This window comes from Danio aesculapii, chromosome 14 (assembly GCF_903798145.1).
Source record: "Danio aesculapii chromosome 14, fDanAes4.1, whole genome shotgun sequence".
NCBI classification, from domain to species: Eukaryota; Metazoa; Chordata; class Actinopteri; order Cypriniformes; family Danionidae; genus Danio; species Danio aesculapii.
This window is the reverse complement of record NC_079448.1, coordinates 38474120-38546208: the sequence shown is the minus strand read 5'-3', so window position 1 is coordinate 38546208 and position 72089 is coordinate 38474120. Positions and strand designations below refer to the sequence as shown.

Genomic DNA, 72089 nt, shown 5'->3' with positions numbered 1-72089 from the left:
AATTGGCAAGTAATAAGCCGGTTAATAGTGGCAATTGGTATTTAAAAGTGTTACCTATGAACTTTAAATACAGTAGTTAGACCTCATTTTCAGGTTAGAATATAACATTTTCTGTACAATACCTGACAAAAGTTTTGTCATCGAGTTTTAGCAACAACAAATAATAACTTGACTTCTAGGTGGTCATCTGGTATCAGAAGTTGAAAATATGAAAGATGAAGATGAAATAAAATATGATCATGTCTTGATTTTGAATTATTTAATTAGGACAGTAAGGTTTGACTTTACTTAGACAAAAGTGTTGTCACTTAACAGAAATGATGTACAGTATAGAATATAAAGTCATGGTGCAGTGGAACAATAATAAATATTGTATAAGACTTCCATGAGCTTGGACGACAGCATCCATACATCTCTGCAATGACTCAAATAACTTAATAAAGTCATCTGGAACGGCAAAGAAAGCATTCTAGCAGCACTCCCAGAGCTCATCAAGATTCTTTGGATTCATCTTCAATGCTTCCTCCATCTTAGTATCAGCATCTTAGCTTAGTAATGTTCATGTCTGGTGACTGGGCTGGCCAATCCTGGAGCACCTTGACCTTTGATGTGGAGGCTGAGTTATAAGAAGGAGTGCTATCCTGCTGAAGAATTTGCCCTCTCATGTGGTTTGTAATGCAATGGGCAGCACAAATGTCTTGAAACTTCAGTTTGTTGATGTTGCCATCCACTCTTCAGATCTCTCGCACAGCCCCATACTGAATGTAACCCCAATCCATGGTTTTTCCTTCACCAAACTTGACTGATTTCTTTGAGAATCTTGGGTCCATGCAGGTTCCAATAGGTCTTCTGCAGTATTTGGGTTGTTTGGGATGCAGTTCAAAAAATGATTCATCAGAAAAATCTGCCTTCTGCCACTTTTCCAAATGATCAACTAGAAGTCACGTTATTATTTGTTGCTCTTACACCTGGGATTGACAACAATTTTGTCAGGTAGTGCATTAGCATCTTGCACAAAAATATTAAACAAGAGTTTCAATAATTTACCTTGACTCTTGATTCACTGATGATTGACTCTTCTGTGGTTATATCATTTACTAAGACTGACGGAATATGAAACACAACTGGTGGTGCAAGTGTAGGGCTTGGTGTTGGGGACTATTTTCAGGTCCTTGATTATTATGCTGAAATGAGAGTAAAGTTCTGTGCCATATCGGCAAAGAAAAAAAAAATCAACTTTCATTTTTTGTCTTAGTACATGATGAGACTACAGAAGAGACTGGCTTTAAATACAAACTATTGAAACTCCTGGTCATTCTTCAGCAAGATGTCTAATCCAATTCTATAATTTATGCTAAGATAAGTTAAAAGGTCCCCCTCTCAGACCTGGAGATCAGCTGAATGGGAAAAAAAATAAGGGAGTTGTCCTGTAGAGTTTAGTTACAACCCCAATTAGACAAACCAAGCTAATCAAGCTCTTTCTGGGTATACGAGAAAGTTCCAGGCAGGTGTGTTTAAAGAAGTTGGAGCTAAACTATGCAGGACACCGGACCTCTAGTTTGGGCACCCCTGCTTTAACCATTTAACTTGATGTCTATGAAAAAAGGTTAAATTGTGTTCCTGACACCAAGAAAATTTTAAGGTTTTATTTATGTCTTCACCACCAATTTTTAATAATTTTTATATATGCTGTTTGTAAAATGGTTAGTTACTGTACCATGCATGTTAAAGGGCTAATAATTTGTAACCATTTTTTAAAAGAAATTGTAATTTTTTTTTCATAAAGAATGCAATATGCTGATCAAAAGTTACAATGAAGACATGCATGTTATAAAAAGATCCCATTTCAAAAAAGAAAATAACGTTCATGATGGAAAGTAACAAAAGGTTAAAAGTAATGAAAGGGTTCAAAAGTAATTTGGACAAACTTGAGTGTAAATTTGGACAAGTTTTGGCACTACAGAGAGAATGACTTAGTGGTAAATGTTTAGACTCTCTTCTACTGTATTTTTGTGCCGAATTTAGCAACTTTATTGCAATACGCTGAAAGTGGCTGCCATAAACTTCCAAAAAAAAGATAAAGAGAACAACACAAACATTTATATGCACCCTCTATGCTTAGCCCCTTATAATAATAATAATAATAATAATAATAATAATAATAGGATAATAATAATACTGTTACTTGAGCACAAATTCTTCATGTGAGAATAATTTCTGATAGAGAGAATAGAGAGACCTAGATAGAAGACATTGAGTAATGACACTGCAAATACAGATTTTAAAACATATCCAAACAGAAAACTGGTATTTTAAAGTGAAATATGATTTCACACTATTATTAATTATTAATACAAATAAATGCAATCGCAGTGACCAAAAGCTTTTCAAAAACATTTAAAAATAAAAAAAATAACAACCACAAACAACTTAACATTTTTAAATACATTTCCCTTTCTGCTGCCGATGTCCTGACATTTGATCCTACCCATCAGATTATACTACCAACACTGTATTTGAATGATTCTGAGGTTGGGGTTAGGGATTAGGCAGGTTATGGTGACATATTATAACTTCGTATCCCACTACTCCACTTTAAAATTTAAACTTGTAGCAAAATGTGATGGGTAGCATATTGCGTCATCAAAATGTGCTGCCTACTTTTTAAATGGGAGGTAATACAACCTGACAGGGTAGAACAAATCGAAAGCAGGATTGCATACAGTTATGATCAGTCACATAAGAGAGCTCAAAATAAAACTCTATTTACATACCTAAGCATAAATGAAGCAAAAGTATATAGATCACATACTCCTGCCAGCATCCAATAAATAATAGATAACATTAATGGATAAAATTATCAAGGTACAGCATTGTGGAACTCACTAGACCACTCAGCAACATCATCTTAACCAATAGCGTGAGTTTAGGGTGCAATTATATGTTCTTCCGGCCAATGAAGGACAAGAGGAGTGAGGTGAAACCTTTTAGAAAACATCCTGATTTTTAACAGTATTTTTTGGTTTATTCTTACATTGAAAAGTTTCTCAGATTCCTAAAATTGAATATTAATATTTGTGGCTCAGTCATGCTGCCAGTGAAGTGTGAGGACCTTTGAGATAAGATAAAAGCAAAAGAAAATAGAAAAGCAATGATGTGAATGTAAAAAAACACTCAAGAGCCTCTTCAGTAATGATTTCTCTTCTAAAAAAATAAATAAACTCTGATCAATGCAGTAATCTGCAGCACATATCAGCTGTTGTGTGATTGAAATTCTTGTCAGACACACCAAGACTGTCTTCGCTGAACCCCCCACAGCCTGAAAGGTTCACTGTAAAATGTGATATTGGACTATAAGCCCAAAGGGGAAATAATGAATGGACAAAAAATGAATACCTCGCTGAAGAGAACCATTTTCATATTAGACACCCTTGGGGTTTCACCATCAACTATTATTAACTAAATCTTCTTTAACTAATTAAAGATACGAGGACGAGCTTTTCATGAGGAAATTAACAGGCACCAGAAGCACTGTTCGCACAGATGGCTTCTGACCATCCCATGCAGACCGCAGCACCGTCACCGCACACGATATTGCCATTTATTTCTGCCTCTGAGCTATAATGATCCGAACAGTGTTCATATCGCAGTGGGGTGCAGAAAAACACTGCTATTTTGGGTGAGTAAGGGAGGCTTTTTCTTAGAGATGGAGAAGCATTAAATTACACTGCAGAAGAGATGCCAGCTTGGCAAAATTCACAAGAGGACTGAGAGGATGCAGCCAGCGAGCCACAGATGCATATAATCCTGTTGATTTCTAGGCAGCACCTCACTCGCTACATGCTAATGTGATACGCAGCGCTGAGAGAGAGTCATGACGACAATGTTTTGCAGGTGACAATAGAGATTCATATAGGAAAATCAGTCTGGCTAAAGGGAACAACAAAAAAATTGTGTAGCAAAATACAAGGATAATATTATTCATTGCAAAAAATGCTTTTCTTATTGCTCTGAGGTGCGTTTCCCAAACAACAACATAACTCGCAGCTTAACTATTATAGTACGAGGCATCGTTTGGGAAAAGAACGAGGTAGTGACAAGTGTTTCCCAAAGCCATAGTTTCTCTGTCGCAGATCCATCGTTTGAACCATGTTAGTTATAGCGTAAAGTGTTCATAATTACACTCTCTACACGGAGTGGAGTAACAACTTATTTAGGAAAAAAAAACATAATTTTTATGCAAATTAAATTGTTTTACACGCACAGACATTTACAAAAAAAAAATCCAATATTAGTTTTGGTAAAAAAAAAAAAACATGCACTCGTTTCCATATTTATTGAAATATATGTAAACAACACATACAGGAATTATGTATGTTTTCTTTACAAATATTATTGAGGATATTCCATATAAAATCACTGAGCTAACACATATTCTAATCTCATATATAAATCGTTAACGGCTGTATGCCTAATTTACAATAGGCTGTAAGAAATGAGGAGACGCAACATAAATTCCGCTTTTAAATGATGTCAGCTATAGCTTTTGTAATGAGCCATGGCTGTGTTCAAAATGGCATGTTTTCAAAGTGCACTACGAAGGGAGCGTAATTGTCAATATGAAGATCACTAAAACTGAACAGTAAAAATACTTTGAAAGCAAATTACACCTGAAGAGAGATGACTTTTATGAGTTTTTTTAATAGTTAGAGTGTTTTAAATAAAGGGCATAGGGGGATAAAGGAACTATGCTTCTTACTACAGCTCTAGAGATGTATTGGAAGCATACAAGTTTGCAATGCAGTTTGCGAATGTTGTGAAATGCCAATTCAATGAACTATGCTTGTAACGACAGAACTTGCAACCTTAGTTGGCTAACGATGGTTTTCGGAAACGCACGCCTGATTGATATTTTTTCTTGTTTTAAATGGAAAGTTTAAAAATAAAGGTTCCACAATATATATATATAAAATATTTACTTTTTAAAAAGTTTCTTTAGATTATTAAAATATTCTTCACGCTATGCTGAAAATATTCAGTTTTTAAGTTTTTTGTGTGAGCCAGAAGTTTCTGTGGACTTTTTTTTTTAAGTATGATGATGTATATCTGAAGCAGAATATTGAGATTTTCATGAGCTCATTCAGATTTTAAAGAAATTTTCACTACAAAAAAAAAAAAAATCAAAAAAGGTTCTTCTAATCTTCTTTTGGAAGCTTTATTTATTCATTCAATCATTTTTCTTCGGCTTAGTCCCTTAATTCATCAGGCGTTGCTACAGCGGAATGAACTGCAAACTTATCCAGCATACAGTATGTTTTACACAGCGGATGCCCTTCCAGCTGAAACCAAGTACTGGGAAACACTCATACACTCTCACTCATGACTCACTCATACAGTCAATTTAGTTTATTCTGTTCACCTATAGTACATGTCTTTGGACTGTGGGGAAAGCTGGAGCACCTGCCGAGACTCTACCAGTGACCTTCTTGCTGTGAGGTGACAGTGCTAACCACTGAGTCACCATGCTGCCCCGAAGCTTTATTTAAAGCGTGTATATTAAAGCATTTATCTATATAATTACACTGCAAAAATTCTGTTTTCTTACTGAGTTTTTAATCTTTCTAGTGTTATTGCATCTTTTTTAATGCTACAAAATCAATGCACTGTATATACAGACTAGAATACACAGCTCCCTAATGCATTAAGAAGTTGAATGTGTTCTTTACAGTTTTATATTGTTTGACAAAAAAAAATGTTCAACTTACTGCAGGAATAAAATTAAATTCCTAAACATCAGCATTTCTGCTGTGTTAACATTTGTGCCACATTGCTATTTGAACACAACTCTTCAAAACTGTTGAGATTAATCTTGATCATTCATAGACAAACATTAAATCACATTATTACAGTATTAAAACATCCCATATGATGATTTTAATCACAGTAGCAGGCATGTCAACACCTTAAGGTCAGTATTATAGTCCTGGGAAAAGTTTGCATTTGGACAAATACACACTGGCTCTGTTTTAACAATCATAGTCAACCCAGGCTCATTCTGATTAGTACCTCTACATACATTTCTGAAGAGAGCAAAATACATCCCAGGAGCTACATTCTTTTCAGTTTTTGTTTTCGTGAATCCACCAGAGGCTGCGGTGTACGCTTTTTCAGATGTTAAATTTCACTCGCGAGTGCCATTCGTACCTGCTGTTCTCACATAAATCCACCAGAGGCCGCGATTGACTGACTGACTGACCCCCACCCTCCCCCAAACCCAACCAATAGTATTTTAAAAATCACAGATTGACCAGGCCACCCCCTTCCCAAAAGCCAATAGCAGTGTTTTAAAAAGCAATCCAGAAAAATAAATATTTGTAAACGAACGCTATGGGGTGGTGTAAATCGATAAAATTGGTTGGGCTAAGGGAAGAGGGAGTCAGTCATCATTCGCTCAGTCAGTCTAAAAGTCTGTCAAAAAGTCAGTCAACAGTGGCCTCTGGTGGGTTTTACGCGATAACAGCAGGCGCAAATGGCACTCGCGAGGGAAATTTGAGATCTCAAAAAGCATACATAGCAGCCTCTCATGGATTCACGAAAACAAAAACCGCAAAAAAAGTGCCGCCGGAACATATTTCGCGGTCTCCAGAAATGTCTGTAGAGGTACGTTTTCAGAATGAACCTGTGTTGCCAGAAACGCATATAGGGCTACGTTTTCAGAATGAGCCTATGTTGATCTAAGTGCATGGTTTAAAGTGCAAGGTGCAGGTGCACTTAGAGAGTGTCTGAATCTGCTATTTAAAAGACAGGGAAAACTGGACGGTGAGCGCAGTGCATGGTCTAAAAAGGTTATCCTTATTCTCTTAATGATTAATGGGTGTATTTTGGGTGTAACCTGCATTAAAACCAATCCAAGTCACATCTCCCATTCACGTTAAGAGTTAGTTGAAGTCCTGCCATGGCTCACTTGCTATTTACATGGCGAAAAGATAAACACTTCACAAGCAAGGATAATGATTTGCGTGTGAGCGAGATTAAAGTGTGCAAGCAGATCATCTACAGAATGAGCCGGATTCCACCAAAGCCCTCTGAAGTGAAGAAGGCATGAAAGAAGGTAGCGTTGTTTTTAATGTAAACAATAATAATCCTTTAATTTTCCATATTTAAATATGTCTGTGTGCTGTTGTGCATCCCTGTATGTGTAATAAGCAATGTGTACATGCGTAGTGAACACAAATCATAAACCTGCTCTTTAAAGATGCTGTATGTACGTTTTTGACTCTTCTAAAGCATAAAAATACCACAATATGTTTGCAGATATTTAAGAAACATGCTAAGTGAGCATTCTTGTTTATCTAAAAAAACAATGCTGAAGTCAGATATTCTGCTTTGAAAATGTCTGTTATGTGGCGGAACACTGTCTTTGTTTTGGTTCTTTTAACCTGCCCTATGCCAAATTATATTTCAGCACTCGATGTAAAACAGTGTATTTCATTCATTCATTCATACATTCATTCAGAAAGGCTCTCAAAATACGCACCCATGAAAAAATGTGACCTCCGGTGGACAGTAGCAGACTATGAAATGAGATAGATTCAGAGTTCCACATGAGGTGGTTATTAACTAGCAAATAATATAAATATTACGAACATAAACATTAAGTGAGCAGGATACATTGTAACCCCGTGTCCTAACAACATGCGACATGACGAGATTTGCAGTGAAAAACTATTTGGCTTTTTGCCCCAGACGAAACACCACAGAAATTTAAACACAGCCATTCAGAAGTACAGAATACGCACTCATTCACGAAATGGTAAGATTTATAATCTAGTTAATACATATTAAACCTCTTTAACTTTATTAAATGTACATGCTGAATCACTCATATGTGTTTAGTTCTAAAGTTAAATTTCAAATGGTTTATTTTATTTTGAAGATCTGAGGTGAACTATCTGCTGCTGCTTTCAGTAGTATAGCAATAAATATCATGTAAAATGCCATTCAAACTCGCCTTGTTAGCATTTAATACTGAATAAAGCACATGAGGTGTACCTGAGGTGATAGTTGGCAGTTTATCCTGTTGTTCAGCTGCAAGAAATATATCTAATATATCAATTCCAGGTATTGGTTAGAACAAAAAACACCTTTTAATATGGAGAATATTCCTACTTTTGCATACCGTTGCCTTTATTTAGAATATGACTTAAATCAGCCTTTAGGCTCAATCGTTAGACTCACTCCTTTTGGTCCTCAATCTGGCAACCTGCGCTTGCTTGTGTTTTGAACCAGACGTGCAATACATATTTCAACCACTGGGTGTCAACCTTACATACTGCACCTTTAAATACCTTCACCTTTGACTTTAGACGAGCTTTAGGTTGATCAATCAATGAATTCATTTCAGTTGTCTCAAAATTTTAAACCCTAAAACACCTTAAAAAAACATCCTTTGCAGACCAGCATGCCCATGGGTGCACAAATGCATTTGCTATGTACTGTATACTAAGTGGCGCAAAATGTGAAAATGATACCTGTGCAGAGATAAAACAAGTAAAAAACAATTGCAGCAGGTGTATGATAGAGCTCACTTACAACACACCATCACAGCTCTCTTCATCCAGAAACGGTGCAATACAGTGAAGGCAGCAGCTGATGATCATCATGGCACCAGTTTTGCATCACTAATGTTGCATGAGCTACACCAGAAAAAAACATGGTATTCAGTCCAGTGTCTGGCTTTATTTGTCATCAAACTGTTATTACTGAAAGAAACTTTCATATGTTTGATATTGGCTTGAGACACTCCTAATCCTTAAAACAAATCCATAATGTGTATAATGAAGCACAAGACATGTCTTGAGCTCTAGGCCTTACTTAATGGAAGTTAACTAATGCATGGTACAGATATTAAAAAAACAGGCTATTTTACCCCCAGATGCTTGAAAAGCTTAGTTTCCCTCCAATATTTCCCTATTAAAACATGAAATGATTTACCCCCTACATTTTCAAGGGCGACTGCAGTCCTAATCCAAATAAAAGGGAAATATCACAAGTCAAATCACAAATAAACCGTGAAACAAGTATCATTGCTTTAATTTGGCATTGTTATGCCGCTCATTACTCATTTTAAATGGCAAGTAGCTGCTAGGAGTAAGACAACAAGAGAGTGACAAGAATAACACAGCTTTTCAAAGCCCCCAGAGGATTATTTGCACGATATCTAACCTTAACCTCAGATACAACATATTACAGCCCTTACAACAGCGGCCTTATCTGTACGCCGCAGACAGAAGGTGGAAGAGAGTGAAGCAGCGGGGAATAAGTCAACCATTCAAGTGCGATCACAAACACTGCGGGCCCTTGTGTTTCCTTCTGTTTGAGATAGATTACACCTTAAAATATACAAACACCACTGCAGCAGATTACTTACAAATACAAATGATCCTGTTTGCCAGCAATATATAGTTCAAAGGAAGCAATGAACGAACGCAGCTATAACAGTCCAGGAGCCCTCTTTATTATTTACAGCATTATTTCAGATTTTTTAAAACTCTGTTGCATAGTAATGCAATCCTAATGCAACCCTGAACCACTGATTAGGCCAATTATTTTATTAGACGTTCCACTGTGACTCTACAGCCCCATCAACTGGTCAAAGAAATGAATAGCCAGGATTAAGGAAAGATCACATCTCATATAGCAAATCAAATTGATCACCTATTTAAAAAATATTATATTAATAACAATAATAAGCAATAAAAGTGTCACACAGCTTGATTGTTTTCTTCTATAGATTAGAATGAGTCTTGTTTAATTATTTTTATGAGCAAAAATAAATGACTATCAATTTTTTATTATGGTTTTATAATGATTTAGAGAAGAAATGCTTTTATTTAGCTTATATATTCCAAAAATCTTGTTAGGCATAATAATAATAATAATAATAATTATTATTATTATTATTATTATTATTATTATAACATATAACAACCCTAAAATACAAATTAGTTGCAACTGTAAACTATAGTCACCTTAAATCTTTATATTTTGCAACTGTTCGTCAAAATGCTTGGGTTTTACAGTGTATATATTTCAAGTATGTATTTACTGGTATGTACAGTACATGTATGTATTATTCAATGGGGTCAAATTGACCCCTACACAGTAAAACCCAAAAAGTTAAGGTAACTCAAACCATTTGAGGAAACCGATTGCAACAAACCATTTAAGTTCAAAAACTAATCCTAATGAGTACTGTGAACTTAATCCATTTAAGTAAACGGAGCAATTTGAGCCAAATAAAACCCAATAAATGAAGAGAACTCAAACCAACTAAGTACTGTAAAACCCATTAGGTTAAGGCAACAAACCGTTTGAGGAAACCGACTGCTACAAACTATTTGAGTTAAACTAATCTATATGAGTACTGTGAACTTACTCCATTTCAGTTGAAGTAATGAGGTATTTAATTAATAAAAAAATATTTTAAATAATAAAAAACTCTTTTTAAATGAGTAGAATTAACTTTAGGTAAATCTTGAGTTAACTACACTCATTTCATTTGATAAAGTTGACTGTTGGGTTTTATAGTGTATTAACCCAGAATTCTGGTAACACTTTTTAACTTTTGGGGCCAAATCTTTATTTCTTTTTAACTAATAGAACTAAAGTAATTTATGTCATGGTTGACTTCTTAAATAGCCCTAGTAGTAACCCAATCCCCCTTCCCTCACTCCTTGCCCCTTATACATCTAGATTGCCCATTGTCAAATTGGTAAATTAAAATAAAATCTCAATAAATTACCACTAGGATCACCCTGGTTACAAACTGACAGGGTATTGAAAAAAAATGTCCAAGTTAATTTTATGTTTACAGAGTTATCCACATTAAATTAGGAAAAGTCATTACATTTGAAGCAAAAAATATATCCAAACTATAAAACCCATGAGTCAAGTTTATCAAACGAGTGTAGTTAACTCAAAATGTACTAAAAGTTAATTCTACTTAATTAAATACCTCATTACTTCAACTTAAATGAAGTTCACAGCACTCATATAGATTAGTTTTTTAAATGGTTTGTAGCAATCGACTTCCTCAAGCGGTCTGAGTTGTCTTAGCGTGTTGGGTTTTACAATGCTCATATTGCTTCGTTTACTGAAATGGATTAAGTTCACAGTACTCATTAGGATTAGTTTCTGAACTTAAATGGTTTGTTGCAATAGGTGTCCTCAAATGGTTTGAGTTACCTTTACTCATTGGGTTTTACAGTGTATATATTTCAAGTATGTATTTACTGGTACAGTACACCTACTGTATGTATTATTCAATGAGGTCAAATTGACCCCTACACTGTAAAACCCAAAAAGTTAAGGTAACTCAAACCGTTTGAGGAAACTGATTGCAACAAACCTTGAGTTTCTAATGAGTACTGTGAACTTAATCCATTTGAGTAAATGAAGCAATTCGAGCACAGTAAAACACAAGAGAACTCAAACCAACTGAGTACTGTAAAACCCAATAAGTTAAGGCAACAAACCGTTTGAGGAAAAGGATTGCTACAAACCATTTGAGTTAAAAAAAACTATGAGTACTGTGAACTTACTCCATGTCAGTTGAAGTAATGAGGTATTTAATTAACTCATTACCTTCAACACTGAGTTCAAAACTCTTTTCAAATGAGTAGAATTAATTTTCAGTAAATTTTAACTACACTCATTTCACTTGATAAAGTTGACCGTTGGGTTTTAAAGTGTAGGTAAATAGGAGAGTTAAATATTAAACTTAGAGGTTAAAAAAGGTTTGTTTTCAGATGTTTTTAATTATTTTAAATTCAAACCAAATATGACATGATCACATTTATTTCAGTAACTATTATTATAAATATGCTGTTTAATTTTTACTTAAATAAATGAAAATGGAACATATTACCCATATTTTAACATTTTATTTTAACGATTTATAAAGCATTGAAGTAGACAATTAACTTGCATTTTAAAAAGCTTTCTCTGTATACAGTATGTAAATCACTTCAGTAAATTTAAAACAAAAATGGGACATGTCGTCTTTGACCAAAGCTTAATTTTTTTCCTTATCCTTCTCTGAATCAGGCTTCAGTTTACCATTAAATTTAAATTTTAAATGTTCAGTCAACCGTGAGATATAGAGGGGGGGGAAAGAAGAAAAACATAGCCTTGTATGACCTTCTATACAGTTGAACAAGCATTATCGAGACTCTCCCTCCTCAGGCAAGTAGGACATCAAACATTATTTCCTTACCCACCTGAAAATAAGTGCTATCAGAAACATGCTTTAGGGAAAGTGCATGAATAGATTAATGCCGCTGTTCTGTTGACCTGACTTTCTGAGCTGAAAATTCCTAAAACAACATTAAATCTTTCTTTACACTCCATGACTGTGACTGGGGTCTTTAAAAAAATATCAGGGTAGGTTTTTATTTGATTTTGAGAAAATTAAAGGTCTGCATGCAAAACAACACATCCTCTCTTAAGTATAAATTTAACCATTGATGGTTCTTGTGAAACCTTTAAATCCGCAATTTTTTTCCAAATGCAAAAGGTTTATTTTAATAATTAAAATGTAGAATAAAATAATGATTCTTTATAGAACTGATCACTGCAAGGTTTCTTGCATACCTATAGTTTCCATCATTGGGCTCAGCAAAGATTTATGAAGGGTCAGTGGGGGGGGGTTTAGGATATAAATGAAACATATATAAGTTTAATAATAAAACAAATTATTGACTGTTAATTTTACCATTTTATTAATCATTAAAATGTATTTAATTACAGTTTTAAAAACCTTTCTATTAACATTAAACAAATATCTTACAACATTTCTGCCTTTCTTTAAGCTCCACCTACTGCAGTTTTTGTTCTGACCAGACAAATTTAGAGTTTTTACACTCTATTGCAAATATTAAATGAAAATAAACATATTGTGCATTCTAGAAAACATATATTAAGATGTATTTGAGTGTATAGTATTTGTAAGCCAATCAACAAATATTTTTGTTAATTTAAAATATGACCATCATTGCTAATGTCACTATTTTATTTATTTGTTTATTTATTTTGAGCAGTTTGGAACCACTATTTTACACTATTCACAGGGGTTTTCCAATTATTTGCAAATTCAAATAGCTTCATGCATGTTCACTCTTAAAAATAAAGGTTAATTATTGCCATTGATGAGTCCATGAAGAATATTTATCCTTTTTGTAATTCTTTAGAAACACATGAGTGTAGTTGTTGCAAAGTTATGCACATGTTTTTAAGGCCTAAGAGAATTTAAAGCATTCAGGCACAAGAAATCTTACCATTTGTAATAAAGTTGAATTATTTCATTTATTCATTCATGAACCACCAACTTATCCACCATATGTTTTACGCAGCGGATGTCCTTCCAGCTGCAACCCATCATTGGGAAACACCCGTACACTCTCATTCACGCACATACACTAAGGACAATTTAGTTTTCCCAATTCACATAGCGCACGTTTCAAACTCAACACAGAAATGGCAACTTACTCAGCCGAGGCTTGAACCAGCGACCTTCTCGCTGTAAGGCAACAGCACTACCCACTGCTCCACCGCTTGTAATTTATTCAACACAATTTCACGGCAATTCGTAACTTTTTGATTTAGTGGCTAATTCGTATGAATTCGTACAATCCAATTCGTAAATTTTAGTATGATTTGCTCATCCCCCAATGATGGTTGGGTTTAGGGGTGGGGTTAGGTGCCTTGCCTCCTTTTTAAAATCGTACAATTTCGTACGACTGAACTCATACGAATTCATACGAATTAGCCACTAAACTGACAAAACGTAAAATACTTATGTTTTCTTGTGAGATCAGGCTGGATTTATTACATTTAATGCATGATTCACTTCCCTACAGAATCATGCCAATCATTGTAAATTAATACATTCTCTCCAAATAGCATATAGTTTTCAAGTCATCCAGTAAAATTGTACATATAATCGCAATATTTATTGCAGAAAAAGAAAACATTGCAATGTCAGATTTTTCCAATATCATGCAGCCCTAATTAAAATGTTTGGTAACACTTTATTTTAAGTTACAAGTCATGCTTTTTAATACTGGCTTTTAAGATTATTAAGATTTGAACTGCTTATTAGTAGCTATAAAGTATGATCTTATTTTACATCTCTAATACTAGCCAAATCTTAAATCCAACTTCTACCTTGCTAACATTAATAATAATTAGTTAATTAGTACTACTGCTAATTGGTAGTTTACTGGTCTAATAGTCTTAGTTAATGGTTTGTTATTAGCATGAATCGTGACAGCATTAACAAATGTTCTTCACTGCATGACATTTTTTTATGTTGAAAATGTTGTTAGTTTAATAAAGTAACTTTTTTATAGTTTGAAACAATACATTGTATAAGAAATGAAATACTGGAAAAATACTAACAGCTGATAAATGTTTACTTATTTATTTTTTACCATAGTTTATACACTGTAAAAAATAAAACGTTGAGTTAACAATTCAAAGCAACCGGCTGCAAAGAAAATATTCAACTTCAGTGTTTGAAGGTGTGCCAAATATTTTTTTAAGTTCAGTTAACAAAATTTTAAAGCAACTGTCTGCAAAGAAATTGAAAGTTTATAAGTGCCAATATATATTTTTAAGTTCACTGAAAAGGTTGGTTTAAGTCAGACATACTTTCTGGAATAAGTTGATTCAACTCAATTTAAAAAAAAATTATAATTTGGCACAACTTCAACCACTTAAGTTTAAAAATACAACATTTATTTGCAGCCGGTTGCTTTAAAATTTTAAGTTAGCCCAACTTTTAATGTTTGGCAGTGCATGAAATAAACACTGAAGAAATCAAAATTGTACATCTCCTCAACATTTTCCATTATTTTTATTGAACAAACAGTTCTAAATATGCTGTTAAATAGTTTTCATGAGTAAACTCAACACTGAGCTCAAAAAAATGTCAACCTAACTTAGAGTTTTAAACTGAGCGAACAGTTTGTAAGTTGGATTTTTTACAGTGTACAACCCAAACAATACCACATTTTAAGCAAATAAAAACGTAAATGCATGCTTCTTAAACTTATCAAAAGTTCTTGGAGCAGATCTCAATATAATTCAAATAAACAGAATACACCTTCGAATCACAAACTATTGTATGGACAACTGGTATCGCCACTGGCTTGCTTGGTTTGGGACTTGTGGAGCTGTGCATCAATGGATTTGCTCTTTAGTGTTTGAACTTTCAGCAGTGAAAATTAAACCACACTGAACTGAACTAAACTGAACTTCAACTCTGTAAACTGGACTGGCACGGTTTCAATTTACTAGAACTTCTATGTTAAGTTGTTTTGACACGATCTACACTGTAAAAGCACTATAGAAATAAAGATGAACTGAATTAAATTGAATATATTTTATACATTAAATAAAATGTATACATATTTTAGACATACTGTATAATTAACATATATAAGGTTATATAATCTAAAAGTGTAAGGCGTTGCTTTGAGAAAAATAAAACTTTATTACAACTTTGTTACTTCATTAACTTATACATTTTTATTAACTTTATTTGTATTTTACTAAAATAAACTAAAAAAAGAGGAATATGACTCAACTGTTGTTTTCAGACAGAAAACTTTCTTCAAAAAAAAGAAGATAAAACTCTATTCACTCACAGAGATGTTCACTCAGTGTGAGATTTATGTTGTGTGATGTCGTATGAATTCAATCAGCTCATCTCCATCCTCTATACTAGGACTTGAAAGTTTCCCTTATTCTTTCTTTTTTTTCCTGCTTATGCAGCAGAGATGGATGCATGCTAGTAAACTCACAGCCATAATTCTGGCAGCTCAACTTTTGCCAGAGGCATTCATTCTACATTAATGGTAGTTGCAGGGAGTTGAGCTGGAATGAACCCAGATATACTGCTATAAAATGTAGCCGCTCCGGGGTTGCCTTCCTGTTCAAAACAGAAATCACAGTCCCTGACCGGACAGCAGACATGGACAAGACTATATATGTGATATCATGGTGCAAAAGCTTCATTGACTGACTTCTAACTCCTCTAAGAAACATGAATTGCCCCAGAAGGTTAGATGCTTTTGACTGGACGAATGTGAAAACTGCAACTGTCTGCTTATTCTGACCGCCGGTGGGAAAACACAAGCATCGTTTCTTTGGAAAATATCATTGTTTTGTTCGTCTTTTCACAGGTTTGTCAATGCTTCTATTTTTTATCCAGCACATATTGGATTTAAAGCTTTCTTTCTCATGCTTTTTCTTTTTAATATCTTTTTCATAGTCTCTTAACATTTCTGATGTTATCCACATCTCCCAATGGAGAAGCTGGTTCAGAAATATGGCATGATCTGAATAAAAATGAATTCCAATTTTATCTCTCTACATTTCTGAAGAAACTAAATTTGAGGATATTGGATGATTCATAGAAAGGATTGGAATCTAATCCTTTGAAGTGGTAAAGGTATTACAATATATGAGGCAAAGATGACTTTTGGCGTCAACATCAAATAGAATTTCAATTTTATATGAAAAAAATGTCTTAGAAACTAAATTTGATACATAAAAAGCTAATTAAATGCAAGTCAAGAGTCTATTGTTTCAAATATGGCTTGACATGTTTCAGCATAACATATGAAGAGTTTAAATGCAAAAACCTCTAAATGCTGTCTGACATTTTCCTCTAAAATGAGCATTTTTATCAAGTTCCTGTGTGCATGTTCATTAACATCACTTGTATGGCAAAGAATAAAGTCCTTTTCCTGGTCTTTAAAGTTAAATATCTCAACATAGACAAAGGAGGCTGAGAAAAATGTTAATTTTTTTAATGGAAATTTTAGACAGCACTTTGCAGTTTTTGCATCTGAACTCTTCATATGTTTATGTAAAAAAAAAAAAAAACCTATTCTGCCTTGTACTTTCTACTTAAAATAATAATAAGTCATCTTATTAAATTTTATATTTTAAATAATTAACCCTTGTGTGTTTTGGGGGTGTTTTCATCCCCTCTGGGGTGATTTTGAGTCTTAATTTGGCCACAACTTTCTCTGTGTTTCAGCAAACGGTATGATATTTGGTGACTCTTATTTTGACACATTTTTGGGGGGGGAAATCCTTTGGATATTTTCAAAAACTCAACAATACACTCTGGGCAAATTTACTACTCTTTCATTATGTCCGTGGCTGTTTTTGCCCCATTGACTACCATTATGACATTTTTTGATCGCAAAGCCATGACACCACATAATCAGCCAATTTTAATGTTATCACTCAATTGAATGAGCGTTATTAGTGGTTATCAGCTAATAGATATTGGCCAGTAGGCACCTTCTGCACCTACTGGTAGGCTCAGAAGCCTGTTATCATCCATTCACAAGGTTAATCAGCTGTAGAGCACATATGGCTGCGGCCGGAAGTTAACGAGAATTATTTATATTATTTATTACATTTTCCATTAATTGCATTTTATAAACGTCTACCCCTACCCCAACCCTAAACCCAACCAACACAGTAATGTAAAAACTGATCTGGATCTGGAGTCTTCTCTATTATTTTATCTTCTCTATTATTTTACCATGTGGATGGATGATAACAGCCTTCTTACGCTACCAGTAGGCCCCTACTGGCCCATATCTATTAGCTGATAACCACTGATAATGCAGATTTAATCGAGTACATTCTAAGTGTGTGATAAAATTATGCATTTTTGATTGTTGGTGGTTTTACCTGTCAGGAAGAGGTACAATTTGTAATATGTCCTGTTGATCATCAGTTGCAGTTAAAAAAAAAACTTGTATATGTTTTTATAGACATTATAGCGTGTGTTTGTGTGTGACCTTTGAGGACTTCTAACTAATCTAACTAAGCATCTCAGAACATAGTAAACACAGTAAGTGTATTTATGTACAGTACACACATTATAATTTGCTGTTATACTCTATAGAACTCCATATAAATGCCAGATGTTTTTTTTTTTTGCACAGGGCTTTCTAAGGGTTGAATGGTGTCAACTGATGATCAACAGTAAAAATGACAAATTTGACCTCTTATCACAAAGGAAAAAAACACTAACAATCAAAAACGCATGATTATATGCTGGCTTTGCAATCAAAAAATATGGTTATAATGTAGTCAATGGGGCAAAGATAGTTACATAAGTACAGCCGTATAAGTGAAGATTTAAACTGCAGTGTTTGTGATTGTAAATATGATCAACTAATTATTGTTATAAATTTACATTTAGTCATTTAGCAGACGCTTTTATCCAAAGCGACTTACAAATGAGGACAAGGAAGCAATTTACACAACTATAAGAGCAGCAGTAAACAAGTGCTATAGACAAGTTTCAGGTGTGTAAAGTCTAAGAAGCAAAGCATTAGTAATGTAATTTTTTTTTTTTTTTTTTGAGATCGTACAGTTAGTGGTATAGCCAGAGAGGCAGTTAAGATTAGGAAGGAAAGTGGAGACTAAACAGTTGCGTTTTTAGTCGTTTCTTGAAGACAGCAAGTGACTCTGCTGTTCTGATGTAGTTAGGGAGTTCATTCCACCAACTGGGCAGATTGAATGCGAGAGTTCGGGAAAGTGATTTCTTCCCTCTTAGGAATGGAACCACCAGGCGACGATCATTCACAGAACGCAAGTTTCTGGAGGGCACATAAATCTGCAGAAGTGAGTGCAGATAAGAAGGAGCAAAGCCAGAGGTTGCTTTGAAAGCAAACATCAGAGCTTTGAATTTGATGCGAGTAGCAACTGGCAGCCAGTGCAAACGGGTGAGTAGCGGAGTGACATGTGCTCTTTTGGGTTCATCAAAGACCACTTGTGCTGCTGCATTCTGAAGCAGCTGAAGAGGTTTGATAGATGCTGCTGCATTCTGAAGCAGCTGAAGAGGTTTGATAGAATTAGCTGGAAGCCCAGCTAATCTAATAAATATGCCTAACAAGACTTTTTTGATATTTAAACTATTGTTAGTACATTTCAGTAGGTGTTATCTATGAATCATGCTAAGGGAAGCACATTATATGATCATATATCATTATTTTTTTAAATAGAACATGAAAAATGCAAATGCACATGGAAAAAAATGAATAAATCTGTATTACACCTTTATTTTGATGCTTGAAAATCCATTTAAGCCTTTGACCCATATGTAAATATATTATTTATAAATGTATATATTCACATGCTTTCAGGATCCTCTACTTGATGCAAATTCGTTTTTTTTTTCTTGTCGAACCAAAGACTTGTAATGTGATTTCCATGTAATACCCAAGTAACATAATCTAATTTCAACTACTGTACAGTCCCCTGTGAAATGTACAGGATTTGCTTAATTTAATGCTGACAGCCATGGTGAATGTTGCATAAAGACACTGTATATGATGACAGAAGGGCTTTAGATGAATGCTTTTTACCCTGTGAAGCATATTCAATATCACATTATGCTAAATGCTTGTTGTTAAACGTCCCACAATTAACCATGTTTTGTGTCAGTTCCTGTTCAAGACATTGCTTTTAATACTTTGGGTCAAAAAAAAAGATTTCCAGCTCTGTAAAATATGCCAAAATATTCTGAATGCAATGTTTCTATATCTTCCTCGGAGCAATTTGAATATAATTTACATAGCATTTATGTATAAAAATATAAACAGCGCCTCTGCAAAATGCAAGTCTGTATCTGAATCTGAAGTTAATAATTGTATAAGACATTAAAAAAATCATATTCACACTTAGTTTTTCAGCCATAATTTTTTGTTTATCCTTTTTAAATGAAAGTATGTCAAAATCTGTTATGATTTATTTACATAAATGAACGCTGATCTTTTCCTATTAGATGACATTTTGTAAGCAGTGTTTAAAATCTCACTTTTAAGCGTATATTTAATTGCTTACTGGCCTAAAAATAGACAGAAAATACCTGCGTAAAATGTGATAATTAACACTGTTGTTGGCGTTCAAATCGCATTACTTTAAAAGTCTCTTTATAGGCCTAAATAGAGACTAATATAGATGCATCCCCCCTTGTGAGGACAGTCCACTTCCCAATGCTTTGTTCATCAACATTTGAGATCCTCTGATTGCAGATCAGTCATTGCTGGATGTTTATTCCAATGCCAAATATTGAAATCTGAATGCCGTTTTCTCCATTCATGAGGTGATGGTGGTGTTAGTGAGCTCCACCTCACCTGGAGTTTACTCAGAATCCCATCTTTTAAACCAATTTAAAAAGGACTTCATGAAATTCAAATGCATTTCCAAAGTCTGGCATGGTAATAAACACATTCAGCCATCTGTTTGACTTTTTGTGGGAAAACATACGGAAGCACTCATATAGCATATAATAACCAGATTTCAGTGGAAGTCAATTTTAGAGCCACCTTTGCCCTAATTAGTAAATAGATACATTTGTAATACTTTTGGGGTTTATTCGAAATTCATATATAAGCCCCAGTTTAATTGATCCATATAAGAACTAAAATAGTACATAGAAATTGTAGTAACATTTTATTTGAAAAACATAATAATAACATAGTAACATCACATAGCTTAAATCAACTAACAATGATTTTATGTCATTTATTAATCTTTGTTAAATTAAATAATTAGTGTTAATTTAAGGAATACTTTCTATAATTTAATATAATATAATATAATATAATATAATATAATATAATATAATATAATATAACATAATACAATATAACATAATATAATATAATATAATATAATATAATATAATATAATATAATATAATATAATATAATATAATATAATATCATATAATATAATATCATATAATATAATTATTTATTTATTCATTTTTCTCTGGCTTAGTCTTTATTTTAGAGGTCGCCACAGTGAAATGAACCGCAAATTATTCCAGCATGTTTTAAAATATAATATAATATAATATAATATAATATAATATAATATAATATAATATAATATAATATAATATAATATAATATAATATAATATGGCGACACGGTGGCACAGTAGGTAGTGTTGTCGCCTCACAGCAAGAAGGTCGCTGGTTCGAGCCTTGGTTGGGTCAGTTGGCGTTTCTGTGTGGAGTTTGCATGTTCTTGTTGTGTTCACGTGGGTTTCCGCCGGGTGCTCCGGTTTCCCCCACAAGTTCAAAGATGTGTGGTATAGGTGAATTGGGTAAGCTAAATTGTCCGTAGTGTATGTGTGTGAATGAGTGTGTATGGATGTTTTCCAGTGATGGGTTGCAGGTGGAAGGGAATCCGCTGCGTATAACAAATGCTGGATAAGTTGGCGGTTCGTTCCGCTGTGGCGACTCCAGATTAATAAAGAGACTATTTATGAAAATAAAATGAATGAATGAATGAATTATGTAACGTAACATAACATAATATAATTAACTAACAATGAACAATGTTTTTATATCATTTATTAGTCTTTGTATGTTAAGTCTTTTGAGTCTCCAGAATGTGTCTGTAAAGTTTCAGCTCAAAACACCCATCAGATTTTTTATTATAACTTTCATAAGTTTCTATTTTATAGCACTGACCATCAGCGGTTTTTGTGTATTGCGCCTTTAAGGCCTTTAACGCCCACCGTTTCCACGTGCCTGTCAGCCTGCCTTAATCGCTGTGTCAGACCACAGACAGACATGATGGAAGCAGATCTCATGTAGCGTTTGTGAGAAATACTACAGAAAGAACTTATATGAGTATTTGATGCATTTGTTGTGGAGTTGCAATGATGAGTCACACACAATGTCGTTACAAAGTTCAGGCACACACACTGATACACACACACACAATGCGCAGACACACAGACACACACACAGACAGCACGCGCGTTTAGCGTTATACTCTTTTTGCACGCAAATGTGACAGGATACATGTTTATATCCACTGCTGTATGGATATCCGTTATGTTGTTGTACAAAATAAACCTGATTTAACGTCCACAAAATGGTATTGAAGCGTCTTCTTTCATAATTGGACTGACATGCGGCTGTGGTGATAAAGATTACAAACATGCACTGTTTTAAAACATTTTAAACTTGTAAAACTCACTCATGATCACATTTGATGATGATTGATGATCCTAGCAAACTGAACAGACCTTTTATTCCCGGTGGCTTTGCGCACATCCTGTCTTGTTGATATGATCAGTGTTGCCAGATGCAGCTGACTGATTCCAGCCCAAAAACTGTCAAAAAACTGCTGAAAACCAAAAAGCGCCGCCCAACAATCAGTAGACTATAATAACCTTTCGTGAAGTTGAAAAGCGGGGGGATAGTGGGAGTGTGATTGAGAGTTTGTGTCGAGGAGGGAGATCACAAGCGTTTCTACACTGTTCCTAAGCGTTTGTATGCGAAGAACGGGGGCTATGGCATCTCTTTGGGAGATCAAAACAGGTTTATAAGGTCAGACCGGGGCTGGCAGGCATGCCGTTGCAAAACTGGCCAAATTTTCACTACCCACCTATGTCATTTTTTACCCGCAAATATAAATTCAAAACCACCCAATTGGGCGGGAAACCGCCCAATCTGGCAACACTGGATATGATTAAACGCGTTACTAAGAAAACATGTTAATAAGCAGCTGTCAATCAATTCGGTGGGCGGGGGACCGCACTCCTACGTCAAGTTGCTGTCGGTCTGAAAACCGCTCCAATTGGTCCACCGATTTTATGTTGTTTAATTGAAAAAAAGGACTGGGTGTGTTTATATCACCCCAATATGACGATATCTACACTATACCTACACACATGTCTGTCCAAACAGCTTGATAATATAATATAATATAATATAATATAATATAATATAATATAATATAATATAATATAATATAATATAATATATTCATTTATTTTCCTCCGGTTTAGTCTCTATTTCAGAGGTTGTCACAGTGGAATGAACCGCCAATTATTGCAACATATAATTCATGTATAATATAATATAATATAATATAATATAATATAATATAATATAATATAATATAATATAATATAATATAAGGGCTTCCGCTGCGTAAAACATGTGCTGGATAAGTTGGCGATTCATTCCGCTGTGGCGACCCCAGATTAATAAAGGCACTAAGCCGAAAAGAAAATGAATGTATGATTGAATAATTAAATATAGCATGTTTTACTAATTAATTCCTTTGTTTTTAGTAAAACGTACAAGACATAATGAAAATTTTTTAAATCTATTTCTTTTTTGTGAAATCAAGTTCAACATGGCCATGATTTACTAAAACAAAGAAACAAATTAAGCTGTATTTTAAAATTAAATTAAGATGCATTTTCAATTCATTGCAACCATTTAACTAAAACGAAATATAAAGCATAATGTATACATATTTTTTCACATCATAAGCAGGGCTCTGAACAAAAACAAACAGCATATAGTGAATAAAAAATAATATAGGAATAAAATAAAAAAAACACTTTTCCACAATCATCTTTAAGCTGTGTTGTTCAAATCAGTGGCTGTGTTTTTCTTCATGGTCCAATCAGTGTGTGTCGGAATGCATTGAAAGGAATTGAGATGCTTTCTGCGTAGTGCATGTTGCCAAGTGTCCTCCTTTCATTCTGTCAAGACCATTTCCTTTCCAAACGTACATTTTCTTTTTGACTGAGCGTCCAAACTTCAAATATATTACCTGTTAACGTTGTCTATGACACTCTAGAAGATTGCTTACATTATTACAAGAGAGGTCTTTGCTCGTCTAATATACTGGTAACCCCACACAAACATTATATTATTACAATAGAGAAATTGATGTTTGGCTCTGTTAACATTTCTGTGGATTCTGTCTGTGCCAGTGTAAGTTAGCAGTATTAGATGTGTCTGCGCTCTCTGTGTGTTTAATAACTCTCTGTGTTGGCCTTTCTGAGCTGCTGTCCTCCTCTAAGCTCCTTCAGACTCTTTCACAAGACATTATTGCATGAGGGCGAACCCATGAATAAAGTATGGTATAACACTGTATATTCCTTTTATGAATAATGTAACAGCAAATTCAATATCATTGCTTTTTTGCACGTTTAAAGCAATGCTTTGTCAAGATCTGTATTGTAGGTACTACAGCTGTCATGTTTAAGCATATAAGAGGGCAGGCCACTTAATTGTGCCCCTTTTTATCCTATTTTTGGTTTCTGTGCTGAGGTTCCTGTAGGATTTACTATGAGATATAATGTGCTTTATTTAACCAGGTGACAAAATCCCATGTGATGAACAATGTGCGACTCACTCCATAAGAAGCCCCTAGTTTACCACTAGTCTTTAGATGCTGTGTATAGCAGCTATGCTAAAGTCAGTGCTGTAACTATAGTGTTTTTCAGCGATCAGGAAGTATTTAACATTTTAAATTGTTAAAGAGCTCCAATTTTGGGCTTTTTGCAAGATGTAACTTAAGTTTTTTGTGTCTCCAGAATGTACCTTTGAAGTTTCAGGCTAAAAAACACAACATACAATTTATTATACCCTCTTGAAAATTTCAATTTTTGAGTCAGAGAGAACGTGCGCAGGACTGCCATTTCCCTGCCCACCAAATTGATTGACAGCTGCGTATTAACATGTCTCCGTAGAAGCATGTATAATCATATCAACAAGACAGGACATCCGCAACGACACCTGGATTACAAGATCTGTTGAGCTCTCTGTGATCATCGATCATCATCAAATGTGATCAAGAACGAGTTTTACAAGTTTACAATTTTTTTTAAACAGTGCATGTTTTTAATGAATTACAGCGATTTTACCATCCTTATTTTATCACCACAGCCTCATGTCAGTACAATTATAAAAGAAGATATAACTATACAGCAATATATATTAACGTGCTTCCTGTCACATGAGCAAAAACAGTGCAAATTTAAACGTGTGTGGGTGTGTGTGTGTGTGTGTGTGTGCGTGTGTGTCTGTGTGTGTGAACGTTGTAATGACATTGTGTGTGACTCATCGTTGCAGAAAGGCTTGAATTAATTCCACTACAATTACATCAAATTATCATTAGGAAAGTTCTTACTGTAGTATTTCTCACAAACATTACGTGAGATCTGCTTCCTTCATGCCTGTCACTGTGCTGTTTATCTGACACAGCGGAGGCGGAGATTGAGGCACACTCTGACTTGCACATGAGAACGGTGGGTGGGGAGAACTAGCATTAAAGGCACAGGCAATTGCTTCTTGAAGTGTAGTTGGATCACAGAGAGTTAGAACAGATCTTTTAATCTCAGTTTCTTTGCTAATCCTGTCAAGTCCAGACATTTTGACACTGTTTTACACTTTTATTATGTGTATTTAAATGCATTATTACCGATGATGCCAATGTTCAGTTTTCATTCTGGGCTGTTGGTTGCTGATTCCTCCAATACTTGGAGGGGCCTTAGAGCTTCTTTACAAAAACTGTTTTGAAAGTGATTTTAAAGTTGAAACTGTATAGAACATGTGAAGGTAATACATTTAGATATAGGAGTGCCCAGGCCCGAATTGGCTAATTGGGAGGACCTAGAGTATTCCCGGTTGGCCGGTCCATTTCTTTGGCCGTGAGGGCCAGTTTCCCTAGCTGCCTGCACTCTCAGAAGTCACACTTTTTTTAAATGTATTTATTTATTTATTTATTTATTTGTTTGACCATAGCTTCACTCTTTTAATTCATTATTTCAACGCAGCTCCACTCGTTTTATTTATTTTCTTGCAGTCTTATGAGCAGAATGCAGCCTGCAGGTTAATGATGACGTAATTATCATTCGATTCCCCAACAGTGGCACCTTGCTCATCAGCAAAATCATTTGTTAAGAGATGCTCGAGAGATGAAAAATGTATAATAAAAAGCGCAAGGGTGGCACTGAAAAGGCCAGAAGTAGAAAAGCTGAGTACATTTTTCGTTAAAACCAGCGGCAGCGAGAGTACAACAACACATGAAGATGATGAAATGGTTGGTAAGTTAACGTTAAGCTAGTTAGGAGCAGTGCAAAACAACGATGTCTGCAAACCACTGTTTATGTACCAAACTTTTTCTTGTACTGTAGCTCTTCAGCAATAGCAGCCTCTTGTACAGTTTGCTGCTAACAGTGAAGAGCCAGGGCAAGTAACGTTGCAAGCATCAGTCATGAGCACAAAACACTAGAATGGGCAGGCAGGATTGTCAATGAGTGAATATAAGAATTCCAATAATTAATATTAATGAATATTACACCAGCTCAATGAAAAATGTCCTGAGACAATGAAATTATTCACTTCATTAATAAATCTGACTTAACTTGATCAGAAAGCAAGAAAAGAAAAAAACATGAAGCCATAGTTAGAAAGTAATAGTGTGGTTAAAAATGTCTGGCAGATAACAGTGCAGTACTTATTTTATTCTTTATTTGTGTTTACGGTCCGGATATCTGTAAACTATTTTGCACAGAATATATATTCAGATATTGCAGAAAAGGACATTGTGATGTTTTAAAGAATAGTGTTGAAGATGTGCCCTTTAATGTTCTCATATTTATGAAAAATAAAAATAAAAAGTTATTAGAACATTCAATACATTTAATTAATATATATTTGTATTTATTTCATATTTTTTCATTCAAGGTTTGGATATTTATGCGCGCTAATTCTTACAGAAAATAGATTCTGATACTGTTTGACATTACATTGGGTTAACTACTCAAATAAATCTTCACTGAGGTACTGAATTGGAAATTATGTTATGTAAATATAGTCTAAGGCTTAAAACTCCTGGGCTAAAAAGGAGTCCCACTCCGGCCATGGGAGAGCCATATTTTAAATTCTAATGTTCAGATAATGAGGCTACAGTATGTTTGGCTTTTTGGGGTGGTTTTGTTGTTGTTGTTTTTCAGAGCTAGTTACAATGTTAACTAATCTGTATGTTCTACATATAACAAAATAATCCTTTTTGCTTTGATATTACAGTTTGTTTAAACCCTTTCCGCTAAAATAAAAAGGTTAAATAACAATCTTCCCAGGTTAAATTTACCTTGATTTTGAATCTTGGTCTTCTTCACACAACTGCCAGCTTATGGAAAATCAGAAAACGTTTAAATGATTTAGTTTTAAAATAACTGAACACCAAAGACATTCGAATAAAAACTATCAAAACATTACCTCATTTGCTTGACGATTTATGACTGCGCGGTCCCTTTAAATAACGTCTTCGTCATGTGACAAAATACGGAAGTAAATAGTTGCATGACATAGCATGTGACCAGGATGTTTTCATACATCAAGTAGACATTGCGTGGAACCCGTAATAAAATATGATTCAGCGATTATTTATCATTGTTTGTTTTCTTCCTCTAAATCTAGCTTCGCTGCCCTTGGTGATAAACACATGGCGCTTTGAGGATGCAGCCGGCACAGGTCAGACAATAACTCTCCGTGATTCATCTCTGAGGGAAGTTTTGGGTTTAATCGCAGTCTGGTTTGTTTCTGTAGCCTGGAAGGCGTTGGAGAAGGGTGGCTCGGTTCTGGACGCGGTGGAGCGGGGTTGTGCATACTGTGAGCTCGTGCAGTGCGATGGGAGCGTCGGATTCGGCGGGAGTCCGGACGAGCGCGGAGAGACAACACTGGACGCGATGATCATGAATGGGTAGGCAACTGTGTATATTAAGTATGAATGTAAGTAAGTGTATTTACATGTAAGTACATATTATATAGACACGTACTGTATTAGTGTATAATAAGTATGAATTAGCAGACACGCACCCACACTGGAAATCAATAAAATAAGAATTCAATAAAAATCAGAGTAAAAGAAATATCTCGATTATTATATTATTCATTCATTCATTTTCTTTTGGAATAGTCCCTTTATTCATCAGCGGTAGCCACAGCGGAATGAACCGCCAACTTATCCAGCATATTTTTTAATGCAGTGGATGCCCTTCCAGCATCCAACCTATCACTGGGAAACACCCATACACTCCCACACATACACTACAGAGAATTTAGCCTACCCAATTCACATATACCACATGTCTTTGGACTGTGGGAGAAATCGGAGCACCCGGAGGAAACCCACGACAACTACAGGAAGCACATGCAAACTCCACATAGAAATGCCTTCTTCCACATCTTCTGACCCAGCCGAGGCTCCAACCAGTGACCTTCTTGCTTTGAGGCAATTGTGCTACCCATTGCACCACCGTGACAACTTTTTAATTATAGTATATATGTTGATATATTTTGACTTCATTGACACATGAATTCAAGCTATACTACATTAATTCATCAAGTCAGAGGATATTGCAAAATAAATAAGTTTAAAACAATACTTATCAGGACAGTTTAAAAAAAACTTAAGTGTGTGTGTGTGTGTGTGTTTTAAAATGTTGAAAAAAATGAAGAGTATAATGAAAATGATTTTAAACCATTTTTTTTAATAAAATCACAATTTTAAATAAACATTTTTTAATATATAAAGTTCACACATTCTTATTTACAGTGGTTATACAGTACGTAACACTTTTTGGCAATAACCTGATCTAGTTGACATCATCAGTGATGGTCAAGCAAAGACAAACATCTCTCGATTAAATTAAGTATTCTTCCAAGTTTGCATTTGATATACGTTTTTCACAATCCAAAAAAACTGCTAGTTGGCAAAACACTACACACCTGTGTTGATGGCCCTGTGGTTCAATTTTATTGTTTTAGTGGTCAATTACTTGCAAATTTATATCAAATAATCAAAAAATATGCGTGTCCATGACTTCACAAAAATCATTTTTATAGTTTGTACAAAGATTTGTTTTTTAAAAATGCATTTTCATTCCCTTCAAATGCTGTTATGTAAAATAAAATGCAAATGGGAAAATGCAAGAAAAACAAATAAAGTTCTCAGTCTTTAATTGAAAACTGCCATGTAAAAATTAATCTCATTTTCATTTTTCGTATTTTTCATGTAAGGGCAAGTACAGCCATTGTAACTTAAATGTGTCGTGACCTCTTGGGTTCATTGACTTTCTGCTATCACAGCTCGTTATATTGCTTGATGTTGCAAACTGGTCATTTTTATCTTAATATTAAAATGTTTATATATCGTTATAAAAGGAGTGCGTCACGGTGGCACAGTTGGTAGCATGATTGCCGGAGAGCAAGAAGTTCGCTGGTTCAAGCCTCAGCTGGGTCAGTTGGCATTTTTGTGTGGAGTTTGCATGTTCTCCCCATCTTGGCGTGAGTTTCCTTCGGGTGCTCCGGTTTCCCCCACAGTCCATAGACATGCGCTATAGGTGAATTGAATAAACTAAATTGTCCTAAGTGTTTGTGAATGAGTGTGTATGGGTGTTTCCCAGTGTTGGGTTGCGGCTGGAAGGGCATCCGCTGCGTAAAACATATGCTGGATAAGTTGGCGGTTCATACTGCTGTGGAGACCCCTGATTAATAAAGGGACTAAGCCGAAAAGAAAATGATTGACTGGATGTCATAAACCGATTTGTAGTGCAAATAGTTTGATCGTTTACTGCCATTGGTTATTCCAAGCTATGGAAAATGAATCAGAATTAAACACAATTGCGGAAAATAAGCTTACTTCTGCATTGCAAAATAAGCTGAATACTGTATGTTCCATGTTCAGGGACACGATGGAAGTAGGAGCAGTGGCAGATCTGCGCAGGGTCAAAAATGCTGTGGGTGTCGCTCGAGCGGTGATGGAACACACAGAGCACACCTTCATGGTGGGCGAGTCAGGTAAGAGGTGTCTCCATGTTCATAATCGCAAAGTAGCTGGTCAAAAGGTCTTGTAGGTGTTTACATCAAATTGAAAAGGACATTTAAATCAAAGAGGTCGCTTCAACAGTTTAAAACTCTAAATTATAGGTTCAGGGTTCCCACTCTTAGCTAACACTGACTTTTCAACAATGGATAATTTAACACCGATTTTGGAAGCAAATTGAGATACTGGTTGTTTGGCTGTGAAGTGCTATTAGTAGCTTGATTGTAGTTTTAAAAACCCTCCATTTAGCTTTTCTGTCATCTATTTTTTAACATTCAGTCTTTAAAGTGGTAATTTTGGAACCAAAACTTCTAAAATTGATATTATCCTGTAATATAATCCTTAATTAACAGGTACAGTCTGGTGACTGCATTTGGCTTAAGGGAATTCCAGTAATGATGATGTAAGAGATAAAAATGGATTGAAAAATTGTCTAACCATAATAATAGATGTGAAACAGTGTGATTGAAAATGGTGTAGAAAATGTACATTTTAATAAATGGAAATTAAATTTAAAGCAACACAAATCTCTTATATTTTGTGACTTGGACAAAAAAAAATGCCTTGAATTTCAAAACGCCTTTTAAAATCCCACAATATTCCAGACATTCCATGACCTTTGGGAATTCTGTACGTAGAAACTGCTCAGATTCATTTTAAAGTATGAAGCACTTTACATTCGGTAATACTCTTTACACTTTACATTCTCTACATACTGTAATTCCATCCATAGTGTTGTGCCATTCTATGAATTCCATCTGCTCTCTTAATTAAAAGGAATTATTGAGTACTAAACGGCTTTCTTGCTGTGTGCGTGGCTGCTTAACATCCACATTACAATAAAAAAGGCTGAGTAAGCCTCCCTCTGCTCCATTTTTGCTCTTTCCTGTATCTAATGTTTATTTCAGATCGGCTCTACTAGCTGATTCATTTTGTTCAAAACTCCCTTGCCATTTGAAATACACTGGAACTGAAGAAAAAAACCCTCTTTTTTTTTATGCAGCCACAATCTTTGCTCAAAACATGGGCTTCACATCTGAGGACTTGTCAACTAACAAATCAATAGCTATTTTCTCTCAGTGGCTGCAGCAGAATTGTCAACCCAACTATAGAAAGGTGAGTCCCCCAAAAAACAGCAACCTCTGTGTGTAATCATCACTCCAGGGTTTACCTTTAAAGTTCTTAAACACCTTTGGCAACTTCAAACATGGGTTTAGGAGATGATCTATGGCAGATAAACCATTTCAGTATACTTCAAACGTGCCAAAGCTTTGAAAGATTGTGTGGTTAGATACGAATAAAGTTTCAGTCAGTTTTTTTCTCAGACTAGAAAATATTCACCGTGAAACAAACCAATGAATAATGCATAGTGAGATTTATGAAGAATACAGTGGTTGATTCCACATTCTGCTATTGGCACAATCAAAGCCCTATGGAAATATGTGGAAACAATGCTCTGAATACATTATTATTATTTTTGTTTTTTCATACTCTGATTAAACCATATAGGGTTGTTGGGTAAGTTAATAAAATCTTCAAAAATAAACCAGAAAACGTGGATAAAACATAACAAGCAGGAACATGTAGTCAATAACATTGCTATGTAATGCCATTTCTAAAAGCTAAATAAATAAATAGCCTTACTCCATGTCTCAGATCAAAGGATAATTTAGAGAATAATCTGTTCTGTATTCATATTCTCTTTTTAGAATGTTTCTCCAGACCCTTCCGAATCATGTGGACCATACAAGCCCAAAGCCAAGCAATGGATGCCAAAGCACCCGAGAGGAAATTTTGACCCCAGATCTCATGACACAATTGGTAAATGTTAATCCTTATTTATTCCAAGTGTAACAGAGACCAGAAAACACAAGTTGTTCAAGTAAACCTCATTCCCTTGCCTGATGCTAGAAACTGTTGTATTTTTTTGTCCATATGCCTCTCATGAATTCCACCATTACTGCACTTTAAAGTGACTTAAGATATCTAACAGCAACTTCAAACACTGTATACAACATCAAAAATGCTCCTAGAACTAAAATCATTTGCATAATAAAATATGGATACTTACATCAGTAGATGTTAGAACGATCAAAAATTCCTCCAGCTCAAAAGGCACTAATTTTCCCCTAGCACAATTGTCCTGATAGTACAAACTCTGAAGTGACATGAGTGTATTGAAGTACTGCTATTAACAGTGTCATTAACTAGATTTAGTGGAATACATAGACCCTGTTTTTTTATGATCAAATTGCTTTTTAAAGTAGTTGGTAGTAATGTTTTGTATAGAATACCTGTAGCCAGACACCTTGTTACTGGTAGTTCCTATTTTGCTGGGTTAGACTGGGTTAGGCAAACACAATAAAAAGTGGGTACGTCTGGAAATGGTTATAGGAACTAAGGGTGCTTTCACACTTGGTTCAATTGCCTGGACCGAACCCAAGTTCAACTGTCCCCCAATGCCACCTTCTCGACTGGTTTGTTCACACCATCTTTTTTTTTTGCATCATCAAGCTGCTGTTGTGTATAGCCAAAATGAAAAGACATATACACATTGTGGTCATTCTATTTTTACTGAATCTTTTGGTTTTGGTAACATACAGAGAGCGATTTGCATCTATCTGCCGCAAAAATATAAAAAATGTTCAGAACATAGCGTAATGTCTGCAGAAGTCGTTTGTGGAAAAGACAAGCAGACATTATCGCTGGGTCAGTCTTGAACCAGAGTTCACTTCTGGAGCATCTGAAGAGACCAGAGTTAGCAAGAACCATACCCAGACCACCTTTTTCAGGCAGACTCGGGTAGGGTTTGTGAGTGTGCACTCGAGTTCAGAAGACATCATTCACACTAGCTAAATGTACCAAACTCTGACATCAAACGAATCCATGTGCAGACCAAAAGTCCTGGTGTGAAAGCACCCTAAAGCCCTGCGCACATTGTGAGATTTCAGCCATGATTTTGTCATCTGAGACAAATTTGGGAATTCCTAAAAGATTCCTTAAATCCCAGGCTAAAACCAATTCAAATGACTGTGGGGAAATGTCAACAGTTTTTTTCTTCCTGGTTTTATTATTGAGACGCCTCGTGCAAAATTGCTGCTACAGATAGTTTACATTTGCTGTGAGGAATCATTTCAGAACGTGGGATAGTGAAAGTGTCACGAATGGATGATGTCAAACTCCGTTCGGGACGTTTTCTTCCATGTTTGGCGAGTCTTCATTGTCGTTCAGTCTGACTTTATGGCAGCTGAGATCTCACAGTGTGACATGGGAGCCATGTTTGTGCAGTCTGACATGCTATAATAGTTCAGGATTATATATATATTTAATAATAAATAAATTAATAAATAAATAAAATCGCACAGTGTGAGCCGGCCTTTAGAAATCTCAGTCTTATTCTGGGCATACTGCATTCACTATGATTTTACTCTCACGTGACCAGTTAGCATCACTTCATTGGCATTTACAAATGTTCTTGGACCTAATGTATTGTTTTTGAGCCTCATACAAAAGTAAAGTATCCATCATATGCACATTTCAGAATCCCTCTGGAAGTAGTAGATCATCTGGATACTTTTTATGTTCTCTATTATGAGTACTTTTAATTCAGACATACATTTGTCACATGCAATTTTTCGCCCACTATTTAAGTAGAGAGTCATGTGATTTTATACACAGCCAATGGAAACATTTGGTGCAAAAAGTCCTTTATAGTGCTAAGATCAAAGTGCCTTTCAAGGCAAGTAATTTCCCTTGATGGCCATCTTTAAAATGGCTCTCAGGCAGTATGCTCGGGCATTCTGTTTGAATGGGGAAACATCAAATTCTCCAAAATTGCTTAAAGCTTAAAATAAAATTCATATTATGAACAACCAATAAAAATAAACAAATACTGTCTTTCATTTCTAAACGTTTGAATCACAAAATCTGCAGAAAGTCATGTCTGGTCCGAACCCTTCCCCAGAGAATCGTCAGTCTATATCGATCTATGATTGGCTCCTGTACTTGAAGGTGGGGCTTCATTCATCATATTGACCATTACACTTTACCCTATTCAAAACTATAATAGTGACACATCTTGTGTATTCTATAGTCTTTGCTAAGACCCAGTTGGGAGTGCGGTTGAGGGGGGAGTTTAGGTCAGTTATTAGAAGTGAGAAAACTACTTGGAATTGATGCTAGCAGCTGCTGTTTTTTGTGTCCATGTTAATACACACATCTCCCATTTTTGAAGCGCTGATATTAATCCGGCTTGGAGCCGAGAGAGTAGAACATTAGGGGCTACATAAAGGCTTGAAATACTTTTGAAATAGTTATCTGGTAAGACAAAAACGATCAGTCTTAAGACAATGAAATCTGTTGGTGCAAATGTATTTTTCTGCAAGCAGACATGGACTTGTCCACAGAGTACTAAGCTCATTAGTTTGAATTTGCATAATGAGAAGAAAGCGCGATAAATGGGCTTCATGCCTTGAGGACATACTTGCAAACCGCTGCTTTGATTCAATTCATTGACGCATATGATCCTAGTTTTACATTCTAACTGTTTATTTTGATTAGGTATGGTTGTGATCGGAAGGCAAGGACAGGTCGCTGCTGCAACATCGACCAATGGAGCAACACATAAGATACCAGGGTGAGCACAAGCCGGTTACTATAGTTTGTCTCGGGTGTCCTGTTGAAGCCAGAGTGCATGAGTGTTTAAAACTGGAAGGAAAAACAATCTCTTCAACTGAGATTTAGCTCTGCTGTTGTTCAGTACTAGCAGAAATGGCTTTCCAGTCCCTTGTCAATAGAGCTTTAGTAAAGTGTATACATGCTGATGTGTAGCCGTGTAGGTGATTCACCAGTGGCTGGAGCAGGGGCTTATGCTGACAGCACAGTCGGTGGAGCAGCCGCCACAGGAGACGGAGACATCATGATGCGTTTCCTTCCGAGGTAATCATTATTCTTGAGATGTCATTTTATTAGTCTCTGTCTGCAGACAAAAATCTGTATGAGCTGCCTTGATGAATTAAAGATTTAGCTTATGTCAAATAGCTATTGTTTACTCCAACCTGTTTATGTTGCAATTTCTATTTGGACCACAAGGGTTGAGGTGGTTTAACAAAATTCCTAAATATTGGTGCTCTTCTCAAGGGTTCTATACTGTATGATTGTGTGTTCATGAAACTATTTAGTGTTTTAGTTCACTCCCGCTCACCAAGAAAAAGCTTTATTAGGATTAATCGTAAGCATGACAAGAAATATATCACCTGTGTAGTTTCTCCAAGTTTCCCAGTACTGGGTTGTGGCTGGAAGGGCATCCACTGTGTAAAACATATGCTGGAATACTTGGTGGTTCATATCACTGTGACAACCCCTGATAAATAAGGAACTAAGCCGAGAGGAAATGAATGAGTTTATCCATCAAGTTAATTATCAGATTATATAACTTTGTAGCCATTTTAAGAAATAATTCTCCATTTGTGGTCCTAATAACAGACTTCCAACAGGTGACGTAATTCAGGAAAGTCATGGAATCATTTATTTCAGACATTGAAAGTTGGGAATTATTTTTCCAAGTCATGGAATATCAGGAATTTTTAGTTTTGTCGCCCAAAAAAATCCATTTATCAAAATCTAAAATTTCAATAGCCTATTTTTTTATATTGTGCCGTTTCAAGCCTGTGGTTATATTCAGGTTGTTTTTTAGATCCATTTTATTCCTTTCACACTCATCAACTGGCAATCACTTAAATCAAATGCAGTCACCATGCCAGGATAATATGAATTTTAAGAGTTTTAGGTTCAAAATGACAGCTTTAGTGTCTGGGTTTTTGTTCTTTTTCAAACTTTGAGGTAAATTATGCATTGTTTTTCTCATAGTGGCTATTAAAAAAAAATCAAACAATTTAAATACAATTTTAATATTGTTATTAACTTAACTGATAATGCAATTATTATTATTATTATAAGCACAACAGTAGCCTTTAGGGCTGAATGATATTGGGAAAAAAACTGACATTGCAATATATTGTTTTTCCCCGATATACATCACAATATGAATATATTATTTTCACAAAATGACCCTATTGGAAAGAATTGCTAATTTTATATTGCTTGGAATGATTTGTAGGGGAGTGCAACTGCATAAATTATACTAAATAAAATAAAAGCACAGATTTAAAAAACAAAAGGAAATTAAAAAAAATCTAATTCCAACGTCTAACTGTACTGAAATATAAAAATTCAATTATCAGATGTAAAATAGCACTGCATAGTCTTTATTGTATTAAATAATTAAACAATATTTGTGACTAAATGATTTAAACTAAATAATGCCTTACACACACACACACACACACACACACACACACACCTGTAAAAAATCTTTCATATTAGATTAGAGTTCAACTTAAGAGATTAAGAGCAACGACTCCACATCACGTGTTTTGAACTGTGATCTCTGGTTTATTATAATCCCAATTTGAAATTGACGTTCCTGCGATGTGACTATTGCTGATTCACATATTGTGATATCAATGCTGAAACTGTATATTGACCTAGTAGCCTTTAATTCATTACATGTTACAGAAATTAAGCTTTTCAGGAGTGAAAGTCAGGAAATTTGACATTTGGTTTACAGTGGGAACCCTGAAATAAATAAAAAGGCATGTGGCTTTAGAACAACACAAACGTGAATAAAAAAAAATAAAAAAAAACTGAAATGTATCATTATATTAAATACTTTTATTCATTTTTTTTTTTTGAAGTTTTCTAGCTGTTGAGCTGATGAGAAATGGAGCACAACCCACCGATGCCTGTCGGAGGGCCATTAACAGAATCAAGAAGTATTACCCTGATTTTTTTGGAGCAGTTATTTGTGCTAATACTGCTGGTGATTATGGTAAATGCTAAAACTTGGTTATTTTTCATATTCAGATTTAGTATATGAAGATATATGAATAATGAAATGCATTTGTCTTTTGTCAAAAGGTGCTGCTTGTAACAAGCGTCCCGGGTTCAGCCAGTTTCCCTTCATGGTGGTCAACCCATTCACAAACACGCCTGAGTTGCATACGGTGAACTGCTTTTAATTGTTGTACCATTGTATACTTGCATGTGTTGTAAATTTTATTCATGAATTATTGAAGTGTATATGCCTTTTGATCTAAGTTCACTTTGCACTTTTAAAAATACATTCCTAAAATGTTTTTAAATCTTATGAAAGATCTGTGAACAAAATTAAGCTCTTGGATGTTTTATACTGTATTTGAACTGCTACATGTTTCCAAATAGACCATAATAAATTGCCAATGATTTATTTTTAAAAAGAATTTTTTTATTAAAGATTTACTATGACAAAGCACACTTGTTTTCATCATCTCAACATAAAAAGCAAACATTGCTTTAAAAGCTTTTTAATGCACTTGAAAAGATGTCATGTCCAACTCACACTGTGGACTCAGCAGCCAGGCAGAATTGAGATGCCAGGGCCATTTTCAGCCCACTGGAAGAAGTTACACTGCTTGCCCATTTTAACTGGGCATGTGTAGAAGTTGCGGCCATTATTGGGTCCCAGTTTCAGAACGGTTTTCATAACGGTCCGTTTGCCATGATGACACATGGGGAAATGCAGATCTGCCCACTGTTGCAAAAAAATAAAAAATCAAAAATCAAAAAATCAAAGTTGAAGTAATCGCAAACCACAAATTAGTTTGTCAATTTGATTAGAAAACAGTTGCAAGAATAATCCATAAAAACTACTGTAAAGTTAGAATTTTTTGCTAACTTGTAATAAACTTACCCTACAGTAAGTATGTTTATCAGAAGTTCAAGATGTTTCCTAATGTTAGGAAAATAGGAAATACAATAGCCAACTTCATTTTTTTACATTCAAGTTATGCAAGTGTCTAACTCAAGGGTGGCTAAAACTTTTTATTACGAAGGGCCAAAATTTAATCTTCATAGAGGGTTGTGGGCCAAAGGTAAATATACCAAACTGTAGGTGCATCCCAAATCGCGTACTTATACTATTTATACTACAAAAAAAATCATAGAATAGTGCATAAGTAGTGCGTTCTCACTGAAAACTCTAAAAACAATAAGTGCACTTTAAATACCTGGATGATGCACTTATTCATTTGGTAAAAATAAGTGTGGAATGTTGGACACTTCACACACTCACTCAACAGCCGCTGCTTTGCTGATGTAGCGAAGGTGCAGAGCTATCGGGCGCTCGTGTTGGATTACATTATTTATTTTGGATTGTGAAAGCAAAATTCTGCTACGAGTGATTTTCCCACCTCCCGATGGTGAATGCGATTATACTCATGGCAGGTATTATTTAGTAAATTGATGATTTATTTCACTAATTTGGCAAATGTCATCTGGGAAATGGTTTGAAATTCTGCTTAGTAAAAAAGAACATTAGTATTCCAGTTGAGATGACACTACATTCATACACTATGCTATTAAGTGTGTAAGTGCATTAGTACATAGTGTTCCATTTGGGACGCAACTTGCATTGCAGTAAATTTTGCTGGGGTAATTTCCTAATATTTAAAAATAATTAGAGAATATTAATTAAAATAGTACTGACTAATGCAGTAAAAATTGTAAAAGTTTAATAATGAACTTATTACAGTAAAAAAACATACTGTAAACAGTCCTATTTCTAATACAATGGAGTTCAATGCTGAATACACGAGTCATGCTGCCTTGTTTTGCTTGCCGATGTCTTATGCAATTTCCTCTACCCATCAGGTGATCTTATTTACATTGTAAAAACATTTAAATAAATAAAACTTGTTATTTTAGTTAGCTTTTTCTGTAGTCAACAATAAAAAATGGTTTCTTTAAATAAGAAATGACAATTCCTGTCAAAGGCATTGTGGGCCAAATTAAAGGTTACGACGGGTAGGCATGGGCTGGTGTAAGATACTGATGGTATGATAACCTTGGATAAAAATCACGGTATTGTGATTACTGCTCTAAAATATGTTCTATTTTCAAATGTCAGGGTAAAAAAAAAAAACTACTTTTTTTCCCAATGAACACAATTTTATTTTAATAAAGATTTTAAATATTTTTGAACGGTAAACATGCCAGACTTTACATTTTTGGAGATCTTTCCTTTCTTTTGATATAAAGTAAAGCCACTGCACTGCTCAGCTCTGTAGCTTGGAAGTAGATTTAGAAGCGATTTGGTTTTCAGATGTTTGCTGAATCGTGGCCTGACCAATAGCTTTTGATGTAGAGATACTTTTGCCCTAAAAAAACAAAATAAAATAGTCGTAAAAATACTTAAATATATTGTAGGAACGGTATAACAGAAAATTTAGGTGGTTTTAAAACCTTGAGTTTTTCAAACCGCGGTAAACCTTGAAACCGGTTATCCTGCCATGCCTAACAATGAGGCAACTTTGGCCCACGGGCCCTAGTTCGGGCATCTCTGGTCTAACTTTTCACTTCTCTTGACTGTTTAAGCTTCTAAATTCAGAAAAGCTGTTAATTTATGTAGAATCATTATTTTTTTGCTACAAAAGGCAAAAATGGAAATATCCGATTAGCTTTTTGTTCTGCATGGCTTTAACTTTAGATTAGTTTCAATGCAAAAAGGGTTTCTTTCTTACCTCAAAGAAGTTGCATTGAGTCTCTCGGGGCAGGGAGCAGGTGTAAAACTGTCTGCCTTTGTTTTCTCCTTCCTTAGTGACCACTCTCTGGGTGCATGGTCGGTGATGGCTTTTACAGCAGGGGGTTTTGGGAAGGGATGCATCATTACTTTGTTGCGTGCCCCTGCCAAATTGTTACAAAATATCAGAGTTAACCAAAACCAGCTGTTTATTTTACATTTATTTAACCATTTCAAGTGATTGTTCAGCCAGACGGTTTCACTTTAAACCAGCAATTTGTTTTGCTTCAAATACACAAGATGATAATTGGAAGATTGGTTTTGTCAGAACAAATATTGAAACTCAGTGGGGTCCAAAATATCATGATTAAGAGAATAAAGGTGAAATTAAGGTGGGTAAGTGATGAGTTTTCATTGTCAGGTGAAATATTAATTTATAAGTATAGAATAAACAAAGTATATACATCTATATATATAGTATCTCCTCATAGAAGATTAATTTGTATTTTTTTGGGTTATATTAACTCCATCTGCATAGATTATATTAAATAAAATAAAGCACAGATGAAAAAACAGAAGGATAAAACAAATCAAAAACCAACGCTTTATGGCTTTTAGTGGTAGTAACTGCATTGAAGTATAGAAATGCAATAATCAGATACAATAACACTGCGTAATCTTCATTGTATTAAATAATTAAACAATTAAGTCTTTGTTAAAGTGGCAAATGTGTTTTTTTTGTGCCCAAATGGTTTAAAGGGCACATATTTGACCCCTTTTTCAAGATTTAAGATAAGTCTTTTGTGTCTCCAGAATGTGTCTGTAAAGTTTCAGCTTAAAACAACCATCAGATTATTTATTATATCTTTCAGAATATTGGAATTTTCTGTTCTGAACACAATGTAGCTGTTTTTGTTGCCTGTGTCTTTAATGCTAATTCTCCCCACCCACCATTCCTACGTGCCTGTCAGAGTGTGCCTTAATCTCCGCCTCGGCTGTGTCTGATAAACAGCACAGTGACAGACATAAAGGAAGCAGATCGAGAAATACTACAGTAAGAAGCCTTTCTGCAATGAGTCACACACCAGCGTACGCGTTTAACTTTGCACTGTTTTTGCACAGCAAATGTGACAGGACACACATTAATATCCACTGCTGTATGGATATCTGTTATGTTAATGTTCAAAATAAACCTGATTTAACGTCCACAAACCAGGATTGAAGTGTCTTCTTTTGTAATTGTACTGACATGGGGCAGTGGTCATAAAGACGGTAAAAATCGTTGTAATTCATTGCAAACAATTTAAAACTCATTCTTGATCACATTTGAAAATGATTGACGATCACAGTGAGCCAAACAGATCTTTTCAATCCCATTTGCTTTGCGCATGTCTTGTTGATATGATTATGCACGTTACTACGCAACATGTTAATATGCAGTTGTCAATCAATTCAGTGGGCAGGGAAACCTACGTTAAGTTGCGATGGGCCACAAAATGGGAGGCAGTTAGATCCTATTTAACGTCAGTAAATAAAAAAAAGAAGAAAAAAAAAGAGAGACGTATTGTCTTTATATTACCTCAATATGACTGTGGACACACTATACCTACACACAGTTCTGTCTAAACAGCTTACAAAAGATTATTTTCATCATAGGTGCCCTTTAAATCAACTTGAAATCATAGTTACAGGCCTTAAAAAACATCCACATAAAAAATCTTTAATATTATAATTATAATATTATCTCATCATATAAGATTAATTAGATTTTTTTGGTTGTATTAACTTATGAAACAGCAGTATTTCATTTATATATCTTCACTGGTGAAACAGTAACCACACTTGCTTACCTTGAGGAGATGTGCTTCATGTTTCCTCCAGAAAGCGCTCCATTCGTGGTTTTCATTCTCTTGTTAGGCTGACTGTGGTCTGTTGGAGATTCTCTCTTATAGGGCTCATTGCCTTTGAATTGCATCCCACTCACGCCATTACTGGGACTCTTCCGCTGCCAGTTGCCGTGCGTGCTCAGACCTCTCATTGTCTCTGGTGTGTGTGCCTGGCTAATGGCAGGACTTGAAGGAGAGTCAGGTTTTGCACCGAGGCTGGTTAGCACTAGAGTGGTTGTCCCAAATGCGGCCCTGCGATTCATCTTTATTTCCTGCAGGGGTTTGCTAAAACTGTTGCAGGGGTAGCGGATCAGGTCTGAACTCAAAGGTGAATGTTCCAGCTTTTGGGGCTCTTTAAATGAGAAATAAAAAAGATATAAAAATATATTTGTAGATGTGAAGTATTTTTGAAAAATGTTCTGTACTAATACTTGCATTTAGAGCTTACCATCTGGCCTGGGGCTCATGCAGGCATCACAATGCTTGTTGAAAGGCCTATTGATTAAAGTGCAGAGGGAACATGCCCACTCTTCCTCTTCTCGTTTAGCCACATGTTCGCTGCTGCTCATTCCTCCTTGATAAGCCCATCCAATCAGACTATTACGAGTTGGGAGTTTACTGTCAAAGTGAAAAGTCAGCAGCTGGATTCTTGTGTGTAAATGTGTGTATACCAGTGTGTACAGTGAGACCACAGTAGATTCTCTTGTCTATACATGTAGGTAGCTACTAGGGTAGTGTTTACAGATGTGGCCAATCAGTTACATAGTTATTTTGCTTTATTCAAACAAATAATACACCGTCAACCTTTCCTACCCAGAAAAGACTGGATGTGTAATATGATTCCAAAGGTATTTCCGAAACAAAAGGAATGCTTGCTTGGAAATGGACAGAAACATGGTCACGCTTTATACAACTTTCTTAAGATTTTTTTTTTGTTTGTAGCCCTTTATTCCCTCTTTATATGTAATCAGGTGTTTTGCAACAAGTCTATTGTTCAAGTATTAATATTATGGTTTTAATACTTCTGAAATCAATGTTTAACTCTACCACACTACCAAGATCCATAGATGGTTCATGTTTGATGTCCTTGCAAAGCTAATTTTGTGTACTGAATGATTCTTTATTAAAATGAATGATTTTCATTTTATGTTAATATGTGTGCAACATAATAACATTAAGAAACTTTAAACATTTTTTAAACATTTACCCAGAATGCATATGCAAATCATTTAGCTTGGTAACTTCCTCATTGTTCAACTCAGCTCCTGAGGGTAGTACAAAAACCATCCTTATAAAAATTGATGACTAAGGCCGCACCCTAGAAGAACGAGAGCAGACACATTGCACAGGAGAGAGAGTTGTTCTGTTCCAACTCAGGACAGCTTCTCTTCAGGTCCAGGGAGCAAGCGTGGACCCTAGCAGAAATTATATAACAGCACAAACGTTCCCATCTCCATTACTTTTCTTTCTTTCTTTTCCGTCGAGAGTCTAGTTAAGTTCAGAAGTCAACACGACTAGTCCTTTTGTTGCCTCAAACTTGAAACGACAGACTCCACCTCAATTCAAGCCTCACAGAACAAAAAGCTGACCACCAGTGAACCCACGTGGGAATCCAGCTGAACAGAGGGAGTTCTTCACATCACAAAAGAAACACAAGTAGCTCCTCCGGACTATAGCATTACTGAACTGGTCTATATTATGTAACCCTAAAGAGACCATAGAAGGGTTAAACTGATTATTTTTGGTTCGTTTGGTTTACACATACATGGGTTTTTATGTTGGATAGCAAAAGCCATAGTTGAAGTCGACTGTCTGTCCGAATGATCGCTAGATGATTTATTTGTTCGGATTTAAAGAGTCCAATTCAAATGAATCTTCAATTCACTTTGAGCTAATTTGCTACAAGTAGAAACAAAAATTAAACCGTAGTAGTTCCTGGAAGTTTTCAATACTGATAAATAAAGAAGTTTGCTAAATGTGTTTGTGCTATCATGCATAAATATTACACTAGATCAGTGGTTCTCAACCTCGTCCATGGAGGACCATCAACACTGCATATTTTGGATGTCTTTTTTCTCTGTTACACCCATTTCAGGTCTTTTAGTCTCTGCTAATGAACTGATGATCTGAATCAGGTGTGTTTGGGTAAGGAGACATCCAAGACATAAGGATTTTCTGATGGATGACCGCTCCAGGATGGAGTAACCTATATCAATTCTTATGTCATTATGATTATTTATTAATAAAGTTGAATGTTTAAGAGTCTAGATTATATGATGACCTTAGTGTTATCTAACTTCAGACTAAAACTGGAATAATGTGTATAATTGCTTTTCTTTATGCCAAAGGATTTGTTTGCTCAGGATCTACCCAGCCAGGTCAAATGTCATGGAGACCTGGACTCTTGAACAATTGAAAAAAAAACTGTTCATATTGTTATTTGCTAATGTATTAATTATGTCTAAAATGATATTTGATATTATAAGTGTTAAATCTTTTTTTTTTTTAAATCCTTTGTAATCTGCCAGTTGGGATGTAGATTATACTGTTTTAAACAGTTTTGATAAAGATCGCTGAGAGTACACTCAGCTTTGGGTAAAAAAAAAAAAACAGATTGTATTTTGAGAGTGTGTGTTCTATTCGATTGCGGATCCTTTCACAAGTCTGGGGTCAGCTCTAAACAGCCTAGTGGCTGTCTGATGTTTGTATGCTTGAGATATTGAGATATCGTTCAGAGTTGTACGCACGCACCCACGTGGAAATTTTCAGTCTATCTGTGTTTTCACCAATCAGGTTAAAACACCTATATGTTGGACACAGTTAATGATGTTATGTAAGAGTATAATTGTTGATGTTTTTGAGATTGTAAGCAGAGCGGCCTACGAACTCGTTTGCGAGTGTTGAAGCTGGCTTCTGCTGATGAAACTGCAAACTATAATCAGTAAACTTTATTTATTTGATTCTCTACTCAGGCTCTTCTTCATCTGACAGACTGGTCATTTTTGGGTTCAAACTGTAAATTATTCCTACATGTTGATCGGTGGCAGTCTGTGCTTGTCTTAAAGGGAAAGTTCATGAAAAAAAACTATGTCATTTACACATCCTTTCTTGTTCCAAACCTGTTTGACTTACTTTCTTCTGTTGGACACAAAAGTAGGTATTTTGAATAAAACTGGAAACCTGTAACTATCGACTTCCATAGTAGTTGTTTTTCCTTCTATGGAAGTCAATAGTTACAGGTTTCTGTTTTTTTTTTTTCAAAATACTGTCTTTTTTGTTCAATAATGAAAGCAACTCATAAGTGTCTGGGATTACTTAAGAGAGAGCAAATAATTTTTGGAGGATGAATGATCCCTTAAATTAGTCATTCACTTAATTACTTCAAAACAGCTGATTCATTTGCATTGTCAACTCAATAAAACACAGCGTTGCTCAATTTTATCTTTGTTCTTAGTTCCCTGTACTTTTTATGTACCATATATGTGAGAGGTAATAATTAAACTTAATAACATTTTACTTTTTTTGGCAAAGCCATTGATGATTTGAGCTATGAGTGGAGGTGGCTCTCACCTGATGTTCACTTCACTCGGATCACCAGTTTGACAGCGCTGACAGTAGTATGTCATCCTGCCGTTGTCTCCCAGTCGACAGACAGTGACAGTTCCGCTACACTGCCCACAGTTTGGACGTTTGTACACCTTGTAATGCTTGTAAAGCGGAGACCCATTCTTTCTACACTGTTTCAGAAATAAAAATAGAACTCAGATGTGACAGAAATGGTAAAAATTACTGACCAGAAAAATGTAGAGAGAATAAAGTACCTTATAAAACAGAAGCGTGAAGTCTCGAGTCATCTTCACAAGATGATGAACTTGTTCGCCCGTCAACTGACTGACCTTAAAAAGCACGGAAGAAATAAAAAAACAGCTTAAAAAAAAAGTAAAAAGCATCTATTGAACTGTAACATCGCTCAGACAAACCAAATGTATTGGTATTGCACAAAGCGAAGTGTACCTTGACAGCAGGGTTAAGGCCACTGTCGAAAAGCGCTTCGTTTTTAATTATGTTTCCAACACCAGGCAGGACAGTCTGATCCAACAGAACATCACACAGCATCCTCGCTCTCTCCGTCTTCACAGCTTCCACCGCCCGAGAGAAACTAAACTTGGGCGAACAGATATCGAGAGCCTCCATGGCTCTTACTTTCTGCTCACAGTCCTCTAAAAGTCTAGGAGAGGCAAACAGAATTACACTTCCCCTGAGGAGTCAGAATCTTTGAAGGTTCAGTGTAAAAACGAAAAAGAGTTCAGACTGTCTGGATCATGGCGAATTAGGATAGTCTGGAATTTAATCCCCCGTTTCTGAGGATGGGAAGTTGTCGACTTGATGAGCTGACCTCATGAAGATTGCACATTAGAATAAAATGCATGACTTGGAAAGACTTTCAATGATGACGCAAGCTGATCCAGGATTAAATCTAACACTTATATCAGAATATTGAGAGTCTGAGCTATTTTACCTGATTTCTACAGTTGTGTCAAAGAAACAAATGGCATCGTTGGTGAGCTGGATAACCAGGATTGGAGGCTTTCCATTCATGTCTTTCTTAATAGGGTTTATCCTCAAGGAGCCGTTCATGCCGAAGTGTAATCTAAACCAAAACATATATGAAGTGAATATGGATACTTGATATAATCTTTTCAGCATTGACTATGTGATGTGCACATCTGTAACTGTCACATTTATGGATGTGTGATGTCATGTAGGGATCATAGTTGACCAGGTTTGTGGATCAACCGCAAAATTATTAGATGCATGTGTTACTTTGGTACTGTGTTACTTTGGTACATCAAATATAATTGTTAGAAAACATTGACAAAGACATTTGAGTATTTTTGCAGTACTGTAAAATACAAGCCTATACAAATTAATCTTATAATGGCTTTCGCTATTTTGGTGAAACTTTTTTCATGGCAAAAAAAGATGTTAGAAACCAATAACCATTGACATACATAGAAGAAAAAACTAATGCTATGGAAATGCTTACCAGTTTCTAACATTCCATTGAATTGTGAGGAATTTTTATTTATTTTTGGATGAACTATCCCTTAAAGCACTGTTTATTTCATTTGCATCTTTGCTCTATTTGTCTATGCTTATAATTTGGTTATTTTCTGCAAATGTACTTAATAACAAAAATCACCACAATCATTCTAAAATAAAATGATTTCTAAATAGAGCTATGAAAGCCTTCATTAAGTACACAGCAGAAAATATATGCACTGCAACATACACTGCAGAAAAACAGTATTGTGAGTGAAGATCTATGGATGGATGGATGGATGGATGGATGGATGGATGGATGGAGTAAATTTGCATTTGAATGTCAAATAACAATCACTTGGTTCCTAACAGCACTTTGAGCCCCAGATGAAAGATATTATCAATCACGCAGACAGTTACTCTCAAAGGACATACTGCTGCTAATCTCTCCTGCTTGCTAGCGAGCAAAGTCAGCTCAGAAATCAGTCACAAAGAGAATCTAGCTAATGACACATTGTAGAGCACAACATAACAAAAAATGAACGCAGTAACTTAATATAGATGTTAATAATTCTGAAGTTCTGAAAGTCTTGAAAACCCTGTATTCCACTCCATCACACACACACACATTTTTTACAATAGTGAAATAACAGTACTAATGACTATCATACAGTTTACATTAATTTTGAATGAAAATTGCCATTTAGTGTCACAAATTTACAATAATTTACATACCAAAGCATCTTTAATCTGATAACATATTTAAAAACAATCCCAGCACTTTCCCAGAGATGAGTTGCAGCTGAAAGGGCATCCGCTGCGTAAAACGTGCTGGATAAGTTGACGGTTCATTCTGCTGTGGCGACCCCGGATTAATAAAGGGAGTAAGCCGAAAAGAAAATACCATCCTTCAAACCCCTAGCTTATTAAGCTTATTAATGTATAGCCTTTGCAAAGTACTTATTCATTTATTTACACTCACCAGCCACTTTATTAGGTACATCTTACTAGTACTGGGTTTGACCCCGTTTTGCCTTCAAAACTGTCTTAATCCTTCGTGGCATAGATTCAACAAAGTGCTGGATCTGGTGACCGTTTGAGTGGAGGCCACTTGAGTACAGTAAAGTCATTGTCATGTTCAAGAAACCAGTCTGAGATGATTCGCGTTTTATGACATGGCGCATTATCCTGCTGGAAGTAGCCATCAGAAGATGGACACTGTGGTCATAAAGGGATGTACATGGTCAGCAACAATACTCAGGTAGGCTGTGGCATTGACACCATGCTCAATTGGTACTAATGGGCCCGAAATGTGCCAAGAAAATATCCCTAACACCATTACACCACCACCAGAAAAATGGATCCATGCTTTCATGTTGTTGACGCCAAATTTTGACCCTACCATCTAAATGTGGCAGCAGTAATTCAGACTCATCAGACCAGATCAACGCTTTTCCAATCTTCTATGGTCCAATTTTGGTGAGCCTTTGTAAATTGTAGCCCGAGTTTCCTGTTCTTAGCTGACAGGAGCGGCACCCAGTGTGCTCTTCTGCTGCTGTAGCTCATCCGAGCTCATTCAGAGACCCTCTTCTGCATACCTTGGTTGTAACGAGTGGTTATTTAAGTTACTGTTGCCTTTCCATTAGTTCGAACCAGTATGGCCATTCTCCTCTGGCATCAACAAGGCATTTGCACCCACAGAACTGCCGCTCACTGGATATTTTCTCTTTTTCAGACCATTCTCTGTAAACCCTAGAGATGGTTGTGCATGAAAATCCCAGTAGATCAGCAGTTTCTAAAATACTCAGACCAGCCCGTCTGGCACCAAAAACCATGCCCCGTTCAAAGTCACTTAAATCAATTTTCTTCCCCATTCTGATGTTCAGTTTGAACTGCAGCAGATTGTATTGACCATGCCTACATGCATTGAATTGCTGCCATGTGATTGACTGATTAGAAATTTGCATTAACGAACATTTAGCAGTTGTACCTAATAAAGTGGCCAGTGAGTATATTTACTTAAGCTTTCATTAGATTAATACTCACAGTACTAGATTTAATGTTCCTCATTTCTATACTGTTACCCTTTATATTACATTTTTTACAATCAGCCCTGTATTTCCAACCATAACATAATTTTCTTTCAGACTTAAACAGGGCTCTGGGAAGCAAGCCAAAAAACAAAAATCACTCTCCCTGATGGAGCTCAGTTAGACCATGACAAACAACAAATCACAACATAAAATTATCATTTTACGTTAAACACACAACAGAGATGAATTAATGTGTGTTTTCTGCTCACCTCAGAGCTCTGACGCCAAAATACATCAAGAGCTCTTTCCCCAGAGTCTCCACACCTGTAAACGCACTGCCCTTAAAACTCTGATAAGAGCTTCTGCTGCTGTCATCTGACTGAAAGAAGGAAAGCACGTAAACATTCAGATCCATAACATTGACCTGTATCATCAGCTTAGCTAACATGCTCTTAACTTACTGTTGTTTTGGTTTCATTTCCTTGTATGTGTAAAACTTTCTGTCCCTTTTGAACTCTTGCACGAATCTTCTCTCCGTTCAAAGTGCATCCTGGACCTTCGACCATTTCGACCTGTAGTTAAGTGTCTTTACAAGCAAACTACAAAGCAAAATATGATCGGATATTAAACAGATCGTTAACAGTATCCTAACGAGAAGAAGTGAGAGGTCGCTGAGCCCGCCACATCATTATTTAAATCTGCGCAAATACGCATGCGCCAATGGCTCGCAACTGTAGACGTCATGGCGCAAAAAAATGACATTCCTGAAACTTGACATGTTTACATGCCAAGTCTTTTTTGATCACGTAAACTGGGAAAGTATATGGTCCAAACAGCAAAATTTTTTCCTTACTAATAAGGAAATATTTTTTAAGTTGTTACATAGCATTTACCCTGACAAAAACTTCTTAAAAAAGATTTACATCAGACTTTGACACAAGTTGACTCCTCCTCACTTATTTTGGTCATGCAACTATGTGTTCCAATTTTGCAAGATGTTAATTTATCTCAAATACTACTTTACAGAATTTTTGACTCCAAAAGTAATTATTTAAGTTTTTGATACAAATTTTAATGTTTGCTTTATATTAAACGATCATTTTTATGCAGATTTTATATAAATGAAAATTTTCTAAATACAAGCCAACATTTATAACATTTAAACAAAAGATTAAAAATTAAAATTCCAGATTCACTTAAGAAGAAAGCACTCAAAACATACCTTTGTCCTTTACGTAGCTGGGGGTGGATCGATAGTTCGAAAGACCCACCCCTCTTCTGACAAGTCCAGAATTTGGCCCCTATATGAGCTCATTTGTCCCATTTTTGACAGTGTGTCATCATATTGTGAAAATAACCAATGGAATAAGGCTTTAAGAAGAATAACCAACAAAATAACCAATAAACGAAGGCTTTTATTATTTAAATGGACAAATTCTGACTGAGGAAATGAGCTGGCCAGTTTGTTATTTGCATATAGGCTACAGGCTACAACTATTATAGTTTTAGGACATTTTAGGCCTCAGTAAATGATGGTAAAATGTTTTATAGACCTTTTTTAATCAGAAAAAATTTACAGGATACAACTGAATGTAAAAAATAGAGCTGTGCTACATTAATGTTTTACCTTCAACCCAAATATTAAACCTTGGACATTTATGTTATTCTTTGCACTAGACATTTCGTATTAACTAATATTAATTTTAGAGTTTCACATGAGGCCACCATGGTTGTCTTTGGTGTTCTACAACACACACAATCACATCATTTATGTGATATCCCTGAATTCACACAGAATCCCCTATTCCCTAAATATCTCCTTTTGATATCCAGATCCTGAGCTGCAGTAAGGACCCAAGTGCATTGGGGGTGCTGTTGTGGGTGACATAAAATACACCAGCGCTCACTGCTAATCCTGCCACAAAACACAGCCATGACAGAGCCCGCAGAGGAGTACAGGCCATTCGCAGCACAGCTGTCCAATGTTTACCTTACCATCCTGTCCCTCTTCTGCTTCAAACTTTTCGTTAGAATTACCCTTAATCTCCTCACACATTTCTACATCATCAAAGGCAACCGCAAGGAGGCTGCCCGGATTTCAGCTGAGTTCTACGACAATGGTCAAGGGCACGGTAAGTAGAGCATGTGTGCACTTACATCACTGCCCAACACTCGCACAGCAGGAGTGTGGATTTAATGTTCAGTTGCCAATGTTTGGGCCTGATTGCATGGATATACAGCTATCAAAAGAATTAAGGGACTGCTTGACAATTATCTGGATTTACTGGCTTTGTTAGGTATGAGTTTGAATAAAGTGTTAATGCTTGTTCTACAAAGGTCTGATAGTGTTTTTTTAGTAAAGTAAAACAAAAATAGATTTAAAGGGCACCTATTTGACCCCTTTTTCAAGATTTAAGATAAGTCTTTTGTGTCTCCAGAATGTGTCTAAAGTTTCAGTTCAAAACATCCATCAGATTATTTATTATATCTTTCAGAATATTGGAATTTTCTGTTCTGAACACAATGTAGCTGTTTTGGTTGCCTGTGCCTTTAATGCTAATTCTCCCCACCCACCATTCCCATGTGCCTGTCAGAGTGTGCCTCAATCTCCGCCTCGGCTGCGTCTGATAAACAGCACAGTGACAGACATAAAGGAAGCAGATCTCACATAATGTTTGTGAGAAATACTACAGTAAGAACTTTCCCAATGATTATTTGATGTATTTGTTGTGGAGTTAATTCAAGCCTTTCTGCAATGATGAGTCACACACAATGTCGTTACAACAGACACACACAAACAGACAGTGCGTGCATTTAATTTTGCACTGTTTTTGCACGGCAAATGTGACAGGAGGTACGTTATCCACTGCTGTATGGATATCCGTTATGTTGATATACAAAATAAACCTGATTTAACTTCCACAAACTGGGATTGAAGCTTCTTCTTTTATAATTGTACTGACACGGGGTTGTGATAAAGATGGTCAAATCACTGTAATTCATTACAGACATGCACTGTTTTAAAACGTTTTAAATTTGTAAAACTCATTTTTGGTCACATTTGATGATGATTATTTATCACAGAAAGCTCATCAGATCGTTTAATTCCAGTTGCTTTGCGCACGTCCTGTCTTGGTGATATGATTATACATGTTACAACAAAAACATGCTAATACGCGGCTGTCAATTAGTTGACGTGGGCCTCAAAATAGGAGGGATTTGGATCCTATTTTAACATCAGGAAATTTAAAAGAGACTTACTGTCATTATATCTCCCCAATATGTCAGTGGACACCCTATACCTACACACAGTTCTATCCAAACAGCTTCCAAAAGATTTTCATCAAAGGTGCCCTTTAAAAAAATTGATGGAATAACGTATGTTTTCAATTGTTCTGACTGAAAATCAGGGTTACTAAATATTGGTATCCTAACTATTCTGAAATTTAAACATGGCTTGTCTAAAATGAAGATAAACGTGTTTGAAAATATTACACTTTTTGTAATTTTATTAAGTAAACAGGCTCTCAATAACAACATTTGTATTTGAAATTTGTAATATGATCACAGATTTTTTTTTACTCAAATATTGAGTAACTATATTGAGTTGTGTTTTAAGATTTTTTTTAAAGAAATGTTAATTTCTAGACAACACAACAATACCAATCTATTTTACCTCAAAATTTGATGGAATAACTCTGATTTCCAATCACAACAAATTGAAGTATTTGTTTTTCTGACTAACTGCCATTTGCTAAAAAAGACAATATTTTTATCTGGAATTTGGAGGAAGCATTATAACACCTTCATACAACAAAGCAAATAGTAACATTTTCCATGAATCCACACCAAAATATATCCAATAAATTGACAATTGACGTTTCTGAAAAAAAAGGCTCGAAATGACAATATTTTTATCTGAGATTTGGAAGAAACATTATCACACCATCATATAGCAAAACAAATATTAACATTTTCCTCAAACCCACACCAAAAAAATCCAATAAATCCAGAGAAACTGAGAAATATTCAAGTGGCCTCTTCATTTCCCCCATAGCTGTATATATGGAGCATGGGGAATGCTATTACTGCACAATGGTTTTCCTGCAGCGTAACCATAATACCTGTCACTGCATGTGACAAGAACCACAACAGTGATTCCAATTCTGCTTCATACTATTTTAAACATACTTTCAGAACAGCTCTTCATATGCATTCCTAAAGCGTGCTCTTTAAGATTCACTTTTGTGTGTTTTGCGTCACAGCAGGCACCCTACAATCATATTACCACACATATAACATCAAGCACACACACACTCACTAAATATGCATGCATGCGACGCAAATCCAGGAATGGCTGCCAGGCTGTGGTTTACAGTGTTGTATAAATAGAATTGAGGCCATGCACCCCCTCCCCCTTTTTTAACTATACAACAACAACAAAAAAAAATCACAGTCGCCGTCAGTCTATCAAGCATTTGTGAAGGCAGACGCTCGTCTTCAGGATCCTGAAGGGTGCAGCCGGGCCTTATAAACAGCAAAGAAGGCTTTGGTGTAAACAAGTTGTCTCGTGGAGCATCTCAGAAAACAGCTTCTCAGAGTTTAAGATCAGGGCAAGAGGAACAGTCACAGGGGATTGCCATAGTCTGGCATTTACTAAGCAACTTAAGTAGGGCAGTGCAGAAATAAAAAAAAACCCAGACAGCTTCAGTGACTCTTCTTTTAAGGCTTTTTTTTTTTTTTTTTGAAGAGAATGATATAAGGAGGAAACATTTTCCTGAAGGGACACGAGCTTTGTCAAAGTGGAAGTCTTGCTGAGCTGGTTAACCAGCCAAGGTTGGTACTTTGATATGATTCGTGTGTACGTGGATTGACTTGCAATATCTTGACTGTGGAAAAAAGACGAAAAAAAGTGGATTCTTAGATTGATTGTTTTTGAATTATGTGAGGATAAAAACTAAGAAGGGACATTGAAAGGTGGAGGTTTGTTAAGTGGTTCTTCAGGGAAGTTTGTTCTGGTTTTGTTTTGAAGGTTTTACTGTAGTTTGTGATGAAGGGAGGTCACGATGATGATGATGATGTGTGGAACGCATCAGCCGTCATACTGGATATTGACTCAGGTGTGTGCAAATATTAGCTTTTTGTGATTGTACTGTATGTGTGCATCTGGAATATAAAATCCCTTTTACATCTTCAAAATAAACAACTATATATATATATATACACTATATTTCTAACACTCACCGACCACTTTATTATGTACACCTGTCCAACCTTTTATTAGGTATACATGTCCAATACATATATACATATACACACACACACACACACACACACACACACACACACGATTACATTTTGTTAACGTTTGATAATGTATTTTGATAAAACATGGTAATGACAAAATGAATAACAAATATTTTCTGTGGCAAGTCCTCGGTTATGGAACACCTTGCCCCTTAAGACTAGAATGGCTCCATCACTATCTATTTTTAAAGCACCTCTTAAAACGTACCTTTTTAGCTTAGCTTTTTAATATTATTTTAATAGTCCTATCAACTGCTACATTTTTCAGTCGTTTCTCTTGTCTTATTTCTATATTTTTATATTCTGTGTTTTTTACTTTGTCTTATGTACAGCACTTTAATCAGTCTAGTGGCTGATTTTAAATGTGCTCTATAAATAAATGAACTTGAATAACAAATATTTATAAAAATAAAAATGTAATGCTTTTAATATTTTATAATATTGTTTTATATCAAGTGATTTCATAGCAAAGCATATGTATTTAATGAATACAAGATAGAAAATATAATTTTTAAATACAGTATATAAATACTGTATATCGTATAGTAAATATATGAAAAATGCTTTAAAATATTTAAACATTTTAAATAGGATTAAAAATAGGGCATATTTTAGATTGTTTTATGCTGAAAATACAATATGATAGAAAAATTTGTCACAAAATAAGTTTTTTTTTTAAATAAAATATAACACCTGTTAGAACTTTTACAGTTTTTCTCGATCACTAACACACAAATCATGAAACAATTCACCATGCTCTCACAACTATAGACAAAATCTCAAAACTATACACCAACTTGTCTATCCTCAAACTTCCAGCTCAAAAACAAACGTTTCCGTCAAAAAAACATTTTCTCTTCAGTCAAAATCAAACTTTGGTCTCCGATGATGCACAAACCTGACGAATACGCAGACTAATGCACTGCCTAGAAAACACCAGTGAGATCAGTTCAAAACACTATTACCGAAACCTCTTACTGGAGGTCAGGAATCAGTGAAGGGCTTGCATTTAGAATTTTTAACATGTCTATAATACAAACACACTTTCCAGAAAGAAAGTAATTGTAAAGTTCTACAACTGTAAATTAAAATTGTAAAGAACTTAATATGAGCTATAGGGATGGGCCGGTAGAAAATTCTGATCATGTGATACCCTTGGATAAAAATATCACAGTATCACGTTATTGTGATTTTTTTCTCTAAAATAAGTTGTATGTGTAATTTGAAGTGGCTCAGTGGATAACGCTGTCGCCTCACAGCAAGAAGGTCGCTGGTTCGAGTCCTGGCTGGACCAGTTCGCATTTCTGTGTGGAGTTTGCATGTTCTCTCGGTGTTCGCGTAGGTTTCCTCCGGGTGCTCCGGTTTCCCCAACAGTTCAGAGATATGCACTATAGGTGAATTGGCGAACAAAAATTGGCTGTTGTGTATGAGTTTATGGGTGTTTTCCAGTGCTGGGTTGTGGGAGGCCATCCGCTCCGTAAAACACATATGCCAGAATAGTAAGCCAAAGGAAAATAAATGAATGTAATTTGACAGAAAAAGTAACATAAATAAAACAATTTATTTTTATTTTAAATACTTTTAATATTTAATATGAAAAAGTAAATTGCTGACATAAAAAAATCAATGACAAAAAAACATTCAATAGAAGCATTTCCTCTTGATTTTCTTTAGATTTTTAAACCAAATATGCTTTTAATTTAAATTCTCGATTTTCCTTTTTGATAAATGACTGTTGTTATTGTGTTCCAGGCTCTTGGGCAGACCGATCGGCTCTACATGATGCTGCCAGCCAAGGACGTCTGCTGGCCCTCAAGACCCTCATTGCTCAGGCAATCTCTCATTTAAATGACCTTTTCTTGAACTGTAAGATAAAAAATCTGTAATAATGTGCAGTATTAATAATATGATGCTCTCTGCTGGATAAGCAATGAAATACACATTTGGTGAAGAAGTAAATGCTGCGGTCCATCATGCACATTAGTGAAGGAGCATTGCTGCCATCATGTGGAAAACAAGGATCCTGCACATCAGTGAATAAATTAATGCTATATTAATGTGTCCTCAGGGCCACAGTGTGAATGTGCTGACGATAGACCACATTAGCCCTCTTCATGAGGCCTGCATAGGGGGCCATGTTGCCTGTGCCAGAGCCCTGATAGATGCCGGAGCCAACGTTAGTCTCTGCACGGCCGATTGGTAACACTTTCATTTCACAGGTCTTGATTAGCAATGGCCTTAATTTTTGTTTTGTTTTATTTTGAGCATTTTAACAGTAAAAGGTGCAAATTTGTTATATTAAAATATCTGTTCATTTATTTTCTCAAATTATATTTGAAATATATTTTAGTATTTTACACACTGAAGAAAATTAATGACAATTATTAACACTTCCCGAAAATTAATTTTCTACTTGTGATTGTGTAAAATTTCATGAGTCATGTTTTATATTCAGTGTTTTATTTTTTTTTAAGATAAGTGGTTGCAAACAATTTATATGAGCTGAATTTAAACATTAATTTATTCACTTTCCTTCGGCTTAGTCCCTTTATTCATCAGGGGTTGCCACAGCAGAATGAACCACCAACTTATCCACCATATGTTTTATACAGCGGATGTCATTCCAGCTGCAACCTAGTACTGGGAAACACCCATACACTCTCATACATACACAATCATACGACTAGTTTACCGTATTCAATTAATCTGTACCGCATGTCTTTGGACTGTGGGGGAAACCGAAGCACCTGGAGGAAACCCACACCAACACGGGGAGAACATGCAAACTCCATACAGAAATGCCAACTTCTTGCAGTGAGGTAACAGTGCTAACCACTGAGCCACCATGTCGCCTGAATTTAAACAAACTAATTAAATTTTGTAATGTTCAACTTAATTAGTTTGTTTAAATTCAGCCCGTTCAATTGTTTGCAACCACTTGCCTTAATAAAAATGAGTAAACCCAATCAATAATTTTCTTCAGTGCAATGTAATAAAATAAAATGAGTTTTTAAAATAATTATTATTAAATATATTATCACATTTATTTGATCAATTTTATTTATTTATTTGCTTTAGCTTTTATAACGGTGAAACTGAAATATTTCCTTTGTCAGTGAAACACTGTTTATTTATTTTTTAGAATTATGTTCGAATAATGTATGATATTTTAAATCACAATAAAAAATATAGTATTTCAAATATAAAAGGACATATATTTCATGATAATTAATACATTTATTTTAATAATTAAAGTTATATACATTTAATATTTTATACATTTTATTTTCATTTATTTGATCTATTTCTTTTTAAACCGAAAAAGAAAACTCAACAAGTTGAAGTACAAATTCAAATTCTGATTACTCAAAATTCAGACGCTTTAAATTAGAATTAATATATTTCTCAGTAAACTTTTTAGAATTCTGACTTTTCTCACAGTCTTCAATTTTTTTTATCCTGTAACACAGGGTGTCCGCATGGTCTTAAAAAGTATTTAAAGTTGATACATAATTGTAGAGAAATTTAAGGCCCTTAAAGAATAATAAAAAGTCCTAAATGCTATTTTACAAGGTATTCAATTTTATATCATCTTTGATTATACAATGTATAGTTGTATGCTAAGGTTTGCCTGAATTGAAACTGTGGATATCAGGATGCTGTGTAGTAGAAATCAATAAATGAAATCAATAAATTCCTGCTAGATTTGACATTATGCAGCTTTGTTTACTGCAGTAACCAAGGCAACACCGTTATTTTTACAGTTCTATAGGTGCCAACCTGCTGAATTAGCTATAGGTTTAATAGATTTTTATTCAGTATATGAATAATGCTTTAGTTTTGGATTTTTTTCTTACATTAATGTTTAGTAAATATACTGTAAGTTAAAATCTCGCCAGTGTTTCAGGTTGAAACCTAAAGGGGTTATAAGGGATTAAATGTAAGAGTCTTTAAAAAGGTGTTAAAAGGTTTTGAATTTCACTCTCTGATTCCTGTATATACCCTGTAATAGAAATAGGCTTCCATAAAATACTAATAATTTCTATTTTAAAAAATCATATATTTTTTATCATCGTTTCTTTTATTTTTATATTATATTATATTATATTATATTATATTATATTATATTATATTATATTATATTATATTCATCACTTATCTCAGCATAAAATGTGAGATAAACATACAACACTTCCCGAAAATGAATTTTCTTCTTGTGATTTTTTTGTGTAAAATTTCATGAGTCATGTTTTATTTTCTGTGTTTTATTTTCTTTCTGTGTGTTCAGGTGAATGTGACAGCTATAGATGGAGTGACTCCATTGTTTCGTGCCTGTTCAGCTGGCAGTTTGGCATGTCTAGAGCTGCTTTTGCAGAGCGATGCCAGACCACAAGCCCTGGCCATATTCCAGCCTTCACCCATCCATGAGGCAGCCAGCAGGGGTAGGTATGAGACTGGCAGTGGAGCCTTGTGAAGTCCTGCACAAATCACAATGAGCCTTAATGAGCTGCCTTCCTAATAGACACTCAAAGTTTTTATAAAATGTCTAATAAATCTCTGGTGTCTCTAGAATATGTCTGCACTGTAAAAAAAAAATGAAACTGGGTCCACACTATTGCTTCATGTTGTAACAACACAAATTGATTATGTTAGTGGACAAATGTTAGTGGATTGAACATAAAATAATTAAGTTGTCCCCAAAAAAACTTTTTAATAAGTAGTTTGAACAAGCAGCAAACATATTTTTGGAGTGTGTGAAGTTTCAGCTTAAAATACTCTACATATTTATTTATTTATTTATTTATTTATTTATTTATTTATTTATTTATTTATTACAGCTTGCCAAATTTGCTCCTGAATGTGAACAAAAACACTGCATTTTTTGTGTGTCCTTTTAAATGTAAACAAGGGTAAAATCTAAAAGGGATATAGCTGCAGATACTTTGGAATGCACACATATAGCATAATTTTGTGACAGTAGACAATAATAATTACTATTACTATGTTACTGTGAAGGGTAGGTTTAGGTTTGGTCTTAACAATAATAAAGCAATATAATGGTTAATTTAATAAATAATATGAATCATTCTCATTGACTTCATAACAGAGTTGTATCCCGTCTAGCAGCAATTGCAGATAAACTGCTGCTGCTTTCCAAAACAGTACCAGCTCGATCTCAAGAGAAATCTATTTTACATATTGTCAGAAATTCTAATTATGTCTAATGTCTAATTCATTTAAATATTATTCGTAAATATTACTCATATAAATATTATTTGATACGTATCAAAATGCAAAATTCATATGACTCTAGACTCTAAAAAGTTACAATTTGCCATAGAATTATACTGACAGTGCATATAGAATAGATAATTAATGTGCATTTATGAGTTACGCAGACTGTGTTAGAATAACCATGTAGCTATGGTCTCTGTGAATCCAGTCAGAGAAAATTGGAAACATTCTCTATACAAACTGACAAACAGTACTTGTTTTGGGATATGATGGGCTGTTATTAGCCCATATGTGTTAATCTGACCTTGGTGAAGCTGTCCAGTGTCCAGCATTAAATATGTTTTGGACAAATATACATTTTACCAGCATTCTTCAGCACATTTCCATCAAAAATGTAATTCAATTCAATTGGAGATTCTTATGCTTGTTAGTTTATGCAACAACAAAATATTTGTAATGTTTTTTTTCTGTCTCAGTCTTACAGTTTTAGCGATCTTCATGTTTACAATTGCGCTCCCTTCGCAGTGCACTTTGAAAACATTGATGTCATTTTGAACACAGCCTCATGACAAAAGCTATAGGTGAGCTATTATTTAAAAGCAGAAGTTATGTTAGGACTCCAAAGCTTGTGAAAACAAAATCATAGCATATGGTAATGCTTTTAATTTATAGTAGGTTATTTATTAAGTATCTGTACTGTATATGGGCCTGTTGGTTAGAACATTTCTGCAGTGGTTTGCATGTGTCAAATTGTAAAAGTAGACTTTTCAAAAAAAAAATAAATATCGTTATTTATTTATTTATTTATTTATTTATTTATTTATATGATTTATATATGAGATTGGAATACGTGTTAGCTAAGTGGTTTTATGTTTTAGAATAGAATATGTAATGTTCTCAATAATATTTGTAAAGGAAACATTGGCCCAATATGTGTCATTTACATATATTTCCATTAATATGGAAATCGAGTGCATGTTTTTAGCAAAACTAATATTGGATTTTATTTTAAATGCGTGTGCATGTAAAAAAATACAATTTGCACAAGTAATTATGGGGATTTTTTTCTAAAGAAGTAGTTACTCCACCCCATTAAGAGCATCATTATGGGCATTTTACGTTATTACTAACATGGTTGAAACAATAGATCTGCGACAGAGAAACGCCGTTGTTTAGGAAACGCACCCCAGAACAGTAATTTTTTCCTCATGTTTGCAGAGAAGGGCTTACCAAAACATATTTCTGGGTTGGTAGATGCACCGGGGACTCGATTATAGCACTTAATTTGACATGGTTTTATGGTCTCATTTAGGCCACAGCAAGTGTGTGGAGGTGCTGGTTTCATGGGGTGTAGATGTGGACTATGAAATCCCTCACATGGGGACTCCTCTCTACACCGCCTGCCGAAGTAAAGAGTTCCTATGTACCCGCAAGCTGCTTGATGGAGGTAAACATGTCTGAGCAGTTTTATGTCAAGCTGATAATGTGTTGGTTTCTACACAAACAAGTTTTAAGTGTAATCATAAGTATGAAATTTTGAGATGGCCTTTTCCTTAATAAAGTTAGCTTCAGTAAATTAGTCTGATGCCAGTTACTGGTGATTCAGTAACTGTTATGATAGATTTGATAGAGTTGATATGGCCCAAATTAGTTACAGTATTTGCTGATCTTTTCATTTTAGTTGATATCCAATTCATTAATTTAAAAAAAAATATTTATTTAGTTAATTAATTTCTTAGATTATTGATGTTTTAACAACTTACATCAAATCATGAAATATGTATTATTTTGACATTGAACATAATCATTAATTAAGTTGTCATAATAAGTTACAATTATATCAATGTGAATGAAAACAGTTTAAATGAGTAAATTTTTTGTGAGTGATTCTTTATAATTTTTATCTCATTACCAACAATCAATCGATCAATTAGACTAAACATTGTAAGTGCTTTACAGGTGTATATGCCTTTGAAGAAAATACAACACTGTAAAAAACCCTGGTTCAAATTAACCTTATGAATTTATTAAACTTATATTATGTTAAACAGACTTAAAACAACTTGTGTAACTTATAAAATTAAGTTAGAACATGATTAACTTCACCAACTTTACACGTTTAAGTTAACTAAGTTACAATGAACTAAAAACAAATGCTGTCATGACTAATTGATCATGTCATTTTTTTACAGTGAAGTAAAGAAAATAACACTAAAATTACTCATTTTTAGAATGGATTGAAACCAATAATGACATTAAGCAAGGAAAATGGAATTATACATTATACAAGACACTGCATGTTGTAAACTAAAAAAAGATTTGTCATTTATATTTAAAAAATATAAATATTTTCTACATCTCACACTTGCTCTAGGAGCTTAAAATCACTAAATCTTTTAGCTCTACAAATATTAACAGCTACAAAAAAAAAACCTTCCAGCTCTACAGTCTGATGCAGGACCAAGTAGTGTTTGTAAATTAATAAAATAATTTCAAAATCAGTTTCCAAAAATCAGCTATAAAACAGTTTAATATGTTTTTCTTCTGCTGTGGTGCTGGAGATCCACTGATAAGGATAGCAAACCATTAACTAAGACTTTATGCTGAATAAAGTACTAATTTGCTTCTTATTAAAAGTGAAGGTAGCAGTTGGGTTTAGAAATTAGATAGAAATAAGGATGTAGAATCAGATCATACTTCACACTGTAAGTATGCTAATAAACTAATTAACACTAAGTACTAATAAACAGCCATTATCTTAATACATCTTAATAAAAAAGCCAGTAGTTAATAGAGTGATTTGTTACTTAAACTAAAATAAAACTATACCAGTTAACAGTTTTCTGCTTGTATTTCATTCTCTCTTCTTTCTTTCTTTTTTAAGGGGTGGTCCAGAGTGTATTTTAAGGCTTGGTTGTGTTTATAAGATGCAAAAAAAATGATTTTTCATTTGTCGAAAATATAATTTTTTCATATATCTTAATTATATACAGCTACTCTACTAATATGAAAATGACTGACAATATATTTCCTGACATATTTCTTAGGTCCTCCGAAAGTAAAAGATCAATTTTAACAAATAAAAATACTTACAGGTTGTGGCTCACAATCCACAGCTTTGTCTTATGGTTGGAGCTGCTCCTTTGAGGAGTTTTTAGCCGAATCCAGCACTGAACTGGGAGAGATTCTGGAAGCTGTCCTTTGTCAAATGCTAGCTATATATATTTTTTTATAATTCTCTGGAACATAATTAAAATTTAATTGTAAGCATTTCTTTCTTTTTGTCATGTCCTTTGGAAGCCTAAATACAGAAACAGAACAAACTCTGTAGAAATAGCAGTGTTTGGGCGGCATTTTAGCTTTCTCTGCTACATTACAGCATTACAGCTCCTCTGGCCACATGCCTTCACTGCGCGAGGTGTATGCGCATAACCTGAAGGGTTTAGAACATCATTAACCCAGATGTATTTTTGTAGTCCTCAAACTTCGTTTACTGTAGGTTTTGCTGAGCTAACTTTGTAAAAGCCAATGTATGCCTTTGCACTGAACTTTAATCGTATTACATTCAGAGATGTTGTTTATGTTCACACTTCTACATTACACATAAGCTAAAGTTTAACATATGATATCGTAGTGGACCAGCCCTATAAAATAACCTCTTCTGGAGGGCCACCATCATGGAGATTTTAGCTCCAACTCCCTTTTTCCACACATGTTTTCTAGTTAGTTTTAGCTTGTTAAAAAGTTAGCTCACACAAACATTAAAATTTTCCCTCCAGGAACTGGTTGAGCACCCTCTGACTTGCACTGTACTTTAATTTTATTGCATTTTCACCATCACAGGTGCAAATGTGCAGAAAGGTTCATATATGGAGACTCCTCTTCATGCAGCATCTCAGAAAGACTGTCTAAGCATCGTGAAGCTCCTGCTGGAATTTGGGGCAGATGTAAACGCACGCAACTTGGAGTATAAACGCCCCGTTGAGGTTGCTCCTCCAGGGAGCCTCACAGAGGGTTTCCTATTGATTTATGAAGGTGAGTTAAAGGTACATCGGCACTGGAGGCTCAAAGTCACCTTTGTTTAGTTTTGACTTGTGATGTTTTACTGCATTCGCATTTATCAGTTGTGTCTGTTTTGCAGCGACACCCCGTTCTCTGAGTCAACTTTGCCGTCAGCAAATCAGGGAGAGGTTGGGACGTTCCCGACTGCATCTTCTACCTCATTTGCCCCTCCCTAAAGCTATGAAGAACTTTCTACAATACAGATAATGTCATTATGTTGACAGTTGTAGCTTAATAATACTAATATAAGGTTAAATGAGAAAAGCAGTTTTACCCATGTAATCACAATGACCTTATCTATGTAGTCTGATTTTAAAAGGGAATGAGCCAATAAAATGTTTTTGGTAATTAACAATTAAAAAATTCAATAAACTTGACTGGAAACACATCTTGTTTTGCCCTTAAAATTAGAAAGAGAGACAGATGGATGGTTGAGTGGGAGGGTATATGGATGAATGAATGGCTGGATGGACAGACAGATGGATGGATGGACGATAGATAGATAGATAGATAGATAGATAGATAGATAGATAGATAGATAGATAGATAGATAGATAGGTAGGTAGGTAGGTAGGTAGGTAGGTACTACCTACCTACCTACCTACCTACCTACCTATCTATCTATCTATCTATCTATCTATCTATCTATCTATCTATCTATCTATCTATCTATCTATCTATCTATCTATCTATCTATCTATCTATCTATCTACCTACCTACCTACCTACTAGGTAGGTAGGTAGGTAGATAGATAGATAGATAGATAGATAGATAGATAGATAGATAGATAGATAGATAGATAGATAGATAGATAGATAGATAGATAGATAGATAGATAGATAGATAGATAGATAGATAGATAGATAGATAGATAGATAGATAGATAGAAAGTGAATGGGTGGATAGAAAATAGATGGATGGATGGTGGTTGGGTGGGAGGGTATATGGATGAATAGATGGATGGACAATAGATAGATGGACGGACGAACAGACGGATGGATGGACAATAGATAGATTGATTGATAGATAGATGGATGGATGATGTACAGTGCTAGTTAACAAGTTAGATAAATAGACACATAAATAGATAAGACAGCCTTGAATGACTGTGCGGCATTACGCTGAAGAAAATGTCGACAGACTGAACAGCATGTAATTGATGATCCGGCGCCAGCAGGTGGCAGCCCTTCAGCTCCCGAGTTCTTCTCACGCCTGTTTCTATGCAACTGTAAACAATGAAACTGAAGGGGTTTGTTCTCTTTACCAAGCAAATGTAAGGCGGCTCATTGTTTCTGTCGTTTTCAAAAAAATGGCCTATTCACTGTCGCCAAAGAAGGCTGGTCTGCCACGAGAGGTTTTGAAATGGCTGCAAAGTCTTGATTTATCGTTTTTCCCAAAAAACGTTCGCAGGTGAGTAGAGAAGATTGCAGCGTCTCCTCACAAACCCATAAGCTGTAGCCGTTTACTGTCTTTTTGTACTTGTATAAAAGTTTCAAGACGATGTACAGTATACATTGCTATTTTACATTCCGACTCATTTTTCAGTCATTCATTTCAGTTCATATTTAGTTCTTCAATTTCGCTAATTAACGTTAGTTCATTTAATGTAACGTCACTAAGTGTGGATCAAAAATAAAAATTTTAAACAAAAACACCTGCAATGCTTTTTTTTTTTTTTTGTCCAAAAGAGACTTCTCCAATGGATTCCTCGTGGCAGAAATATTTTCCTGGTACTTCCCAAGGGATTTTCAAATGCACTCCTTTGATAATGGAACTTCATTAGCTGCCAAACAGTCAAACTGGTCCCAGATTGAGAAAGTGAGTGTGGTACCGTGCAGAAATAATCTAAGCGAAATAACTTGTTGTTTCTTATTGTGTCACTGGCACATTCATAAGTAAATTTCATACAGATCTAACCCCTTTTCTTTAATTGGTTGTTAAAGTTTTTTGTGAAGCAAAACATCAGTCTGTTCAAGGAGATGATAGATGGCACAATCCACTGTAAACCTGGAGCTGCAGAGCTTCTTGTACAGGAGATTTACACCATCCTGACCAACAGAAGGTGAGGTTTCTAATGTACTTGCACTATTCTTTGCCAAACAGAGGTATGTAAATTATATATATAACCAAAATATATAATCAAAACTTGCAAAAAATTCAGTTTTTGACTGAAAGCAAGTAGTTGATTTTTAAAACTATTTTGAGCAATACAAATCATTAACCGTATTTATAAGTTAGTTTATTTCATTTTTGTAAGTTGAAAACAACCTCAACATCGTCCCCTGCAATGCCTACATGCTTTAAGTGTATAATATAAATTTGCAAACTGGCTTGCAGCCATGTTTTTCATAATGAGTCACACATATGCTTCAGTTAATTTCACACCTTGTCTTCATTTGTCTTCCTGTAGTATCCAGGCCATCCAGAGGGTGGAGCAAGGCTTCACAGATAAACCTTATCAAGACCAGTTGCCTATGGTGGCCCGAGCCACAGCCTCAGTGTCCATAAAGAGCAACCTGAGTCTCACTGAGGTTAAAGCTGAACCAAACATCATCACCAACCAGCGCAAGGTCCTCGCCATCATACACAGGCATTTAGAACAAAGAAAAGAGGAAAGAGTCCTAGACCCAAGTGAGTACCACACTGAATTTTTGCTGTTTGACTTAAGTTGTGTGTGTGTGTGTGTTTTGTCTAAGGATGTATAAAAGTTCATTTCTGGCTTTTTTCTCACTTGTGTGATTTTTATATCTCAGAGTTTATATTTCAGTGCTGCTAGACAGACTAATAACAAATGATAGAAATCAGAATTTAAAAAAAGAAGCAGATCTATGAGAATAAATTAATGTTGAATCTAGAGTTTATATTGATTTTTTTTTTTATTTTGAGGGAAATAAGTGAGAATTGCAGGATACATACTCAGAATTTCAAAATACATTTGCAGAATTGCAATATATAAATTTATAATTGGGGCGATACGGTGACTCAGTGGTTAGCACTGTCGCCTCACTGCAAGAAGGTTGCTGGTTTGTGTCCCAGCTGGGTCAGTTGGCATTTTTTTTTTCTTTTGTTTTATAATTCTTTCTGGGTTGTCACCTTTAATTGATAAGACTGTATAGAGTATAGACAGGAAAGCGTGGGGAGCAGAGAGAGGGGAAGGATCAGCAAAGGACCTTGAGGCGGGAATCAAATTCAGGTCGCTGTGAACACCGAAGTGCCATGTGTCAATGCACTAACTACTACGCCATTGGCGACGACTGTCAGTTGGCATTTCTGTGGGGAGTTTGTATGTTCTCCCCGTGTTGGTGAGGGTTTCCTCTGGGTGCTCCAGTGTTCCTCACAGTCCAAAGACATGCAATATAGGTAAATTGGATAAACTACATTGGCCGTAGTGTATGTGTGTGAATGAGTGTGTATGAGGTACTGGGTTGCAGCTGGATGGGCATCTGTTGTGTAAAACATGGGCTGGATAAGTTGGCAGTTTATTCTGCTGTGGCGACCCCTGATGAATAAAGGGACGAAGCCGAAGGAAAACGAATGAATGAATGAATGAATGAATGAAATTTATAATTGGCGAAAAATGAACATTTTAGGTCATTTTAGGACTTATATAAACTCTAAATTGTGAGAAATAATTGTTAATTTGTCAAAATTGCAAACTATAAATTCAGAATTGCAAGAAAAATAAATTGCAATGCAGTCTATAAACTTGGGATAAAAAGAATTTTGAGAAAAAAAGTCAGAACTACAAAATTATGAACTCAAAATGTGGGAAAATTCATTCATTTTCTTTTCGACTTAGTCCCTTTAATAAACGGGGGTTGCCACAGTGGAATGAACTGCCAACTTATCCAGCATGTTTTATGTCGCGGATGCCCTTCCAGCCACAACCCATTACTGGGAAACACCCACACACTCTTGCACACACTCACATACACTACAGCCAATTTAGCTTATTCAATTCACCTATATCATGTTTTTGGACTGTGGGGGAAACCGGAGCACCCAGAGGAAACCCATGCCAACATGGGGAGAACATGCAAACTCCACACAGAAACGCCAACTGACCCCAGCTGGGGCTAGAACCAGCGACCTTCTTGCTGTGAGGCGACTGCGCCACCGTGATGCCCCAATGTGGGAAAAGTAAGTCCAAAATTCTTAGATAACATATGACAAGTTGGAATTGAAAGACAGCATATAAACTCACTATTACAACAAACAGCTCCAATTCTAAGAAAAAAAAGTCAGAATTGCAAAAAATATGCACTCAGAATTGAGATATATAAATATAAAGTTCAGAATAAAAAAATTCTGAATTCTCATTTTAGAAGAATTGCAATTCTAATAGTAAACAGTAATGGAAACACAGAAATTATATATGGAAATTCAGAATTAAAGCAAAAACAATTGTTCTGAAGTCTGCTTTTGTCTTGTAAGTCAGAATTATATGTAGTTGCATTTCTGAAAAAATAATAATCGTATAATATAATATTTTAAGAAATAAAAGGGAGAAAATCAGAACTGGAAAGCCACATTTACTTTTTATTTATAAATTTATTCCCGCGATGAAATGGTCTTAAGTAAGGTATGCATTATTGTAGAGTTCATGCCATTTTCAGTAAAAAGTGCATTGAGTATTTTTTCCTCTGCTTCTTCATAGAACGCTTTAATGTTAAGCCCACTCTTGGAGAACAGGCTGTCAGATTGTTAGCCCACCAGCATGAGCCAAACCTACAGATGAACACCAGTCAAGCGGCTTGTTAAGTGCCTGCCTTCCCAACAAGAGGATGAGATATGTAAGCCAACAGTCTAAATAGTCTATTTGAAGAAACCACGTTGCTTTTGTGTTTTGTTTTGTGTCGAGTCACAAGCAGTACTGAATAAAAATGTGCTGCTAATATATTGCCACTAGCTTAAAATTATGCTGTCCTTTAAAGAAGCAACCACTGTAGTTATCCTACAAGCTATACGAGGCAATATGTCAGACTGTATTATTAAGTCTTTTACTCAATCAGACACTAGTCACATCTGTATAGCATTATCAATGTCTAACTCTATTGTATTTAAGGAATGCTTGTTTTTACTGTATGTGTAGGTTCAGTGGCGTCTGGAATCAGAAGCGATGCATTGCAGATATTGGATGCAAATTGTGAGACTGTTTGAGGTAGATATCCAACAAATGTCTTCAAAGCACATTTCAGAATAAGGCCCTTGAGTTTTGAGGATAAGGTTGATTACCGCAATAAAATATCTAGTTTAACAAGCATACATGTCAGTGGGCTGCCTTTTTTGATGTCATAAAATATCTATGTAAAAAATAATCCCATATTTATTTATATGGTTCTAAAGGTTTGTTGTTGAGTTTGAATTAACAAATTAGTTAGTATCTATTACTTTCTCTCATAATTTTCTCATTATTATTATTCAAAATGTTTTATATTTTCAGAAGAACCATTATTCAGTATTTTTTAAAGGAATTGCTCAACCAGTGATTAGACTTAGACGTCAAACATTACTTTTAACATGTAAATTTGTCATTTTAAATTTGTCAAATTAAATAATTAAATACAATTATTAGGCAAAGCAAATAATACAAGTCAATACAAAACTAGTGTTAACTCATACAAATGCTTATTTAATCCTACCCTGTGTCCACTCTATATCAATGATAAATAACAGTTGATTATTTTTCTCATATCTTGTAAAATCACTGCCAATTCATTATCCCTTTAGCTCTGCCAATCTCACACCGTGTTCTAACTACACACAATAAGGTAAGATTCCAGCGACAAGCAATTTGGCTGTCTGCCCCAAACGGACGTGACATGACAGAAACATTTAAATACCACTCATTTAAATACCAGCCACTGCACTCCCAACGAAATGGTAAGGGTTATAATCTAATTAATACATTCAACATCTTTAACATTATTCAAAGTACATAGGCTACTGGTTTGCACTGAGTCACAGTTCTGACTTTCAATTACACACTGTTAGCTAGTTATTTTATTTTCAAGATCTGAGGTGAACTATCTGCTTCTGCTTTCAGTAGTATGGTAATAAATGTCACGTAAAATGGTGTTCAAACTCACATTGATAACATTTAACACTGAATAAAGCACATAATCTGTACTTGAGGGGATCATTGTCCTTGTTTATGCTTTTCTGTTGCAACTTCACAGAAATAAGAAGTATTTCTAAAATAGTAATTGTGCATGTCACAGCTGTGGATGGTTAGGATACAAAACTCCTTTTAACATGCAAAAGATAGCTTTTATCACGTTACAGAGTCATAATTCATGTGGTTAGGACACAGTGTCATGGTTTAGAGTTGTTTGATGTCATTGTCTGTTTCTACATATTATAAGACTTTGAATGTTGAATGAAAAAACATTCATAAAAAGCTCTCATTGAAGTTTTCAGCAGGGTTTCCACGCTTCTTGAAAGTACATAAAAGTAGTTGAATTTCAGACATATGGATTAAAGGCCTGGAAAGTACTTAAAAACAAACACAGGTCCTTGAAAGTGCTTGAATTAAATTTTGTTTATGGTTTTATTTACAACATATTGTACATTACAACATATTTATTTACAACAATTGTACTCTATTGTCAGATACAGAATGAAAAAATGACAAATTCTTAAATAAAAAAATCTATAAAAATAACACTTACAAATTATGCACATTTTTTATTAAAGTTTATGCACAAATTAAATTAAATTATGCACAATTGTATTAAAGTTTTTTTGAACAAGGCTTTTTAAAATGCTCTAACTTTTTTAAAATTACTCTTACATTTTATCGTAAATATTAAGTGTAAGTGAATTAAGAACAATAAGGATTTTAATGGAGCTAGATAAGCTGGGGTATGAATTACAAAGGTGCTTGATGTAAAATTAATGGTGCTTTAAAAAATCCTTGAATCTGATGTCCATGAAAGAAGTTTCTCATTCACACTGCACTGTCAGAAACCACTACAATCTGTCATGCTTATTTGTGTTATAAACTAAAAAGCCCTGAGATTCTGTGTTTTGTAGTGAATTTATAACAGCTAAAAGGCGTTAGGGTTAGCCTATCAGAATCAAGGACTAGAGCTATCCATTTTATAAAATGTATGCAAAACTCTGAGATGACGCTGAAAGACCACACATAGTACAGTTATCAAGCTCTGCTTTTCCCATGATCATTTTTTAAACAAAATACCTCACCAATTAAGGTTTATGCACATCCACAATGATTGTATTATTAATAATAACTGTATTATTAATACTTTATTATTTGTTGGATAACTGCAAACAAAATGACTGACATATTTTCCTCAAGACAGCAATTGCTGGTCATCTTTGCTAGAATCTAATATGAGGATTGTATAAAGTAACATTTATTATAAGCAACAAATCCAAAGGATATAGAAAGCGCAAACTATTATAAACAGTGATATATTGTGGTACAGTATAAATCATGCGACTAATCAGACTTCATAATTGTTTTCATGTTTATGAAAAAACATTGGAGTTTGCATGTTCTCCCCGTGTTCACGTGGGTTTCCTCTTGGTGCTCCGTTTTCCCCACAGTCCACAGACATGTGCTGTAGGTGAATTGACCAAACTAAATTGTCCGTAGTGTATGACTAGTGTGTGTGAATGAGTGTGTATGGGTTCCCAATACTGGGTTACGGCTGTGTACCACATAAGCTGGAATAGTTGGTGGTTCGTTCCGCTGTGGCGACCTCTGAAATAGCGACTAAGCTAAAGGAAAATGAATGAATGAATGAAAATACATCTTTTTTTTTTGAATACCACTTTTTCCAGAGTCAACACATTGGGTAATATCTTTAAAAGCCACTTTCCTATGATTAAAACAAAACTCAGTGTAGACTGAAAGTCTATATATATATATATATATATATATATATATATATATATATATATATATATATATATCTTTTCATATCTATCCAGATACCTTTTATGCTTAATGTAACATAAATCACATTGTTTTTGAATGCCATCTTTTTGTACTAAACTGGAGCTGGCATCATAAAATAGCAATTAAACAAGCATGATGTTTGATTGTCTCTTTGGAAAAGCAATAAAAACTTCTCCAAGCATAAATTCAGCATTTATGGGTTAACCCCAGCAGCTGTTGTTGAATCTGTAGTATCTCTCTGCATTGAGATGGCTGTGTTTTCTTTGAAAGGCGCAGCATGTTTCTCTTTACCGTTCTTCCCAAGGCCTGCTGCAAATTAGACATTCATTTAGCGAACTCACTGTGAGACGGGCAGGTTTTCGGCAAGCTGCCCAAATCCCTGTTTACCCCCTCTGCCTCTTTTACTCAGTTTTCTCTAGTACACAGACAAGCACATAGTGTCACACAGTCTCATTCACTCTCACACAGTCGCTGCCACTGTCAGGCATAAAGAGCGTAGCTGTTGTTTCCATGCATCTTTCAGACTCAATTCATAGCATAAGGTTGCCATGGATATCTAAAGCAAGCATACTGCTTTTCATGACCGTGCCCAGAAAATAACTTTTTTTAGACCACCTCATCTCTGTCTCACGGTCCCTCTTTTTTTCTCTCCCTCCTCCCTATTACATGTTTTTTTTTTTTTTTTTTTTTTTTTTGACTGAATTGGACATTTGCAAAACCAAATAATAGGCTTTGTGTGGAACAAAATGCCATGAGGTGTGAATGGTATGACCCTCAATGCAGTCATCTAATCAATCGAGATGTTATTAAAATTGATGTTACCTGTCACTGATTTGACATTTTTTTTATGGTTAGTAATAAAAGGAAATGAAAGTAGGAAACTGCATTAATCCAAAGTGTCATTTATTTTTCGGGGAAGTCTTAAAGGAATAATTCACCTCAAACCTGCATGGCTTCCTTTTTTATGTGAAACACAAAAGATATCTGGAAAATATATTACTTTGTGTACCTCAGAATAAATGAGGTCCTACTGGTTTGTAACAAAGTGATGGTAAATAGAGCGCTGCAGTCAGGTTCCAGAAGAAAAACTTCATTCATTTTCTCCATTGAGAAATTTGTTTCATTTTAAAGACAGACCTCCAAGGTGGTTAATTGATCATATGCTTTTTTGAACCCATTTGAGTCCATTAATTGAACTTATTCTTAAAACAATTATGTTTAAA

The 72089-nt window shown here is 35.0% G+C and overlaps 4 protein-coding genes across 5 annotated transcripts; 3 read left to right on the top strand and 1 right to left on the bottom strand.

Annotated features, from left to right (window-relative positions):
* The first annotated feature begins 27226 nt into the window (after positions 1-27226).
* On the top strand, positions 27227-37107 carry aga (aspartylglucosaminidase). Its single transcript, XM_056472241.1, has 9 exons — positions 27227-27403; positions 27479-27632; positions 29619-29731; positions 30760-30872; positions 31466-31577; positions 34317-34392; positions 34587-34694; positions 36512-36645; positions 36735-37107. The coding sequence occupies exons 1-9, from the start codon at positions 27301-27303 to the stop codon at positions 36833-36835; spliced, it is 1014 nt and encodes a 337-aa protein (XP_056328216.1). The 5' UTR covers positions 27227-27300; the 3' UTR covers positions 36836-37107.
* Positions 37085-49022, bottom strand: neil3 (nei-like DNA glycosylase 3). Its single transcript, XM_056472240.1, has 10 exons — positions 48796-49022; positions 48604-48713; positions 45778-45909; positions 45273-45486; positions 45080-45154; positions 44829-44995; positions 41707-41876; positions 41223-41610; positions 39374-39536; positions 37085-37386 (listed from the first exon to the last, which is right to left on the bottom strand). The coding sequence occupies exons 1-10, from the start codon at positions 48898-48900 to the stop codon at positions 37204-37206; spliced, it is 1707 nt and encodes a 568-aa protein (XP_056328215.1). The 5' UTR covers positions 48901-49022; the 3' UTR covers positions 37085-37203.
* A 1239-nt stretch (positions 49023-50261) lies between these two features.
* On the top strand, positions 50262-63326 carry asb5a (ankyrin repeat and SOCS box containing 5a). 2 transcript variants are annotated; one of them, XM_056472147.1, is made up of 9 exons: positions 52782-53003; positions 53085-53170; positions 53367-53454; positions 55394-55473; positions 55710-55817; positions 57930-58083; positions 60189-60323; positions 62720-62911; positions 63018-63326. In XM_056472147.1, exons 3-9 carry the CDS (start codon positions 53385-53387, stop codon positions 63143-63145), a joined length of 867 nt encoding a protein of 288 aa, XP_056328122.1. In that variant the 5' UTR covers positions 52782-53003; positions 53085-53170; positions 53367-53384; the 3' UTR covers positions 63146-63326. The 2 variants fall into 2 exon arrangements, with proteins under 2 accessions (XP_056328121.1, XP_056328122.1); XM_056472146.1 differs by lacking the exons at positions 52782-53003; positions 53085-53170; positions 53367-53454 and adding an exon at positions 50262-50466.
* A 620-nt stretch (positions 63327-63946) lies between these two features.
* spata4 (spermatogenesis associated 4) lies at positions 63947-68170 on the top strand. Its single transcript, XM_056472568.1, has 6 exons — positions 63947-64349; positions 64628-64757; positions 64883-65001; positions 65350-65570; positions 67597-67732; positions 68032-68170. The coding sequence occupies exons 1-5, from the start codon at positions 64099-64101 to the stop codon at positions 67698-67700; spliced, it is 825 nt and encodes a 274-aa protein (XP_056328543.1). The 5' UTR covers positions 63947-64098; the 3' UTR covers positions 67701-67732; positions 68032-68170.
* The last annotated feature ends 3919 nt before the right edge of the window (positions 68171-72089 follow it).

Coding starts and splice junctions, on each gene's coding strand:
- aga (XM_056472241.1), top strand. CDS start 27,301: ATGATTCAGCGATTATTTATCATTGTTTGTTTTCTTCCTCTAAATCTA. Junction 27,633..29,618: donor GACGCGATGATCATGAATGG/GTAGGCAACTGT, acceptor TTCCATGTTCAG/GGACACGATGGAAGTAGGAG. Junction 36,646..36,734: donor TAATACTGCTGGTGATTATG/GTAAATGCTAAA, acceptor TTTTGTCAAAAG/GTGCTGCTTGTAACAAGCGT.
- neil3 (XM_056472240.1), bottom strand. CDS start 48,900: ATGGTCGAAGGTCCAGGATGCACTTTGAACGGAGAGAAGATTCGTGCA. Junction 44,996..45,079: donor TCACGCTTCTGTTTTATAAG/GTACTTTATTCT, acceptor TTTCTGAAACAG/TGTAGAAAGAATGGGTCTCC. Junction 41,877..44,828: donor CCGAGTGAAGTGAACATCAG/GTGAGAGCCACC, acceptor TCACTTTGACAG/TAAACTCCCAACTCGTAATA.
- asb5a (XM_056472146.1), top strand. CDS start 50,268: ATGACAGAGCCCGCAGAGGAGTACAGGCCATTCGCAGCACAGCTGTCC. Junction 50,467..55,393: donor CGACAATGGTCAAGGGCACG/GTAAGTAGAGCA, acceptor ATTGTGTTCCAG/GCTCTTGGGCAGACCGATCG. Junction 62,912..63,017: donor TTTCCTATTGATTTATGAAG/GTGAGTTAAAGG, acceptor TCTGTTTTGCAG/CGACACCCCGTTCTCTGAGT.
- spata4 (XM_056472568.1), top strand. CDS start 64,099: ATGATCCGGCGCCAGCAGGTGGCAGCCCTTCAGCTCCCGAGTTCTTCT. Junction 64,350..64,627: donor TTCCCAAAAAACGTTCGCAG/GTGAGTAGAGAA, acceptor TTTGTCCAAAAG/AGACTTCTCCAATGGATTCC. Junction 65,571..67,596: donor GGAAAGAGTCCTAGACCCAA/GTGAGTACCACA, acceptor GCTTCTTCATAG/AACGCTTTAATGTTAAGCCC.